We start from the raw sequence: 63,900 nt of genomic DNA on the forward strand, positions 1-63,900 counted from the left end.
AACTAGAGCCAAAAGAACAGCCTGGTTACCATGGATTGCCTCAGCTTAGCTACAGAGTACAAAGTACAACAAAATTATGTGCAAGTAGACATAAGATAGCCAGACAAGCTGGCTTTCAGTTGTAAGTCAGCCTCCACCTGATTACATAGTTATGTACGCTACTTCTTGTAATAGCATTGAAGAAGAATCAAATGATGGAGTACAGAACTGGAACAAATGTACAACACTCCTCATTATCTACCTATCTACATATTCATACACACACACACACCCTTCCAAATGTGTAAAACTTTTCTCTTTTCTTATAGTTATGTATACTACTTCTTGTAATAGCACTGAAGAGGAACCAAATAATGGAGTAAAGAACTGGAACAAATGTTACAATGTACAACACTCCTCAATCTCTCTCTCTCTCTCTCTCTATATATATATATACATAACATACACACACTCCAAACATGTAAAACTTTTCTTTTCTTTTTTTATCACATATAATTACTGTAATAACATACATATTCCATATAGTAAGTCGCATTGTAAAAATATTTTCATTCTCTGAAATGGGCATATAATAATGATGTCACCTAGGATACAAAACAAATATGAGAACCCCTACTCTGGAAATCCTGGATCCGCCTGTAATATTTGTATGTACACATGTAACATATATACTAACACTAGTTTACTGTGTCCTTCTTAATAACTCTGAATTCATTGTAATTTGTATTGCCTACAACTTCATATTATTTGGAAGTATTGTCTAATTTTCTTCCCTCTCTCTCTTGCGAATTGGGTTGTAGTGGCAAAACTATGAATGACAACAGTACTGGAACTTCAATGAATGTAACCAACCACAGGAACAGTTCTTTCGCCTCGCCCCTTTACACCTTCTACCATATACGAAGAATAATAATACTTATGACCTCAATTTAAATTTACTATATATCATTACCTTCACAGACGAAATTATAAATAATGTTCACCTCCGGAACCTGAAACACACGTACAAAACGGGTGTCAAACCCCAAACTATAGGTACTCGGGGATTTCAATGACAAGTCCCCCGATAGATGGCAGCACAACGACCACCTCTTCTCTTAGAGACTTAAATGGCTTACATGGTGCTTGAATCGAAACCCAAAGCTACTTAATATCTGATCACAGCCTCTTCTGCAAAGGTGTTGGAAAAGATTTAAATATCACACTAGAGGTATGGCCAGGTGGGTATGGTTGTTGACATGGCTGAAGTGCCAGCCTTCAACAGGTGGTATCAACCGACTGCGGGAGATACAGGCTCGATGGGATGTCTCTTTCGTCACTATTACTCCGGGATGACATACTACGTTAGCAACTAACGATTGATCCCGGATCTTATTGAACTGAGACTATGTAAACAGGAAGCTGACATATGTTTGACATGAATTTAGACGAAGATGAGAAACGAATACTTGCAAATGAAAGAAGCTAAAGTCAGAGAACAGGGGTGAGAAGGGAGATAAAACGACACGCCTCTTTTGTCCATATACTTGATATGCGTCATTTTCATGACTCATTTTATGGGCGCGGGAAAATTCCAGGATGTGGCATGCCCTTACGAGCCCCCAAACCCACGGCTATAGGATGTATTTCGTCACCGCTAATTCTGTGCCTCTTTGTACACCCCAGATACCCATATTTTATTTTTGTTAACTAAATTATAATTCAGCTCTAACTTCAGTAATAAAAGTATTAGTAGACATACCCAGGGGTATTTCAATTCACCATTTTCATTATGTTAATTAGGGAAATGGGGATTGTTTTTGGAATGTGTTGTTATATGCAGGAATATGCTGAACTGGATTTAGGTCGACACTAGATAGTAAATATAGAAACCATTTCAAACCATTCATTAGATACTGTTGTAATCAATGCTGAAAAGTATATATTTGGGTTTATACACATATATAATGTATATAATATACATAAGGTATTTTTCCCTCTGATAAGGGGATGACTAAGCCAAAGTATAGTATACATTTGTGTCTATAGATCGGGTCATATATGAGCTCTCATACGGAAGGGTAGTAGCTGTCGATCACAGGTCCAACACGTGGTCCAAGACCGTAGTGAATCATACGAACACAAGCACGTGGTGAACGACAATGGTGAATCACACACACATTTCCTATTAATGATATTCAGGTTGCTGCGCCCACCTTCCGCAGCTCTGCCGCCCTTTTGTTTATATTTATTAATTCAAATATTTATATAATTATTTATTAATTTATTCAATTGTTTATTTAATTTGTTCTGTCGCAGGTCATCTTCATGACGTCACGTTTGAGGACACAACGTGCATACTTCGTGTTTGGAATTATTGTTGACAAGAAACTTTAACACAAGCCGATTTTTTGGTACTGATCCTGTGCACTTTACTTTTTTATATACATAGCCACCTAGAGTGGCAGGGTGGGAGTGGGTGCATACCTTGACTGGCTCTTAAGCCCTTGGTATTTTATCATTACTATTATTGTTATTATTATCATTATTATTATTGTTATCATTATTATCATTATTATTATAAGCCCTTGGTATTTTATCATTACTATTATTGTTATTATTATCATTATTATTATTGTTATCATTATTATCATTATTATTATTATCATTATTTTTTTTCACCTACATTAACTACTGCCGTATTCTCGCAATTGTCTTCTTTCAAGTCATTGATATTTAATTCACTGTTGCATGCTCCTTTTTTTTTAATAATAGGATTTACAAGTTTAAGAATGAGTGAAGAAAGACTAGTAAAAGAGGTATGGAAGGCAGATGTGGAGGGAGTGAACATGAGGGGACGTCCTAGGATGAGGTGGATGGATGGGGTGAAGGGGGCTTTGGGGAAGAGGGGAATGTCTGTTGAGGAAGGACGGGAGAGGACAGAAGACAGGGGTGAATGGAGAATGGTTGTATAAGGATTATGTTGTGATTGCATGAGGTGGAATAGGCAGGGGGGTAGGGGTGAGGTAGTATGTGTGAGCAAAATTGACGCAGCCCGAAGGGATTTCTCCCCGTCCTCTCCTTTTTATGCACTGGGGGGGACGAAGAGGGGGGGTCGCCGATTTAATGAAGCGGCCTTGCTGTGGATGTGCTGTGTCTTGCGACACTGCTTCTGATCCAGGGCAGTGGACAAGGTGCAGGGATGACCCGTCATCCAGGAGGTGCTCAGATAAGAGGGAGGGTGGAGGGGTGTGGAGTGTATTCAGGGATGGAATGGGTGGAAATAATTTTATGCCTTTCCCTTTTTGGCTACCTGCCTTGTAAGGGGAAAAAAGCCTTGGTATACTGTATGTATGTATGTATGTATGTACAAGTTTAAGTGCGGTATTACCCCCAGGGAATCATAATTTGTGAAGCAATATGTTCGCACATTACCGTTAAACAATGGTCGTTATTTGAGGCATCACAAGAGACGGCATTTTTTTTTTAAATCAACCTGGTACATGTGTACTCTGTTCAAGACCCCACACACAGCTTCCCACGCCTACATCCAGCTAAACGCGCAAACTGTGTCCAAAACCACACAACATCCTCTTCACAGTCGACCGCTTTGAACGTGAAATCCTTCGGCCTTCTAGTTTCGAGATTCGGAACTTATTGGCTTCCGAGAAAGTCGAATCAGATTGAGATCCATAATGGTCAAACCTGTTAATCGCATACACAGAAGCACTATGACCCACCACCCATCCTGGCACGACCCACAGCCCCTCCTCCTCTCACATTCTCTCTCCACCAACCTCACCAGAGGTTACAAGCACAGCATGGAACAACGCCGTCCAACCTCTCACTCCCTCACTCCGACCCCTACTCCGTTGCAATGCATAACCTGCCAAATCACGCGAGCCTATCACGTCCACCCACTATAAACTCGCACCTTTTTGACCACACACTTACCTCCTCTTGTAGTCCTTAGCTGAAACATGAGAACAAGTAGCACAAGAGATAAATAGACGAATAAATAATAAACAGATATGTAAATAAGTAAATAGATCAATAAACAAACAAAAAGGCATATGTATATATATATATATATATATATATTTATATATATATATATATATATATACATACATATATACACACACACACACACACACATATATATATATGTATATATATAGTATATGTATACATGAATATGTATATATATATATATATATATACATATATATATATTTATATATACATATACATTATATATATATATACATATAATATATATACATATATATATATATAATATATATATATGTGTATATATATTTGTATATACATATATTTATATATATATGTATATACATATACATATATATATATATATATTTGTATATACATATATATCATATATTTGTATATACATATATATATATATATATATATATATAACAGCAGTATCTTCTCAAAAGCTCCACAGAACTTATGTTCCAAGCCGAGACACACTCCACTTCTGCACCGACCTCACGCCCCAAACCCACAAAAATGCCCCAGAATGAGAGAAAGAGAGGGAGAGAACAGACCCACTTGTCTCAACAGAGCAACTCAGCCTCCCTTAGACCAGAGGTTCTCAAAGTGGGGGTCCCGACCCCCAGAGGGACCGCGAAATAATTTTGAGTGGTTCCGAGATCCTGTAACCCTTCCCCCATACAAGCTTACATACATACATACATATACACATACATACATATGCACATACCATACATAGACAGGCATGCAGATACATATAGACAAGGAAACGTGTTCTAGTGATTGTTAGACACGACACGCTTTGCTGTTGGGTGGGGAGCGGGTCGCGAATCTATCGAAGTAATTTGTTGGATTCACAACCAAAATGACCCGTCATCTAGGAGGTGCTAAGATGGGAGGGAGGGTGGAGGGGTGTGGAGTGTTTTCGGGGATGAAATGGGTGGGAATGTGTTTGTGCCTTGTCCTTTTTGGCTACCCCCCTGGTAAGGAGGAAAAAAGCCTTGGTATATGGTATATATACAACCAAAATGTTTTGAGAACCCTTGCCTTAGACCCCCTAATGCCTCTAGATTCAAACGACATTAATGGTTACTGGACAACCTCAAACTCTTCCTCACAAAAAAAAAAAAAAAAAAAATCTAATCTCCAAACCTCCACTCATTAAAAATATCTCTCCGAAAATATGGACAAATCCACCCAATCCTCATGGTTAAAAAATGTCCACATCAGGTCCCGGTTTAGTCTTTTAGTACACTAAACGAGTGGGAAAAGACATAAACTGACTTCCTAAGTACTAAAGAACACTAATATCTTCTTGTAAAAGCAATGGACGTAGAATACATGTAAGTACAGGTAGAGAATAATTTATCCGAAATACGAAGTCCGAAAACTAGTGTTTTAAATCTAGGTCGCAATCCATGTTACCTTTTATGACAATGAACAATTTATGTAAACTTTGTAAAATATAATGGATATATAATTTAATTCTAAATAATCATCACTTTTTTTTGTATAGAGTAATGAATGACAAAATAATTTCATTACAGATTTCACTACGTACTTGAAGCTAATATAAACAAAAACATTCAGTAATTTTTATAGTCTCCAGAAACCATTCTGGAATAACCATAACTTGCAGAAAAAACAACAACATTGAGGTGATGTTATTGGGGCAAAGGAATTATACAAACGCCCTAGAAACTGCAGAGGTCTAGTGATGCCCGAGGCCAACTGCCTGATCAAATGCCCCAGAGATTCAAGTAAAAGGCTTAGTACTGAGAAATATTGAGAGATAGGAAGATCTTTTGAATAAACACAGATGAAACATAAAATAAACACTTTATTCGATTTAGATATAAATTAACCAAATTGATAGAGTTCTTTTCCCAGAATGATCTAATCATATCACCTCACCCGTTTGGATGTCCGGGGCCACCACCGCTTCACCCACACCCGGCTCTGCAGTCTGCACGCCACTTGTTCATTCTTGTAACGGTGAAATGCATACGTTCACCAACATTCATTTATACTTTAAACAAGTTATCACATGAGCGAAAATTAAAAAGGGTATATGTCCGCTAATATTATATAAAAACCGCTATTTTCAATGTACACAATACTTTTAGTGTTCATTCGTGTAATGATGATCCATTTAATTTTGCCAAGAAATTTGAAAATGTCTGTGGTGAATTTATTCATGGTTTCAATCAATTTCTCTTTAGAATGAAAGTTTTATAAATGCACTGAACAAAAGGATTAACCCATGATTTTTTTTAGAAGAATTGCTAAGGCCTTTTATAATAGTTGTCGTGTTGTATAATGATGAAACGTTTTGAGCTCACTATGCAGCATAATACGTTATGGTTCCAGGTGTTTTCCCAATGGTAAATAAAAAACTAATGAAGTGGGCTTAGGTTGAAGGCAATTATAGTGTGTTGATTGTGTGGATTCAAGTTGATATATACCACTTAACGGTCCCATTTTATGCACAAATATTCAATAATCTGAAAAAAACCGGTCCCAATCATTTCTGATAAAGATTCTCGACCTGCTTTGATTTTCTTTCCCAAGTGGCTCAATATTTAAACGTCATGAACAAGAACCCGTATTTGGATAAGGCCCTTAGGGCCTTGGACGAATAGAACAAAAACAAACTACGACTAGACAATGCTAATGTGCCTTTTCTGGAGATCCAACGGACGAATAATTCTTGCGTGTATTTATTTTTAATGTGTCAAAATTCTAATTAGCTCAATTAAAGTCTAAAAGGTGAAACCAGCTGAATAAAAAATCACAAAAAATCTAAATACCAGATAATGCTATCATGACCTTTCAAGGGAAATCAATGGATAAATACTAGCAATTATTTATTTTCATGGGTCGAGATCCGACACCATAGACAAGGGTCCACAGACTTAATTAGTGCCTTTACCAATAATAATCATATACAGTATATCTTCTCATTTGTAAGACAATAAGACCTAGAACACTCGAAAGACAGACCGATTCGCTTAAATTCTCGACCAAGTCTTAGAATGCATCAGGTAAAATCGCAGGAGACAAAACGTTAGAAAAATGTGTTTAGAAATATCTAACATGCTTCTGGCTGAATCATAAGACACTTCAGATTTTGAACAAATCAAAATAAAACAGAATAAATCTCTTTGTTGGAGAAAGGCCAGGATCCAGTATATTCAACGTTTCGCCCACCAGGTCTTCTTCAGGAGCTATTGTAGTGGTTTTAGTTCGGACTGGTCGGTACTGTTCTGCCCATCTCGGCGAAACGCCGAGCTTTTAAAGGAGGCTGGCGGGAACGTGAGGAGCTTTCCAAGTTCCTGATTGGCTGACCGCTGGCTGGCAGGGACACCCTTGCGAACTACGCTTGCCAACTACAGGAACTTGGAAAGGCTAGCTCCGAAGATCTCTTTGATTAGTGTGTGACGGCTCGTAGGATGCATCACGTCACTACACTATAATCGGAAATTGAAAATGTGAACAAGTAAATAGAAAATGTTAAAGTCAATAGGAAATTGCGACAAGGTATCAAATACGAGCCAGACCCATCCCTGAAGAGTAATGGAGAGAGAGAGAAAATTAACTTCACCTACCCCAATTCTATTCAATACCCTACTGTTTGTATATTGCAACCAGGGTGACCAGATTTAACATATACTAAATTTAACTTGTTTTCCCAGAAATAACACATTAAGAAAAATATGCACAACAGAAACATGACGTATTACGGGAAAAATATTTAGCAATACGTTTGCTACTGTCTACAGCGGCGGTGCCAGGAATTTTTAGTTGGGGAGGCTAAGGGGGGCTGAGCAAATTTTGGGGGGGGCTAATAGTAATATGATAATACACATATATTATCCTCATTTCAGAAGGGGAGGGGGTTAATGGTTGGGCTAGCACTGATGGCTGACAAATCTTTAGCCCTGGCAATTAAAAATTCCACTTAATAAAATTATTTCAATGAGTGTTTTAAATTTTCAATTTGCTCATTTCAGTTGGGGGGGCTAATGGGGGGGCTGGCCACTTTTTTTGGGGGCTAAAGCCCCCCCCCTGGTGCCACCACTGGCTGTCTAACACCCTGCTTGAGAAATTTGGTCATCCTAATTACATCCATTTGCATGTAACAATACGACACAATATGTACTTTTTATAAGAATATGAAACCAAGGATTTCCTTACACTAATTATATATAGCCTACTTACAGACTGTCTTGCTTTTTTATGGTAGGGAAAAATACTGTTCAAGAATTGCCAAAAAGGAGAGTAAATATGACATATTATTTATTATAATTTATTAATTGTATATTGTACAGTACTGTATGTTGTATTAAAACTTTTTTACATCAAAACAATAAAAATTGTAAAAATGGCCTCCCTATGTTACAGTTGATTTCAGGTATAACCTACATTCCTATCAGTCTAAAGCGAGGGTTTACTGTATATATATATATATATATATTATATATATATATTATATATATATATATATATATATATATACATATATATATATGTATGTATAATTCTTTTAAGTATATAAAGTATGTGAACATATACAGTGGAAACTCGATTTAACGCTATAATTCGGCCAACATCACCTTTAAGTAAAATTTCTGGGGAACAGTTGTACATATCCTGACACAGCTTGAACCAACGGAATTGCCCATAAAATCGACGGCATACCCAGTAGATTCTAATATTATGCAAACATAACTTTCAGATCATTATACTGAACATTTCCTTAGATGTGAGGGCACTTTTGGTAAATCCTTTGTGATAACACTAAGCACATGTGACTTGGTTCGACATAAGACTTCAACGTAAAATCAAGGGAGATTCTTGTAAGTCGTTCGTGATAACATACATAAATGACATTATGCATTTCCATGTGAGAATTCTTCATTGCTGTAGATCAAGCTTTCTGGAAGATCTAACTCCGTGAAATCGAGCCTCTACTGTATAAATACATATATTCATTTGTATATATGTTCACAAATATTTCAATAACATATGTAAACATACATGCTACACACACAAACACACTATGTTTGTATGTGTGTGTATATACACATATATATATATATATATATATATATATATATATATATATATATATATATATATATATATATATATATATATATATATATATATATATATATGACCTTCATGTTCTCCATCTCATGGTGATGAGGGTTTTGGTGATTCTCTTTGACATCCATCCCACAGGACCAACACTTGCAGATGCTGATCAGTGGCATTATACACACACACATTTATATTATATATATATACATACATACATATATATATATATATATTCATGTTTGAAGGTGAGACAACTGAATGGAATAGGTGGTAGGAAAACATGGGTTGGGCCAGGAACACTAGGTTGTTGTTTTGACTACAAGTCTGAAGAAGAATTGTTGTTGAAATGTCAGCAATAGTGTTCCTGATCCAATCCATGTTTTCTACAACTTTTTCCATGTGCATATATATACATACATATATATATATATTATATATATATACAAATCTGTTAATTGCAAAACACCCACAGCCCCCACGAAATTGGCCATAACCAGTAGTTCAGTGCAAAGTCACTCAGTGAATGGGTGTTCTTTTGCTCTAAGGCAGTGTAGTATTAAATATTATACCTTCTGATTTACATTGACATCTACTCATGATTTACTACTTTTGTACCTATAAATGATATTTCTGTCTGTATTCAGATCTGTAAATTTTACATATGTAGTAAAATTCCATACATTGCTTCAGTACACATAAATCTTTGATTATATTTTCTCCACAACCTTTGGGAAAATTATTTTAAACCTTCCATGAGAGAAAAATGAGAGGTCTTCCACATCCATTAGAGTCCTGCCCTGTTGTCTTAATATGATGACCTTGTTTGTCACCTTTGTTAAAGCTTCTGATCCACTTAAACACCTTTATTAGATCACCCTACACTCTGCGTCTTTCCAGGGTTAAGTTAAGGTGCCTAAGCCTCTCTTCGTAAGGTAAATTTCTGAGCCCAGTCATTTTGGTCATTCTCCTCTGTACTGATTCTAGTGAATTTATGTCCATTCTATAAGATGGAGACCAGAACTGTAATGCATGTACAAACACACATCACCATCATCCCACAGTGTGCCACCTTACTATCATGTCTATTTTGCCCTCTGAAGGAGGCAATTAGTGCACAGGCAACTCAGCTATCTCAATTCCTAAGGCAGCTAATCAGTGCATTACTGTAGCTCAGTAACTTGTTCATGTCCCCTATCAGATCATCAAGAGGAACCAAGTAAAGTGCATGTTTGGATGGGGTTATTAATCTCCCTTATGTTTCACTTTGTGTTCATGGTGCCACTTTGTATTCAGATTTGTAAATCCTGCATATGATTCACCATGGTCTTGGACCAAGTGTTGGACTAATTATTGACAGCTATTACATTCCTGGATGAGAGCTCAGAGCTCATATATGACTGATCTATGGGTAATGCTGTGACATTACATGCACACACACCCCTAACTCACTGCCCATGAGAGTTGGAGTACTGGCTCACAGCACAGTGATACTGAAATTATTTTAGCCCTGGGCAGGACTTGAAATTGGATTGTTGTAGTAGCTGCCATCAACTTAAGATCTTTGACTGTACCTCATCTACATATTGTAACCTATAGAGGATAGAGCATTTTGATCTTTTTTCATCTTGTCTGTGTAGAACACTCATCTTCATCAATAATCTGTATTTCTCATTCACAATCTTGCTGATATGGCATGTTAGGTGAGGTTCTTCTGTGGAGAATTTGCTTGAGTTTATTATGTCTAAATTGGGGAGATAGTCTAGAATATTTTTTCCCTCTTTGGTTTCCTGATTGTGTGTGCAGCCATAAGGGATGGTGTGCATTCATGTCTCCATACAGAATGTAGTTTATTGAGTCACTGAGTGGTTGATGATGGGATGGGTATCCTTGGAGTGTTATGGTACAAAGATATTTGTGATGTACATATTTTCTTTTGTATTTGAAGAGTGATGATTTCTATTTAGTGTCTTTAACAAAATGTTTAGTTTCGTTTTGTTGTATTGTATGTTTTAGTGTATAAGTATTACTATTAATCTTTATGTTGTGTTTTGTATTTTCTAATTGCTGGTAGTGTGGTGTATGGTGAGTCTAGATTTTTGTATCATTGCTATGATCATGGCATGTTTAAGTGAACTGCTACAGCTGTGTGTATTTATTTGTGATCATATCAATGTTTATTTGTATGTTTTGGGTGTGTTTGGGGTGTTTGTGGCCAAGTGTTTAGGTGTGTGCAGCCAAACAATTCAAATCTGTTGTGTACTGTTTAAGTTGGTAAGTGTGGTCCATTTTAAGTAAGTAAATCCATGAATGCAGCTATTGCATTGGAGAGATGTACATGCATATGTGATGGGTCTTTAGCACAAGTGCAAGGGCTAAGTCTGTTTCAGTGTTACTGGCTTGTAGATGTGGTAGGGCTGGTGTGATATTCTCTTTAACAGAAAAATAATTACAAAAGTGTGGGATGGAAGGAAGCTGAAGTGTTGTGAAACACTGAGTGAACATTGTACCTCTTTCAGAGACCAAGTCCCAGCCACTTAGGACTGAATATTCTGGTGAAAGTGGGTTAAGGGAATGAAATATTCTGGATGTTGGTTGGTTGGCTGTTCCTATTTGGGGGCATTGCACCTTGGGGGACTGTCTTCCTTCCATCATCTTAGTTCTTGCCATAAAATAGCATGTTTGATACACACACATACACACACACACACAATATATATATATATATGTGTGTGTGAATGACATGGATCAGAAGAGTAAAGACATAGCCTATGAGAAATCTTATTGCAAAAATTGTCATGAATAAACTCAGATTAAGTCTCTTGCCTTGCCTCTTCCCACCCACATCAACTCATCAGAATGCCCAACAAATATATATATATATATATATATATATATATATATATATATATATATATATATATATATATATATATATATATATATATATATATATCATGCTCTGGGGTTGGAGGTCAGTGAGAATACTCCCCACATATACTCTGCAAGTTGTAATAGTGACTAAAAGGGATGGGGGAATGTGGAGCTAGCAAAACTCACCTCCTCAAAAAGAAATGCTTAAACTAGGCATGGGAAACAGGATTCAGGGTGAAATACTAGGGTAGTCCAGCCAGCTGCCAAATGGTTTTACATCCTGAGAACTGGCTGTGTGAAATGTGCATGGATGTAACAGTGTATGTACGGAAAACAAAATGATGTGAATGATAGAGGGGGAATATGCTGGATATCCTGGCACAAGTTAAGCAAAAGTAAAAGGTAAAGGTGAGTGGGAGCTTAAGTGAATAAAAGGATACAGATCTGGGTAGTTATTATTTCAAGACTGGAAACCCACAGCCCAACAAAAGCTGCCAATGTTTGTCAGCCCCTCCCATAACTTTCTCTGGGAAAATATATTGGACTACTCTTTATGTTGTATTAGTGTGAGACTATTTCTGTGTCACAGGAGGGAGGCAGTTACCAATTGTCAGTTTTCCTTTTGCTAAAAGATGGAGGAAATACAGTTTAACTTGAAGATATGAATGGAGAATTGGTGAAATAAAAAGTGGGAAATAAAAGAAATTATTCAGGAGTTATGTGGTATCGGATGGAAAAGGAAGGACATGAGAACATTAATGGAGTGAGGAATTGGAACAATTCCATTTGTTTAAAGAAAAAAAGAATAATAATAATTATGAGCAACACCTTCAGAATAAAACTGAAGCTTTAATAATTAAGTCTGAAAGAAGTTAATACAATGCAAATGTGAGTGATGCTCACTGGGAACATGCTATCTGATCTGAGAATCTATGAGGACAAGAAATTTTGTAATCTGGTGAATAATATATGAAATTCATTGGAAAAAAATGGAGGATGGGATAAATGCTAAGAGTATATGACAGTTTACAGAAAAAGAAGAGGTCTTAGGTAGGTGGAATAAGTACTATGAAGACCTATTGTATATGAGCCAAACAACGTATAACCTCATGTCTCTTGTAGGAGGCCCCATAGCCTTGAGATATCTGGCCAACTATATACTGGCTTGGCCCACAGGTCACACAGAAAAGAAACTTTGTGTTGTCTAATATGTGTTGGTCAATGAAAATTATATGTCATCTTCTACTTCATGACTGCACCTGAGGCAAATGACCTGTTACCATGCATGGCACATAGTACAAAGCATCCACCAAACAAAACCTACAGCACCCATTACATTACACAAGAGACCACTCACCAACACAGAGACACCTAAGACTCCACAACACTAATATAACATGATACACAGCACCATCCCATCACCCCTACCTGACAACACAAGCACAAACATATACATGCAGTGCTCACAGAGAGCTCTAGCTAGGTTGGAGTCTACCAGGATCCTTGGCCTCCTTTCTCTACCCATACATGACTCAAGAGATCCAGCTCAATGAGAAAACATGCAAGAAAGGGAAGTGATTATACTTGCATATTGTGGATCTGGAGAAGATGTTTGATAAAGTAGATAGGACAGGAGGATCCCAGGTCATGAAACTAGTGAATAGGGGAGGGAGGGAGAAATTTAGAGGCAAAGAACTTCTATGATGTGTGTGTGTGTGTGTGTAATGACAATATGCCTGTTTAACCTTTACAATGAAAGGTCAGAGAATTTTTCTGAGTATTATCCAAAAAATAAATGTGTTTAAAATAAAATTAACTTCGCTGGCCCCAGACTTCAAAGTAAATAAAAAAAAAGCTAATGGTCTAAATTGTTGCATATGGTTTACAATCTTCTTCAGTTCCACATAATTCTGGAAAACACACAATGCCTTTCTTTAAGCAAATGCCTTTTCAGGAGGTAAGGTTATTAGACTAAGGCAACAATCCATTTCATGAAGATGAACCAGTAGTAATGCTGGGAAAGTGATGAGGTGCAACCTTCATATTGTTTTAACAGGAAGGAGTATTTGAGATGCAAGTAATGGAAATGGAAGAAAAAAAAAAAAAAAAAAAAAAAAAAAAAATTGCCTCCATTATTATGGAGAAGTACAGTCATACAAATTCAAATATAACTTATTTCATTCAGCTATTATGGGCTTTTTGGGTGCCTACTACCCCACCAAACTTTTCAAAGTTAAACCATTTGGGGTAATTTACCCCTATTCCCTGCCCTATGGAAGCTCGCTGGCTGAACGGGTTAGGATCTCATTACTTGCAGCAAAGGTCATGAGGATGGTGGTTTGAACCCTGCCACCGGTGAAGTTAGACCAAGGGCATAGTTCATCAAATTCCACACTACAAAGTCCTCTGTAAGGGGCACCGTCCTAGCCTCCCAATAAGGAGGGAGTTTGTGACATTAAATCATATCATCATCATCTCTGCCCTAAATAAATGGAGTGTTGACAGAAATGAATAAGAGTACAGGAGTGTGGCTGGAGAAAACTGGGCAAGAATGGATAATAACCAGCCTACTATAAGCAGATGACCTTGTTGTGCTTACAGAGGTTGAGGAATAGGTTTGGTATGGCTTACTGGAGAAAACATAAACTCAACGAATCAATGAGTAAGGTAATATAGGTATCTAAGAGTGGAAGGCACAAAGTTGATATATAGTTGCTTGGGAAGAAATGGAACAGGGAGAGAGTTGTAGACATCTAGGAAATAATATACATGAAAACAGAAATCTGAAGGAAGAGACTGGCCATAGATTGAGGGGGGGGGAGAGGGGATGATGGTAGGAAGTGACCTGAGAGTGGTATGCTAGAAATAAAAGGACATCAATGGAGGCAATGAAAAGAGTGTGTGAACTGACAGTTGTAATGACTTATGTGAGGGAGTGAGGCCTAGATGATGAATGCTGAGAGAAAATTTGCATTGAGGTAGTGGAAATGAGATGCTCGAGGGTTAGGCATGAAGTTATGAAGCATGGCAGTGAAGGGAATAACATGATTTGTGAAGGCATAATGATAATAATAACTGTTGCTTTGAGTTCAACTTGAAACACAAAACTTACAGTGGCAGACAACAATCCTCATGCCCTCTCACATATCTTTCCGGCAAAATGTTAGACTTGTTAGTGTTGTGTTGGTGTGGGACTGTTTCTGTCACTGATTTATAGTAGTATGAGGTTGACCTCAGTTACTAGTTGTCAACTCTCCTTATGTGAAAAGGAGGAGGAAATAAATTAACACGAAGAGTCTGTGGTCCTGGTCCAGAGATGGACTGAATATCAGCCCCTCAGGGCTGAACCTCCAGATGGAGGTGTTTGTGTGTTGATAGGTTGTGAAGATAGGTGGTAGGGAAAGATTCTCTGACATTCACTTTGAATGACTACCACTTGCAGGTACCCATTATTGGTCCCTTTGTGAATGAAATGGAATACAGATGAGATTGTATGAGAAGAAAAGACCAACCTGAAATGGTTTGGTCATGTTATGAGAGTTAACAAGAGTTTATATTCTTGGAGGAGGCATGAGATAATGGTGCCAGGAGAGAGAACATAGGGCAGGCCAAAGAAAAATTGGGTGGAGAGGGTGAAACCACTAGAGCTTGTGGTTGGGATGTCAAACAAGTAATAATGTATGTAGGTGACAGAGTGAGTTGGAGAAGAATGTACAGACTAAGGCAACAACCTGTTCTATGAGTGGGATGTGCCTGGGATAAAATGGCAGTATTCTTTGTGGAAGAAACAAAGTGCAATTTTCACATGGTTTTTAACTATGATGGCGTGAAAAGGATGAGTGTGATGGGAGCAACAGGAAAGTATGTTCCTTTCCCATACCTTGCCACCTTGCTTTGCAGGTGATGATAGTATAAGGTGGACATACATACATATATATATATATATATATATATATATATATATATATATATATATATATATATTATATATATATATATCATAATATCTATAACTTTTTTCTTTTTCTTTTTTTTTTGTCAGTCCAAAGATGACTAACCTTGCATGAGAGAAAATTTGGTTCACAGAAAACCAGTCTTGTTTTAATATGGGGAAAAAAATGAAAGGTGGTAAACTACCCTTGTACATGTCCGAATTTAACCTTAACATGAAAAACACACACTAGTAATCCATGAAAGCCAGGTATCAAATTAGACAATACATATAATTACCTTTTGAATAATTATTTTTCATGACTAGATTCTGTTTAATTTTTCTTGAAGAACAACCTGAAAGTAAATGTTAAGTAAAAAATATGAAACAGATCTGATAGAATTCTAAATCATTACCTGCCCTTTAGGGCACATAACAAATCATTGGTAAGTAATACAATGGACCTGCATAGAATATGCTAGGCAACCATAGTAAAGGCAGGTTCGAGGTTTTTTGGCGAGCTTGTGCAAGGGAAAACCCATAATGCTGGGTCACCTCTTCCACACACTTCACGAAGCAAGACCATCTTAGGTCTGTGGGCTCTATAAGGACCTTGCTTCTTGACCTGCAATGAAATCATAATTATGTTCATTATCATAGGGTTAGTAAAATTCTTATTAATCACAATTACATTACAAAAGTCCATTCATCTATATATCATGGGCCTCTACCCCTTATAAGGGAGTAAAAGAAGAAAAAATATTCTCAGCTACAAATAAAAGAAAAACAGAAGTACAAAGAAAAAACACACAAAAATAAATAAGAGCATTGTGGAGATTTAAAGACAATCAGCTGAAATGATTCTCCCCAAAGTTCATTTTACTGGACTATCTCATACAGGCCCTCATTACTGGCCTATGGGAAAAGGGATGGAAGTTCTTAATAGAGACGACCTATTAAAGTGGGACAGAAGAGAAACAAGAGGACACGATAAGAAACTAAAGACAGTTACAGAAGACCTGAAAAAAAAAAAAAAAAAAAAAAAAAAAAAAAAAACAGCTTCTCACATAGAGTGATCGATGCCTGGAACAAATTGAACAGAGAAACAGTAAATGCCAGAACTATATACAATTTTAAGAACAAACTGGACATGGAGAGATACAAAAATGGGTCACTACAAGCATAGCTCTCATCCTCTAAAATACAACTAGGTAAATACAGACCTAGGAGTAATTTTTTTCACATGACATGACACCAGACAAACATGTAAACAAAATAGTTGGAGAAACCTACAATTTAATAAGATCATGAAAGTGGCCTTGGACTTCATGGATGAGGAAATGGCAAAGAGAATGCTAGTTACACTGATAAGACCAAAATTGGAGTATGCAGCATCACTATGGACACCCAGTACAAATAAAAACATGAAGAAACTAGAGAGAATTCAAAGAGCATTAACAAAGATGGTACAACACTTAGCAAGTTGACATACGAACAAAGATTAGACAAACTAAACTTATTAATTCTGGAGCAAAGAAGAGAAAGAGGCAATTTGATAACCATCTATAGAATTATGAAAGGGGTGGAAATCTTTGATAGGGATGATCTACTTAAATGGGACAGAGGAAATACAAGAGGACACAGGAAGAAACTTAAGAAGGACAGTTACAGAAGAGATCTGAAAAAGAACAACTTTTCACACAGAGTAATAGATACATGGAATAAATTGAAAGAGAAAACAGTGAGTGCTAACACTATACATGACTTTAAGAAAAAAATAGATGTGGAAAGATACAACTGCAGGTCTCTACGAGCATAGCTCTTCTCCCACAAAATAAAACTAGGTAGATACACACACACACACACACTTCAGTGAACGGACGGCGTAGAAGACGTTCTGAAGAAAAAGTGAAAAATAGAGGATTCCAAAGCAAAGGAAGTACCTATTGTATTTGCAGGGTGGGGGGGAAATTGCTCGTGGGGTAGTGGGAAAGTAGGGAAAGAGGAGAAGGGGAGGGATTGCTGAGGGAAATGGAAGGAAATGAGGAAGGAGAAGACTTGGCCCAGGCAGACAGACGAAATGTAAACATCAAAAAACGGCCCCCCGACCAACTGAGTGACGACGAAATGTCTAATAAAAATGTAAAGATCAGAAACATAGATAAGAGCAGTACAATGGAAGGTGAGGATGATAATTTCAAAGGATTTAATGAAAGGGCGGCGGATACCAACCTCCCCCGACTGAAAAAACTGGAGGAAAAACTTCAACAAATGTCTGACAACTGGGAAGTTAGGTTTGGCAAGATGACAAAAATCGCCGAGAGGTTTGAAAAATTGGAAGAACTAGAGAAGGCGAACAAAAACTTAACTGATGAAATAGAAGACCTAAAAAGACAGTTAAGAAAAGTAAAGGTGGAGAATGAGGAATTGAAGAGGAATAGTAAAGAAAACAGAGAGGCCACAACTAAAGAAGCTAAGAATTGGAAAGCAACCCAAGAAGACAATAAAGTTTCATTCACTGACATAGTCAAACAACAATTGAAAGAACATACTGAAGACTCGGTTATTAAAGTGATGAGACAAAAGGAGAATATAGTAAGAGATTTAGCAGACAAGAAGAAATGTATAATTATATTAGGAATGGAAGAAAAACACAACCCAGATAGAACCACAAGAATCAAAGAGGAAAATGAAAAAGTAAGCCAATTACTAGAATCAGTTCAGGAAGATGAACCAGAAATTATGAAGCAAATCGAAGAGAAATTTAGACTTGGAAAGTATAGCACAGATAAGACCAGACCAATTAAGATTAAATTAAAGTCACAAACGACGGCAGAGAATATCTTATCCAAAACAGGGAAACTAGCAACAAGTGAACAATATAAAAAGGTATGGATAAAAAGGGAAATGAATAAAGAGGAAAGAGAGGAAGAAAAACAGAAAAGACTTGAAGCTAAGGGAAAAAACGAGAAAAGAACGGAGTCAGAAAAAGAGAGATTCTATTGGAGAGTAGTGAATATGAAACTAAAGAAAGTCGACATACAAGAGAAAAACAAAAGGGAAACAGAGAACACAATGGAAGTGGCAGAAAACTAAGAGTGTCTTACACAAATATAGATAGATTAATAACAGGATTGAATGAGCTGAATGATTATTTGAAGGAAAAAGAACCAGACATAATGGGAATTGTAGAAACAAAATTAAAAGGTCCACTACCACCCAACAGTGTAGGACATGATGCATATAATTATTGGATTAGAAACAGAATGAAAAAGGAAGGGGGTGGAGTTATGTTCCTGACTAAGAAGGATATAAATGTGAAGTGTGTCACATATGGAAAGAATACAGTAGAGATGATAATGATGGAAGTAGAAGACAGAGATAAGAAGAGCAGAAAGTTTGTGATAAATTATGTGCCCCCGAAAACAGCCTCATGGGAAGAGAGTGAACATAAAAGCATGTTAGAGGACACAAAGATAGCATTAAACAAGATAATGGAAGAGGGAGGAAGAATAGTTATGATGGGCGACTTTAATTGCAAAGAAATCTGCTGGGAAGAAATGACAGTAAAGGGTGGAGACGGCTCATGGGGAAACGCTCTACTTGAGATGGTTACTGACCATACAATGACACAATGGATACAGGAGAACACTAGGTATAGAAATGAAGAAGAGCCATCGAGACTAGACCTAATAATTACATCTGAACCTAGAATAGTGGACAAAATTGAATATAAAACACCAATAAGTAAAAGTGACCACATATTGATTGAACTGGAACTTAATGAAGAAAAATATATGAAAAGAAATGAACAATATAGAAAAGGAAGAATGATGTATGAAAAAACAAACTTTGATAAAATAAGAGAATTCTTTCAAAAGGAAAACTGGGAAGAAATATACAAAGAAGAAACAACAGAAGAGAAATGGAATATTTTGACAAAAATTTACAAAAAAGGAGTGGAAAAGTATGTCCCAAGACAAAAACAAGAAAAAGAATATGTAAAATGCTGGTACAACAAAAGTTGTAGGGAGTTAAAAGACAAAAGAGACAAAGCCTGGACCAGATGGAAAAAAAGACAGAAGACCTGAAAAATGGAAAATATATACCTGTTATAGAAATGAATATGTACAAACGTGCAGAGAGGAAAAGAGAAAATATGAAAAAGATGTCATAGAAAAGTGTAAAGATCAACCAAAACTATTCTACAGATTTGTAAACAATAAACTGAAAAACAAACAAGACTTGGAGAAATTAAGACAAGAGGGAGTTGAATACACTGAGGAAATGGAAATGGCGGAAATTATGAACAAACATTTTAAATCAGTGTTTACAAGGGAGAACATACAACCTGAAGAGATTGAATGGAAAGAGAAAGCCCCCCCTATGGAAGAAATAGAAGTAACAAAGAATGAAATATTGACACACTTGAGTAATCTTGATGTCAGAAAATCGCATGGACCAGATGATATAGCAAACTGGATTCTGAAAGAATGCAGGAATGAACTGGCAGACAAAATACATAGCATACTAAACAGTTCCTTGAAAGAAGGAAAAGTTCCAGAAGATTGGAAAAAAGCAAATATAGTACCTATATATAAAGGAGGAAATAAAGAAGAACCTACCAACTATAGACCAGTCTCTCTAACAAGTACAATAGCAAAAATTTGTGAAAGAATTATCAAAAGTAGATGGGTAAAATATTTAGAAAAAAAAACAAAGTGTTAAATCCAAGGCAATTTGGATTCAGACAAGGACGATTATGTGTCACCAATTTAATATGTTTCTATTCAAGGCTAATAGATATAATACAAGAAAGAGATGGATGGGCGGACTGTGCATTTCTAGACCTAAAGAAAGCTTTTGACAAAGTACCACATAAGAAGTTGCTTAAGAAATTAGAAACTGAAGGAGGAATACAGGGCAAACTACTAAATTGGATGAAAGACTTTTTGCAAGAAAGAAAAATGAGAGTAGTGATAAGAGACCAGCAGGGAACAGTTCTGGCCCCAATAATGTTTGCTATATATATTAATGATATGGATGAAGGAATTGAAAGCTATATGAGCTTCTTTGCAGATGATGCAAAACTACTGAAAAGAGTGAAAACTGAAGAAGATTGTGAATCACTACAGAGAGATCTAAATAAAGTACAAGAATGGAGTAGGAAGTGGGAGATGGAGTTCAATACAAAAAAGTGTAGTATAATGGAATTTGGAAAAAGCAAAAACAGAATAACAGGAGCATATAAATTGGGAGAAGAAGGAATAAAAAAAGTAGAAAATGAGAAGGACCTGGGAGTCATTGTTATGAATAATATGTCACCTGAGAAACATATATAAGATTTTTGGAGAAACTTATAATTTAATAAGAACAATCAAAGTTGCATTTACATACCTGGATGAAGAAATGGTGAAGAAAATCCTAATTACCCTGATAAGACCAAGATTGGAATATGCAGCAACGATATGGTCACCAAGTACAAAAAAATGTATAAAAAAACTTGAAAGAATACAAAGAGCAATTACAAAATTGACACCAACACTCTCAAAACTATCATATGAAGAGAGACTAGAAAAACTTGAACTACAGACACTAGAGCAAAGAAGAGAGAGAGGAGATTTGATAGCTATTTACAGAATCATGAAAGGCATAGAAATTACTGATAGAGAGAATCTGATAAAATGGGATGACAGAAATACAAGAGGACACGGAAAGAAAATAAAAAAAGACAGCTATAGAAGAGATTTGAAAAAGAACAGCTTTCCTCACAGAGTAATAGACAGTTGGAACAAGTTAGATGAGAAAGTGGTGTGTGCAAAAACAATACATGAATTTAAAAATAGTTTAGATAAAATGAGATATGAAGACGGGACCCCACGAGTATAGCTCCCCTTCCCGTAAAATACAACTAGGTAAATACATATATATACTGTATATATATATATATATATATATATATATATATATATATATAAATATATATATATATTGCATTGCTTCTGACCCAGGGCAATGGGTGAGATGCAGGGATGACCTGTCATCCAGGAGGAGCCTAGATGAGAGGGAGGGAGGGTTGGTGAATGGGGGCAGAATAGGTGGGAGTGGAATTATACCTTCTGACTTTGGCTACTTCACTTGTAAGGGGTAAAAAGCCCTTGGTATATGTATGTATGTATGTATCTGTAATACATATAAACATAGCTTACCTGTTCAACTGCTGTTTCATCTGTAAAGATTGCCTGCATTTGATCGAAGAGAATAGCCACAACAAACATGCCAAACAATATACTCTCCATGGTTAGAATCACAGTGTGGAGGCTGTAGGAACAAACATATTTTCATTACATATATATATATATATATATATATATATATATATATATATATATATATATATAATAAATAAATAATAATAATAAAATAAATATATAAATAAAATAAATAAACAAATAAATAAAGTAAATAAATACAAATATATATATGAAGGTTGATTCACCATTCATTTCTTTATTTTTGCATAAACACTATATATTTCATTGTTAAACTGAAGAAAACTGATGTAATAATCTATTGTTAAACAAATACATGAACATTATCCTTACAGGCAATAGCTAAACTAAACACTGCAGTTAAGACAGTATACATCTTAGCCTACCATTGGACCATTTCTTATTGTATCAATAATACATCCCTTAAGAAAAGTGTGCAGTATTTTTTTTTTTCAGTGGTCTTGATATCCTAACCATAGTTCTTTTTTTTATATATTTTTACCTATTTTATTTTAAATAATAACAGAAATAACTGTTGCCTTGAGTTTCAGTGATTGGAAACCTGCCACCCCACATTTGCTGGCAATAGTCCTTAGGTCCTCCCACAGATCTCTCTAGGGAAAAAATTGAACTGTTGACTGTGTTGTATGTGGTGCTCTTGATTGAACACGATTTTATGAAGGTGTACAATACATCTTGCCCATCCTTTCATTGATATAATCATAGAAGGCATTCTGGCACTACATATTTTGGGTGTCAGCAATGGCACTACACTTGCAGTAGCACGAGGTGAGTTTTTCACTAGTTTTCAGTTCTTTTTAAGTGAAAAGGTGGAGGAAATACAGTTGAAATGGATAGAGAGATAACTTCAGTCCAGTCCAGAGACTGTCAAACCCTTTATCTCCAGATGGTGCTGCAAATGTTGACATGTTTTGAAGATGGGTAGTAGGGAGGTGATTCTCTCTGACGTCCACCTTGCAAGGCCGCCACTAGCACGTACCCATCAATGGTCACTCAAATGTAAAATATAAATGCAGTAGTTATGGAGATTAGTTTGTTATGTGTGGTTGGTATGGTATAGCAGTATGTGTTGATTGAGAAAATTAGGAAAGGGCTAAAGGTGTATTTTCTGAATTTCTTTTCAGAGAGACCCATGAAAAGGCCTGATGACCATTTTCAACCACTGTCAGGTTGCAGTTTCCAGTCACTGAAACTTAGGGGACAATTATAATTACAGTAAACCCTCGATATAACTGATCTCGATATACTGGATATCAGATATAACGGACAAAAAATGTGACCGGACAAACCCTCGCTACAACAGATTTTTATCCATTATAGCGAGGGATCCCTGGTTATAACGGATCTTTGGGTAAAACGATAGACCCCTGTCCCTATATTGAGGGTTTACTGTAATTTCTAATCCTACTAATATCTAATACTGGACAAACTTCAGGCTATAACGGACCTGTCCGGTATTTCCATTGAATATAATGGATCCTCGGTTATAACGGATCTTCGGACGACAGACCCCTGTCCCCATATCGTCTGTTATATCAATGGTTTACTGTACATATCTTTTCTGACTAGTACAATTGAATGGCTAAGTAAACTTTAATCAATAAAGATGTTAGACCACATACAATAAAAAAAAAGACATACTGACAATAACTTCGCAGTGGATAAATCTATGACACAGATGGGTATGAAAAAATGAAGGATTTATGACTTACACTCTGCCTTGTTTGGTGATCATATCCTTTGCACAGTCATGGCAATCTTTGAGCCATGAATATGCAATTAGGAATATTGCATAGAAAGCAAGAACTCCAACATACATGAGGAACTGAAGAAAGTATTTCTGGTTCCATTCTCCCACACAATTGTTGATCCTGTTTTGGAAGATAAAACATAAGTTATTACTATATTGTTAATCTCTATTAAAGAGAGAAAGACAGCAAGAGAGAAAAAGAAAGAGAGAAAGGAAAGAGAAAAGAGAGTGAATGAGAGAAAGGGAGTGAGAAAGAAAATAGATATAAAGAAAAAAGTGAGGCAGAGAGAGAAAGAGAGAAATGGATACAAGAGAGAGAGTGAATGAGAAAGATAATAGAGACAGAGAGATAGAGATAGGTAGAGAGAGAAAAAGAGACATACGAGAGAGAGAAATGGATATATTCATAAGAGAAATAGAAACTACATTTTCTTAGGTTTATTCATGTGAATTTTAGAAATTCATATAATCAAACAGATCTTCAACCACTCCTGGTTGCACAACAGCATCTTAACAATCCGGAAAAGAGACCACATAATCTTCATCCTGAATCCATATAAACCACCAGAATGAACAACAAGATCCCCCAAGGAGCAATACTATCACCATCACTATTCACTCGACCTTACCATATGAAGCCCAAAGCACATAAAATCTCTCACTTATGTCTATCTATATACCAAGGACTTTTTCCCCCTTATAAGGGAGGTAGCCAAATCAAAATGCATGCACCCAATCCACTCCCATACACCACTCTTTCCTCCCTCTCATCTCAGCTCCTCTTGGATGAAGGGTCATCCCAGTCTCACTGTCTCCTTCATATATTACAAGAACATAAGAATGTGGGAGGCTGCATGAGACCTTAAGGCCTATACTAGGCAGTTCCATGTCCATTAATACCTATCATCCATATCCATAAATTTATATCATCTCTTAAGACAGCCAATTGTTTCACTGCTCACAAGACAAGAAAGAATTGCATTTGTATGTCTATATTCACATCATTACCCTGTATTAAAACAGCACCAATGCAGATTTGGCCGAGCAAGACTCCAACTGCCTAGATGCAATCATCACACATAAGACAAAAGCACCTTATACAACCTTCACACCATGTAACCTTTCCCAAACTCACAAGTCTCTAAACATCAACACCAGTTTTCCTTTTTTTTTTCTTCCTTGATGAATATTTGAGACCTTCACACTTTATCTGATTCCCTAAGAAGGTTGATTAGAAACATAATAAATATAACAATATAACATAAGAGGAATGCATTCTCAGTCAATCTGAAGGGAAGAATACATACACCACTGCTTTGTCTGCTTGTGAATGAAATTTGCATGAAAGAAAATTCCATGCCTATATGTACAAAAAAGATAGTAACAGAAGAGATCTGAAAAAAAAAAAAAAAATCCACACAGTGGTGGATGTCTGGAACAAAGTGGATGAAACAATAGTATGTGCAAACACCATACAAGAATTTAAGAACAAACTAGATGTTGCAAGTCACAAAGATGGGTCACCACAAGCATAGCTCCCCTTCCTGTATAATACAACTAGGTAAATACATGACTGGGCAGTCAGGAAAGCATCATGCACCTTAGAGCACCAGAAATATCTACTGTAGTAAGCTTGCAAAGAGAAAAGATGTGCTTAATTTCACTATTAAGAACCCACCAACAAAACCTGAAGGACGATCGAGTTAAGAGCGACATATCTCAAAGCACCAAAAAGATTGTGTATTCCAACCTACAGCACATTCTGTCACAACACTGGGCTGGCAGAACAAGAAAAATGCAAAAGAAGCTGACTACCATGAATGGTGTAAATCTAAATTAGTTTGACCAACTCTCTCTCTATTTGACATTACCCTAACAGAAGACCAGAATGAAATACTTTAACTAGGTTTCAACTGTCACATTCTCTCAAAACCATATCCTCACAAAAAATTAAAATTGAGATCCTTATTAACCACTTCAGTATGAGTAAAATTCTCGTGTGCAGCATTGGTTGCCATATGTACAATCCATCACACTACTTGGATTATAAAATATAAAGTCACTGCTGTATTACTTGTTCTCTTTTACTCCGAGTAATAATAAATACAGAAAATGTGTCCAAACAGTTCACAGAATCCGGGGGTAACTCATGTACGACTACAAAAAAGTATACATATATATATATATATATATATATATATGTATGTATATATATATATATACTGTATATATATATATATAATCAAGACTCTGAAGCCGGGATCCTCACGTACCCACTTATGCCTCATGACACCTACGTAGGCATCATCGTACCAAAGTGCTTAATGAAGTAAAGAAACTTATCTCCAGCAACAAAGTCACCACTAGCCCTATCTTCCAAATGGAACTTCAAGTTAAAGCTGTGAAGAAACATGGGGCCTTCAAAAGCAGCACAGTGGAAAAAAGACATCTTAAAGGTCCCTCACAACTAAAAGATGACCCAAGAATCTATATTCACAAAGCAGACAAAGCAGTGATGTATGTATTCTTCCCTTCAGACTGACCGAAAATGCATGCCTCTCTTCTTATATTCGTATGACATCAACAAAACAGACTTGTCATCTTCAAAATGGATCTCCCAAAACCCAACTACATACTTGCCATAACAACACCCTCAAAAGAAAAATGCTAGAAGATGGAACAGCTGTTGTTGAGTCCCACCCTGATGACAGAAAGAGATTACAAAGCCTAGAAGCCTTTTACATAAAAGAAGGGAGTTCTGTGATCAACCAGGAAACATATGACCCCCTATACACTGTAAGATCATTGCCTCCACATCACCTTGAAGACCACCAACCACTGTATAATGTGACCTCTACTTACTTCAGTTGACATGTTACACCATGTGACCTCTCTTAAATGCCACTTCATTTGTATCTATATGCATATCAATTCAAAAATGCTTATGAAATATGTCACATGAAGATAGGACAAGAGCCTCACAATGTTATGCAATATACTTTACATATCAACACTTTTTTTATCCTGATGAAGGGAACAATGATGGATACTTGTCTGTGGTAGTCCTGCAAGATGGACAGTGAAACTGCCCATTTTCAAAACCCATCAACCCCAACACCTCCATCTGGAGGTGCAGCCCTGAGGGGCTGACACTTGGTCTTTGGACTGGACCCTAAGATCTTTATCAATTTCAACTGTGTTTCTTATACTTTTCACACGTGTGAAACTGACAATTGGAAATTACCTCCTTCCCTTAACACTTTCAACTGGTGAAAAGGAAACAGTCCCACACTAATACAACACAGATAATGGTCCAAAGTTTCTTCCTATAGAGATCTGTAGGAGTTCCAAGGAGTGCTGCCAGCCCCTGTGAGGCTGAGGGTTTTCTACATTAAGAAACTTGAAGCAATAACTGATCGAATGTTTCCTGTCTCATTGAACTTCAGCATCCCCCTATCCACTGCAATATTACATCTTTATTTCTTTCTCTTCATGGCCACTGTCCTTCAGAAATCAGTAGTTGCATGCTCTCCATCCTTATATACATATATATACCAAAGGCTCTTTCCCCCTAACAAGGGAGGTAGCCAAAAAACAAAGGCATAAAATCCACTCCCACCCATTCCATCCCCACATATTCTACTCCCATTCACCCCACTCCCTCCTTCATATCTTGGCTCCTCCTGGATCTTGCCCACTGCCCTGGGTCAGAAGCAATGTCACAAGAGAGAGCACATCCACGGCAAGGCCGCTTCATTAAATTGGTGACCCCCCCTCACCATCCCCTCATTCAAAAAAAAAAAAAAAAAGACGGGGTAGAAATGATAAGGGGAGTCCCACAGGGTTCAGTACTGGCTCTGATAATATTTGCTATGTATGTAAATGACATGGATGAAGGTGTAGAATATTACAGAAACTTCTCTGCAGATGACACAAAACTATTAAAGAACCTAAGTACAGAAAAAGATTGTGAATTGCTACAGTGAGATCTGAGCAAGGTCTGGGAATGGAGTCAGAAGTGGGAAGTGGACTTTAACATTAAGAAATGTAGCATAATGAAATTTGGAAAAGTAAAAAGAGTATCAGGACAATATAAAACCGGTGCAAAGGAAGTAAAGAAAGTTGGTTCCAAAAAGGACCTAGTAGTAATCATCACCAAAGACATGTCCCCAGACAAACAGATAAACAAAGTAGTTGGAGAAACCTACAATTTGTTAAGATCAATAGAGGTGGCTTTTAATTACTTGGATAAGGAAATGGTACAGAAAATACTAGCCACACTGATAAGACCAAGACTGGAGAATGCAGCAAAACTATGGACATCCAGTACAAAAAAGAACAAAAGGAAAATAGGAAGAATCCAAAGAGCAACAACAAAGAACAACAAAGATGGCCCCAACACTTTCAAAGCTGACATATGAGCAAAGATAGTCTAAACTGGAATTACCAACCCTGGAAGTCCTTGATAGAGAAGACTTATTAAATTGGGATAGAAGAAAAACAAGGGGACATGAAAAGAAACTCAAAAAGGACAGTTATAGATGACAACCCCCCCCCCCCAAAAAAAAAAAAAAAAAAAAAACAGCTTTCCACATAGAGTGGTGGATGTCTGGAACAAGATGGACAAAATGAAGATCCGTCCTGTCTCCTGCCACACTGCTTAAGTCAAAGACAAAGCAACAAAGCACAGCTCTTCCAAAGTAGGGCCTGACAGCCTGAGCTATTTTATTCCCACCACTGCCTCCTGGCTAGTACAGTGGTGGCACACTGGCCTTGTAATCACGGGATCAACTTATCAAGCCTCCCCCTGGCCATGAGCCTAATCTGTTTACTGGGGAGGCTACTGCCATGGCTGGGTGCCATGGTGGGGGAATTGAGGCTTGCCTTGGCTGACAGTTGGGGTCCCACCATGGTGTTAGTTCAAACCCTCACCATGGCGCAGAGGTTAGGAAAGGGATCCAATATGAATAATGGCCCCTGACAGCTGTTCACCTCAGGACCTGAGGTGACTTGGACAACACTGTGTGTGTGTGATACATCAGCTTCCTCCAAGTATTGTCACTGCATACCATGGACACCATATCCTACATTCATGTATGAACAGTTTCAGACCACTGACAAGGTTGAGGTTCGAGTGGGTACCAGCCCAGCAATCTATGTGCATCCAAAGCCCGTTCACTCCATCCATCCCATTCTTATTCTTTTTTTTTAGGCTCATTTCATTTACTTCTGCACATCTCCTCATTCATCCTTTCCATATTCCCCAAACCACCTCATAATTTTTTTCTAACATATTCAATAACTTCCCTTCTATCCCTATTCTCTGCCTCACCCCCACATTTCTTACTCTATCAATTCTTGTAACACTTCTCAAACACTTCAAACATCCATGAAAAAATGACAGCACCACACTGAAGACAAGATTTTTATTCTTCAGTGCTTCACATTCACACATGAACAATACATTATTTCTGACAGATCTATAGGAAGATCAGGTGGCCATTGTTGGCTACCTTGAGATCACAGGTTTCCTGTAAAAATAACAATTGATACAACAGGTTAAGAGTAAGAGATATAAAGGAATAAAATAGATAAAAAAAAAACTCCAAAATTTGCAAGCATGAAAGATAAACAGCATTTAGTTATAAGATTAAATGCTATCTAAAATACCTCATTCATTTAAAGACTTGAAAACCTCACCTTCTGGACCGCAGTCACTTTTCTTTAGTAGAGAGGGGAAATTATAGATGCCATCCTCCCCAACTGTCTGAAGAAGAGTCACTTCCTCAAGTCCTCCAGACTGGGGGGCACTAAAACAAGTGCCTGCAAGTATGGGGAGGGCCACTGCAGTCCTCATAGTGTGGCCGTAGGTGATCCTTTAAAAGGTACCTACATGTATTTTGAGTATGTTTACTCAAATGTGGGAAAGAACCATTTCCAGGTGGCTGGGCAATTATGGAACAAAGTCCCTCATTTTACTGCATTCCTGTTGCCAAGTAATGCAATATAGCTGCACTAATATGATAACTGTATTCTTAAAAAGAACGAACAAGGCAATAATCAGAAAAGCGACTATAAAGTGGCTGTCTCTGCCACCATGTCTGCCCTCTCACTGCCTGGGACATTCATTACTGTTCTTATTATTAAAAGAATACAGAGACTGAAACTGAATGTGTAGCAAGCACTATAGATCTCAAATGACCCCAACATCAGACAAAGCACAGTATGGAAAACACACAAGAGGTTAACAGTTGTTGAGGAAATTGAACAAAGTGACAATGTAATCCTGGTGGGAGACTTAATAGTTAAATGACTATATATGACACAAGTGAAAACAAAGCTCAGAAAAATTCAGAGACTTGTGTATGAAGGAATCCAACAGATGTCTATTTGTCACCCACAGCCAACATGTAAGAAAGGACAGCCACTCCAGAAGTTCTAAAACTAATGGGTGAATCAAATCAAAATACCTCAGAACCTCCAGAATAGCCATCCACAATACTGTAAACTTTGATCTACTACAAGAATAGTTCAAAATATTTGACAACCACTGCAGAAAAAAACTGAAGCCTTCCTCATTTGACTATCACTTGTCAATATAGATTTTATATCTACAAGGATATGAAATATTTCTCTCAAACCTGCCCCTTGATCTTTCAGTTAACATGACTTATCAATCATATCGATGAAAACCAATATGCCTTGCATTTAATCATTATTCTTCAACATACTATATTCAAACCCCTACTTGTCACTTTCACTGAATTATGAATATATTCAATATAAGTGGAGCAGTGCATGAATTATAGGGTCACAATTCTATGCTAAAACCCATCACATCTAACAACACAAACACAGCCCACAGAACGCAACATGAAAACCACTCCAGTGACATTATAAGCAATGTCTACAACTTATCTCCAGTACCCAACATCTATCCACAAACCCACACACACACACACACAGAATACTAAATAAACACTACAACAAATCTAATACATTATCAGACACATCCAGACATTATGTAGAGAAATCACTCCAGAAACAAAAAGAAGTGCTACCAACATGCCTCTGTTCAGGTTACCATCCTACACTGAAACAGAACTAGCATAGAGCTGGTCCAGCAACAGGCACTAAATACCCTAGATGCAATCATCACTTGGACTTCTGTGTTGATACTGATTTAGAGCTGAATGGTACCCTAAAAAGAGGCAAGCTAATGTGACTTTTGCTTGCGAGTTTTTCTCTTCTGTCTGGGGATACTTGTCCAAGAGTAGATGTTTTATTCAATATGTTTTGAGTGTTTTCGTGACCTTTGCATAGAAGCAACTGGAGATGCATATATGGTGCCACTACTCTCCAAGATGTGGAGATATCTGCCCCTGAGACCTCCAAGCCTTTCCTCACCCAATCAAAGAGTGCCCTGTGTATTTGCACCCTCTCACCAGCCTGGGCCCAGGCCTTCATCAGAGATTTTTTGGGTTGGTGAGTGTTTCCTGTTTTCTAGGTGTTCCAGGGTTCTAATAAAGTTAGCCATACAGCAGTAAATAAAAACAAAATAAATTACTGGGTAAGCTTCAGGTCCAGTCCAAAGACCTGATACTGGTCTATCTGGGCTACAACTCCAGGTGGAATTGGGGTAGAGGGCATTAATCAATAATAACTGACACAAGTTTCACTGACTGGAAATCCATAGTCCCACAATCGAGTCCAAGGTTTCTTCCCTAAGAGATCTACGGGAGGGCCTGAGGACTACTGCAGGTCTCCAGCCAGTGAAACTTTAGGCAACAATTGAACTGCTTCAGTAGAATCCTCTGGGAAGAAACGGACTATTGTCTGTGTTGTATTATTGTGGGACTATGTCATCAGAACTCCTAGGTCAGTGGGTGAGATGCAGGGATGACCTGTTATCCAGGAGGTGCCAAAATAAGAGGGAGGGGAGTGGGTGGAGGGGAGTGGAGTATGACAGAGATGGAATGGGTGGGAGTGGTTTTTATGCCTTTGTTTTTTGGCTACCTCCCTTATAAGGGGGAAGAAAGCCTTTGATATATGTATGTATTTACCTATTTACCTAGTTGTATTTTACGGGAAGGGGAGCTATGTTCGTGGTGTCCCGCCTTTGTATCTCTCAATGTCTAGCTTGCTCTTAAATTCATGTATGTATGTCATCAGGTTATAGTAACAGATTTAAGGAGCACTTATTGAGAATCAGATCTCCTTATGTGAAAAATTAAAGGAAATACAGCCAAAGTTGATATAGCAATCTTGGGCCCAGTCTGGAGAGTATATGTCAGGCCACTGGGGCTGCACCCCCAGACAGAGTTAAGAGTGTTGATGGATTTTATAGACAAGTGGCAAGGAGCTCATACTCTCTGTCATTCATCTTGCAGGACAATCTCTTGTAAATACAGCCATTATCCGAGTTACAACCTAGATAGGTTCCGACAAACCAGTCGTAAGTCGGATCCTATTCAAAATGGCCAACACGAGGGTTCTACTCTAGGATACATGATATCAATCTGTTGCATTTTTAAGTAACTTTTTCTATTGAATACTATTAAATACAAGCTGTTTACTGTCTATTTATCAATGCTTTTTAGTTTCATTTTTATAATTTTTTCTATTTTTGTTTTTTGTTTTAATACTGTACTGTATTTCAGTATATATACGTATGCAGGTACTGTATGTATATACTATACCTGTATATACACACACACACACACGCACACCCTTTCGTCGAATGGACGGCGAGAATTATAGTTCCGAAGAAAAAGGAAAATCTACGTGGATCTCAACGTCCAGGAAATGCCTTATAGTATTTATAGGGAAGGGGAGAGCTTGTGGTGTAGTGGGGGGGGGGTGATAGGGAAGGAGAAGGGGAGGGATTATTGAGGGAAATGGAAGGAAATGAGGAAGAGGGGGACATGGTCCAGGAGGCCAGGCGTCTTGTAAACAAAAGACGGACCAATGATGATGATTTCGGTGATGATGGGATCAACAAAAATGTAAAGATTAGAAGTATAGATAAGAGCATCACAGTGGAAGGTGATGATAATAGTTTCCAGGGATTTAAAGAGGGTGGGGGGATACCAACCTCCCCCGATTGGCAAGACTAGAGGAGAAACTTGATAAGGTGACCGAGCATTGGGAAAACAGGTTCGGTAATGTAGCCAAGATTGTGCAGAGAGTTGAAAGATTGGAAGAACTCGAGAAGGCGAACAAAAACTTAACTTTGGAAATAGAAGAATTAAAAAGACAGTTAAAAGAAGTTAAAGAGAATGAGGAATTAAAGAGGAATAATAAAGACAATAAAGAGGCCATAGCAAAGGAAGCACAGGGCTGGAAAAAAATCCAAGAAAACAGTAAAGTTGCATTTACTGACATAATTAAGCAACAAATGAAAGAACAAACTGAAGACTCAGTTATTAAAGTGATGAGACAGAAGGAGAATATAGTAAGAGACTTAGCAGACAAAAAGAAATGTATAATTATATTAGGAATGGAAGAGAAATTTAACCAAAATAGAACCACAAGAATTAAAGAGGAAAAAGAAAAAGTAAACAGTTTACTAGAATTAGTTCAGGAAGATGAACCTGAAATCATGAAACAAATTGAAGAGATGTTTAGGCTCGGAAAATATAGTACAGATAAGACCAGACCAATTAAGATTAAATTCAGGTCACAAACAACAGCAGAGAATATCTTAGCAAAAACAGGGAAGCTAGCAGCAAATGAACAATATAAAAAGGTATGGATAAAAAGAGAAATGAATGAAATCATGAAACAAATTGAAGAGATGTTTAGGCTCGGAAAATATAGTACAGATAAGACCAGACCAATTAAGATTAAATTCAGGTCACAAACAACAGCAGAGAATATCTTAGCAAAAACAGGGAAGCTAGCAGCAAGTGAACAATATAAAAAGGTATGGATAAAAAGAGAAATGAATAAAGAGGAAAGAGAGGAAGAAAAAATGAAAAGGCAAGAAGCTAAAGAAAAAAACGAGAACAGAACGGAGTCAGAAAAAGAAGAATTCTATTGGAGAGTAGTGAATATGAAAGTGAGGAAATGGACCATAACAGAGAGAAGCAAAAAAAGAAACAGAAAATACAATGGAAATAACAGAAAGTTAAGAGTGTCCTACACAAATATAGATGGATTAATAACAGGACTGAATGAACTGAACGAGTATCTGAAGGAAAAAGAACCGGACATAATGGGAATTGTAGAGACAAAATTAAAAGGTCCACTACCACCCAACAGCATAGGACACAATGCATATAATTATTGGATTAGAAACAGAGAGATAAAACAAGGGGGTGGAGTTATGTTCCTGACTAAGAAGGATATAAACGTGAAGAGTGTCACACATGGAAAGAATAGAGTAGAGATGATTATGATAGAAGTAGAAGACAGATAAAAAGAGCAGAAATTCTGTAATAAACTACGTGCTTCAAAAACAGCCTCGTGGGAAGAGAGTGAACATAAAAGTATGTTAGAAGACACAAGAATAACATTAAACAAGATAATGGAAGATGGAGGAAGAATAGTTATGATGGGCGACTTTAATTACAAAGAAGTCTGCTGGGAAGAGATGACAGTAAAGGGTGGAGAAGACTCATGGGGAAATGTTCTACTTGAGATGATTATTGACCACACAATGGATTCAAGAGAACATTAGGTATAGAAATGAAGAACCATCGAGACTAGACCTAATAATCACATCAGAACCTGAAATAGTGGAAAATATAGAATACCAGGCACCAATAAGTAAAAGTGACCACATATTGATAGAACTAGAACTAAATGAGGAAAAATACATGAAAAGAAATGAACAATATAGAAAAGGAAGATTGATGTATGAAAAAACAAATTTTGATCAAATAAGAGAATTCTTTCAAAATGAAAACTGGGAAAGAATACACAAAGAAGATACAACAGTAGAAGAGAAATGGAATATTTTGACAAAAATTTATAAAAAAAGGAGTGGAAAAGTATGTCCCAAGACAAAAACAAGAAAAAGAATATGTAAAGTGCTGGTACAACAAAAGTTGTAAGGAGTTGAAAGACAAAAGAGATAAAGCTTGGACCAAATTGAAGAAAGACAAAAGACCTGAAAAATGGAAAATATATACTAGTTATAGAAATGAATATGTACAAGTGTGCAGAGACGAAAAAAGAAAATATGAAAAAGATGTCATAGAAAAATGTAAAGATCAACCAAAACTATTTTACAGATTTGTAAACAACAAACTGAAAAACAAACAAGAATTAGAGAAATTACGACAAGGAGGAGTTGAATACACAGAGGAAATAGAAATGGCAGAAATTATGAACAAGCATTTTAAATCGGTGTTTACAAGGGAGAACATACAACCTGGAGAGATCGAATGGGAAGAGAAAGTCCCCCCTATGAAAGAAATAGAAGTAACAAAGAATGAAATAATGAAACACTTGAGTAATCTTGATGTCAGAAAATTGCATGGACCAGATGAAATAGCAAACTGGATTTTGAAAGAATGCAAGAATGAACTGGCAGACAAAATACAAAGCATAATAAACAGTTCCTTGAAAGAAGGAAAAGTTCCAAAAGATTGGAAAAGAGCAAATATAGTACCTATATACAAAGGAGGAAATAAAGAGGACCCTACAAACTATAGACCAGTCTCTCTAACAAGTACAATAGCAAAAATCTGTGAAAGAATTATCAAAAGTAGATGGGTAAAGTATTTAGAAAAAAAAACAACGTACTAAATCCAAGGCAGTTTGGATTCAGACAAGGACGATTATGCGTCACCAATTTGATATGTTCCTATTCAAGGCTAATAGACATAATACAAGAAAGAGATGGATGGGCTGATTGTGCATTTCTAGACCTAAAAAAGGCTTTTGACAAAGTACCACATAAGAAGTTACTTAAGAAATTAGAAACTGAAGGAGGAATACAGGGCAAACTGCTTAACCTCTTCACTCCGGGGCACATTGCACGTCTGGCAGCATTAGCTGCCCGACGTGCGATGTTGCGTCATAATAATCGCATTATAAAAAATAAAGTCAGTGCTCAATCGTTCATTCTCTTTCACCCGTGCATTTTGATAACCATAGAAATTGATGAAGCCAGTTTAGAGGGAATGGAAATTACGTAGGTACGACTACAATAAATATAATCAAGATGCCGACGTCGGCATCATCGAGTACCCACTTGCTCCTCATGCCGCCTACGTAGGCGTCACCGTATGGAAGTGGTTAAATGGATGGAAGACTTTTTGCAAGAAAGAAAAATGAGAGTAGTGATAAGAGACAAACACTCTAACTGGGATGAAGTAATAAGCGGTGTTCCCCAAGGAACAGTTTTGGCCCCAATAATGTTTGCTATATATATTAATGATATGGACAAAGAAATTGAAAGTTACATGAGCTTCTTTGCAGATGACGCAAAACTGTTAAAAAAAGTGAACACGGAAGAAGATTGTGAGTCACTACAGAGTGATCTCAATAAAGTATGGGAATGGAGTAGGAAGTGGGAGATGGAGTTCAATACCAAAAAGTGTAGTATAATGGAATTTGGAAAAAGCAAAAAAAGAATAACAGGATCATATAAATTGGGAGAAGAAGGAATAAAAAAAGTAGAAAATGAGAAGGACCTGGGAGTCATTATTATGAATAATATGTCACCTGAGAAACATATAAACAAGATTTTTGGAGAAACTTATAATTTAATAAGAACAATCAAAGTGGCATTTACATACCTGGATGAAGAAATGGTGAAGAAAATATTAATCACTTTGATAAGACCAAGATTGGAATATGCAGCAATGATGTGGTCACCAAATACAAAAAAAATGTATAACAAAACTTGAAAGAATACAAAGAGCAATTACAAAATTGGCACCAACACTCTCAAAACTATCATATGAAGAGAGACTAGAAAAACTTGAGCTACAGACACTAGAGCAGAGAAGAGAGAGAGGAGATTTGATAACTATTTACAGAATCATGAAAGGCATAGAAATTATTGATAGAGAGGATCTAATAAAATGGGATGAAAGAAATAGAAGAGGACACGGAAAGAAAATCAAGAAAGACAGCTATAGAAGAGATCTGAAAAAGAATAGCTTTCCTCACAGAGTAATAGACATTTGGAACAAGTTAGATGAGAAAGTGGTGTGTGCAAAAACAATACATGAATTTAAAAATAGTTTAGATAAAATGAGATATAAAGATGGGACACCACGAGCATAGCTCCCCTTCCCGTAAAATACAACTAGGTAAATACACATATTAAATATAACCTTGCTTACCATTTTTAAGTTTTTTAAATTGTAGTTTCCTTTTAATAATTTTTTCTTAATTCTTCAATTGTTGTATGTACTCTAAACATATGTGAATTTTAAGATCTATTTTTCCTCATCCATTTCAATTCATTCTAAGTGTGAGATATAGGTACAGTACATCTATCTTTGTATACAGCATTGAGTAAAAGCAGCAACGACTGCAACAGTACTGTAGGAGAGAAGCCAAACGCAGAGTATGGGATCCAATGCATTTAACGTTGCGCCCAGCAGGGCTTCTCCCGAAATAACATAGTGGACTTTTTTAAGGCTATCGACCCATAAGGGGGTCATTAAGCCTGGTGTGAAGTTGTTCAGTCTCTACTTTTTTTTTTTTTTTTTTTTAAACACCAGTTTCATGTTTGTTTCTCCCCGCAAGCTCGGGTTATATAAGGAGTCAGATGTTTGTCCACTATGTTATTACTGAAGAAGCCCTGGTGGGCGAAACGTTAAATACATTGGATCCCATACTCTGGGTTTGGCTTCTCTCCTACAGTTGTATACAGTATTGTTTTCAGTTGCTTAGTTGTTAATATGATATGGTAAGTTAAAGAAAGAAAATACTTATTATAGTGTATTCGTATTAGTAAACTCATAATAGGCATCAGCTAGACATGGTCGTAAGTATGTAAATATCCTTCATCCATAATTTATCAAACTCTTCCACAAATGCCTTAGCTGCAGGCGCATCACTGCTAGCAGCCTCACCTTTCGACAACACGTGGTGAACCTGGTAACGCTCTCGAAAGCAACGAAACCACCCAGCACTCACTATGAACTCATGTGAAGCGTATTCTTCACCTGCACGTTCTTTCAACATGTGAAATTAACTTGTAGCCTTACTTTGCACTGCTTGCAACGTCACTCTCACATTTCTTTGCCTATTATCTTCCAACCACGTGTATAGCAACTTTTCCATCTCTGCCATAACTGCCGCACGCGATGCCGGTTGCCACAACTATCTTACGCGCTGTGCTGCCAGATATGTACAGTAAACTCATAATAGGCATCTGCTAGATGTGGTCGTAAGTACGGGTGGTCGTAACTCGCGTACATCGTAACTCGGATAGTGACTGTACACATCATTGGTCCTCTAAAAGTGTTTAATATACAGTGTGTAAGTGCACATCTACAGAAACAAGAAACACAAAATTCACACATCAAAGCAGTGTACAAATATATATATATATATATATATATATACAGGTAGTTCTCGTTATATGCGGGGGTTCCGTTCCGCGGACCCCCCGCATATAACGAATTCGCATATATCGAACTATTGAACCTATGGGAAAAAGGGGGATACGTTCTCAACTCGGATTGATTTTTTTTTTTTTTTTTTTTTTTTTTTTTTTTTTTTTTTTTTTTTTTTTTTTTTTTTTTTTTTTTTTTTTACATATTTTATTTTGGCAAAGGGCTTACATACTGCATCTCATATATGTTTACATACATTTTAGCATGTAAGTATTAACCTCGGGAAAAGACGCTACCGTAAACATCACTTATTTCGCCAAGCGTATTTTCTTCAGCTGTTTGAAAAATCAGTCTGTTTACAATTCACATTTCAGACTGCTTGCTACGCTTAAACTGACTGTTGATGTGCTCTGGAGGTACACAGGCAGGCTTACTGCTTAGAGTTTATCTAGTGCGGAGAATAAACGATAATTCTTGCAGAGAGTGAAAATTGACGAAATTAATTGGGGCAGTAATAAGTATCAAAAATTAATTTGTTTGTGAAAAAAATAATTAATTTGTGTATCAAAAAAGCTTAATTACCTGCAGAAAGACAATGGTTTGGCCTATGAAACAGGAAGGATGCCTAAGACGATGCCGTCTGTACAGCTGCCGGTGTTGTTGTTGTGATAACGCCGCAGTGATGCCAGCTCTACCTAGCTGATGCAGCCAGTGTTACCACACGGCTTTATGCGCACCAACTTCAAATATATAATAGGTATTTTGAAAAAAATAATCGGCCGCGACTATTTTTATTTATTTTTTTTTTTTTAGGTCAAATCGCATATCTTCGAATATATCCCCGCACATATCGAAAAGTGGTGCAAATTCTTGAATCGCATATACGCAAATTCGCATATATTGAAGTCGCATATATCGAGAACTACCTGTATATATATATATATATATACAGCCGCTCCTCTACTTACGTTCATTCGTTTTACGTTTTTTCGATTTTACGTTTGAACCGACTGTAAAAAATGTAAAAAAATAAAAAAAAAATAATGATTTTTTTAGTTTAGCGCACTCTCTGTAGTATGAGACATTCAAACTATACTTACGCATGACGCTGCGTCCATTGTTTACATGGCACAAACGACAGACTGAACATGCCTTGCCTCCTCCTTCACCATCTCACTTTATGTTGCTTGAATTTAATTTACTTGAAATTAATGTTATTATTTTACAATGTCATGTTTATAATTAATGATTTAGGGGTGTTTTATAAGATACGGTAATATAATTTATGGATGTATAGTACAGTATGAACGGTCATTACTGGAACGTACAGTAACAACTTACGTTCATTTTCACGTTACGTTCGGCCATTCGGAACGTAACTAAAACGTAAGTTGAGGAGCGTCTGTATACAGTATACAGTATATATATATATATATATATATATATATCTCTATATATATACATACACACACACACATATATATATATATATATATATATATATATACATATATATATACATATATATATATATATATATATATATATATATACACATATATATACATATATATGTGAGCAAGTATTGTACTAACAGGAAGCATAAAACATAGAAAGTTTAGAGAGCTTACCATGGGCAGTGATGGTCCATGCGTCTGATACAGCGTTGACATATTCTGCAATGATGTGCACGTGGTGGTCTGTACATTTCACAACGTGCACAAACTGTCCAGTCATTATTCTGTTCACCTCCTTTATAAGATAGAGACAAGCATAATCTTTCACTGCAACTTAAAGTGACAAGCCAATATTTGTATACAAATGTTGCTCCTATATCCAAAAAGGTTGATAAGCAGAAGTCACAAAATTATAGACAAGTAAGCCTAACCTCAATCATAGGGAAAAGAATGGAAAGAAACACCATCAACCTCAATCAGAAAGCAAATGTCTAATACATGACAGCTTGCATTGGTTTCAAACATAAGTGTTCTTGCAAGACTAGTTTCCTAGAAAACTATATCACATATATCTTAAACTACAACACAATAAAGAGCATAGACTTTATATATCTGGGCTTTGGGAAAACTGATTTATACTGTCTCACATGAACAACTTTTGGTCCCAGCCAGTTTGTATTCCAGAAATTTCCCTGGCCTGTAATACTTTACTGAAAAGAAAAGAAAATAATTTTTTGCTCACCTGAATGCATATCAGAGAAGTCAATTCTACTCTGTGGAAGTGGTACAATGCCTGGATCACTTAAAACAGCACGTAGGTGGGACATGATTGTCAGAAATATAACAGTGTTGAAAAACAACACATGTACTGCTCCCCATAAACTGAAAAAAAAAAAATATATATATATATATACATGACATATGAACATTAAACAAACACACACGCACACACGTCGGTCAAAGTGGCAGTGAAGTTCAGACTCTGGAGTTATCCAAGAATGTCGAGGATAACAAAGACAAGGAAGTACCTGTGTTGTATTTATAGGGAAGGGGAAAGCTCATGGTGTAGTGGGAAGGTGATGAAAATGGAGAAGGGGAGGGATTACTGAGGAAAATGGAAAGAAATGAGGAAGGGGAAGACTGGGTCCAGGAAAACAGATGCCATGTCAACAAACGGAGACCGGATGATAATGAAGATGAAGGGATTAGCAAAAATGTAAAGAATAGAAATATAGATAAGAGCAGTGCAATGGAAGGTGAAGATAACTATTTCCATGGATTTAATGAGGGAGGAAATGACAACCTCCCCTGACTAGTAAATTTAGAGGAGAAACTAAAAGAAATTAATGAAAATTGGGAAGCTAAGTTTAACCAAATAAAGTCAATTACTCAAAGAGTTGATAAGCTGGAAGAACTAAAGAAGGAGAATCAAAACCTAACTAAAGAAATAGTAGAATTAAAAAGACAATTAAGAGAAGTAAAGGAAGTGAATGAGGAATTGAAGAGGAGTAATAAAGAGTCCATAGCAAAAGAGGTAAGTGGTTGGAAAAAAGTACAAGAGAACAATAAAATTGAATTTAGAGGTATAATGGAGCAGGAGATGAAAGAACAAACTGAAGACACAGTTATTAGAGTGATGCGAGAGAAGGAGAATATAATAAGAGACTTAGCAGATAAAAAGAAATGTATAATTATATTAGGGATGGAAGAGAAGTATAATCTAAATAGGACTACAAGAATAAAGGAGGAAAAGGAAAAAGTAAATACTATATTAGAAGTAGTTCAAGAAGATGAACCAGAAATAGGGAAACAAATAGAAGAAATGTATAGGTTCGGGAAATACAATACTGATAAGACCAGACCAATTAAGGTTAAATTCAGGTCACAAATGACAGCAGAGAATATCTTAGCAAAAACAGGGAAACCAGCAGACTTTGAGCAATATAAAAAGGTATGGATAAAAAGAGAAATGAATAAAGAGGAAAGAGAGGATGAGAAAACAAAAAGACTAGAAGCTAAGGAAAAAAATGAGAAAAGAACAGTCAGAAAAAGAGAAATTCTATTGGAGAGTAGTGAATATGAAAGTGAGGAAATGGTTCATAGCAGAGGAAAACAGAAGGGAAACAGAAAACACAATGGAAGTAGCAGAAAATTAAAAGTGTCTTACACAAATATAGATGGCTTAATAACAGGCTTGAATTAACTGAATGATTATATCTGAAGGAAAAAGAACTGGACACAATGGGAATTGTAGAGACAAAATTGAAAGGTCCACTACCACCCAACAGTGTAGGACATGGTGCATATAATTATTGGATTAGAAACAGAGAGGTAAAACAAGGGAGTGGAGTTATGTTCCTGACTAAGAAGGATATAAATGTGAGGAATGTCACATATGGAAAGAATATTTTGTCCGGAAATAGATTCAATTTGGAAGTAGGTAGAAACAACTTTGCCAACCGTGTAGTTAATGAATGGAATAAACTTCCTGCACAGGTAGTGCAATGTAGTTCAGTTCGAAGCTTTAAGAATCATTTAGATAAATACCTAAGTAAGATGCTGTAATGATTATAATTTATGTTATATTATTTGTTTTTGTTTTGTTATAATTTGTCTGGCTGATTTTCATTTATTATTAGTTATATGTCAATTTATAATCATTTACTATTTACCTGTTTGTTCGTTATTCAACTATACCTATGCATTTATTTATGTATTTTATTTGTTATTTTTACATTATTATAGTTTTAATTTATTATTAATATGATTTTTTTTTTTTTTTTTTTTTTTTTTTGCATCCGACCTAGATATGGATCAAAAGGTCTCCTGTCGGCATGCTCCGCCTTTGTAATCCTTTGTAATCCTTTGAGTAGAGATGATTATGATGGAAGTGGAGGACAGGGATGGGAAGAGCCTTGTGGGAAGAGAACACAAAAGTATGTTAGAAGACACAAGGATTACACTAAGATAATGGAAGATGGAGGAAGAATAGTTATAATGGGTGACTTTAATTGTAAAGAAATCTGCAGGGAAGAGATGACAGTAAAGGGTGGAGACTACCTATGGGGAAATGTACTTGATATGATTATTGAACATACAATGACGCAATGGATTCAAGAGAATACTAGGTATAGAATTGAGGAAGAACCATCGAGACTGGACCTAATAATCACATCAGAACCCAAAATAGTGGACAAGATTGAATATAAGACACCAATAAGTAAAAGTGACCACATATTGGTTGAACTGGAACTAAATGAGGAAAAATACATGAAAAAAATGAACAATAGAAAGGGAAGATTGATGTATGATTTTTTTTTTTTATATAAAATAAGAGAATTCTTTCAAAAAGCAGACTGGGAAAGAATACACAAGGAGGAAACAACAGTAGAAGAGAAATGGAAATTTTTGACAAAAATTTATAGAGAAGGAGTGGAAAAGTATGTCCCAAGACAAAACCAAGAAAAAGAATATGTAAAGTGCTGGTACAACAAAAGATGTAGGGAGTTAAAAGACAAACGAGATAAAGCCTGGATAAAATGGAAAAAAGACAAAAGACCTGAAAAATGGAAAATATATACTAGTTATAGAAATGAATATGTACAAGTGTGCAGAGAAGAAAAGAGAAAATACGAAAAAAATGTCATAGAAAATGTAAAGATCAACCCCAATTATTTTACAGATTTATATATAAACAGCAAACTGAAAAACAAACAAGAAATAGAGAAACTATGACAAGGAGGAGTTGAATACAGAGGAAATAGAAATTGCAGAAATTATAACCAAGCATTTTAAATTGGTGTTTACAAGGGAGAACATGCAACCTAGAGATATCAAATGGGAGGAGAAAGTCCCTCCTATGATTGAGAGAGAAGTATCAAAGAATGAAATAATGAAATACTTGAGTAATCTCAATGTCAGAAAATCACATGGACCAGATGAAATAGCAAACTGGATTTTGAGAGAATGCAGGAACGAACTAACAGACAAAATACATAGCCTGATAAACAGTTCATTGAAAGAAGGAAAAGTTCCAAAAGATTGGAAAAGAGTAAATATAGTACCAATATATAAAGGGGGAAACAAGGAAGACCCTACTAACTATAGACCGGTCTCTCTAACAAGTACAATATAAAACAATTGTGAAAGAATCATCAAAAGTAGATGGGTAAGGCATTTAGAAAAAAAACAATGTCCTAATCCAAGGTAATTTGGATTCATGCATCACAAACTTAATGTGTTTCTATTCAAGGCTAATAGATGTAATACAAAAAAGAGATGGATGGGCTGATTGTGCATTTCTAGACCTGAAAAAAGCTTTTGATAAGATGCCACATAAGAAGTTGCTTAAGAAATTAGAAACTGAAGGAGGAATACAGGACAAACTACTGAAGTGGATGGAAGACTTCTTGCATGAAAGAAAAATGAGAGTGGTGATAAGAGACAAACACTCTAATTGGGATGAAGTGATAAGTGGTGTTCCACAAGGAACAGTTCTGGCCCCAATAATGTTTGCTATATATATTAATGATATGGATAAAGGAGCAATCTTTGCGGATGATGCAAAATTGTTGAAAAAAGTGAACACTGAAGAAGATTGTGAGTTGCTACAGAGTGATCTCAATAAAGTATGAGAATGGAGTAGGAACTGGGAGATGGAATTCAATATTAAGAAGTGTAGTATAATGGAATTTGGAAGAAGCAAAAAAAGAATAACAGGATCATATAAATTGGGAGAAGAAGAAATAAAAAAGTAGAAAATGAAAAGGACCTGGGAGTCATTATTATGAATAACATGTCCCCTGAGAAACATATAAACAAAATTTTTGGAGAAACTTATAATTCAACAAGAATAATCAGAGGCTGGATGAAGAAATGGTGAAGAAAATACTAGTCACTTTGATGAGACCAAGATTGGAATATGCAGCGATGACGTGGTCACCAAGTACAAAAAATGTATAACAAAACTTGAAAGAATACAAAGAGCAATTACAAAATTGGCACCAACACTCTCAGAACTATCATATGAAGAGAGACTAGCAAAACTTGAGCTATAGACATTAGAGCAAAGAAGAGAGAGAGAGGAGATATGATAACTATTTATGGAATCATGAAAGGCATAGAAACTAATGATAGAGAGGATCTAATAAAATGGGACAGTAGAAATACAAGAGGAGACGGAAAGAAAATCAAGAAAGACAGTTATAGAAGAGATCTGAAAAAGAACAGCTTTCCCCACAGAGTAATAGACATTTGGAACAAGTTAGATGAGAAAGTGGTGTGTGCAAAAACAATACACGAATTTAAAAACAGTCTAGATAAAATGAGATATGAAGATGGGACACCACGAGCATAGCTCCCCTTCCTGTAAAATACAACTAGGTAAATACTAGAACCTTGGTTCTTGACCACAATCCACTCTAGAAAAATGTTCCAGAACTAGTTTGGTCAGGACCGAATTGTATTTACTGATCTACTGGATACATATTTATGAGGGTGATACTTTCTCACAAAACTTTTAACTCCTCCCCTTTTCTTTCCAGATTGGTTGAGAACCAATATTTTGGTTGATTACCGAAGCAAAAAATTCTCTCTCTCTCTCTCTCTCTTTTTTTTTTTTTTTTTTTTTTTTTTTTTTTGTCAAGATTCAATCTGACTTGTAAGACATTTGAGAATAGAGGTTCTACTATATATATATACATAAATATATATATATATATATATATATATATATAAACTATGTCTAATACATATTTTGGGTTTAGATCCGGGAGATCATGTGCAACAAATCTACTGAGCCTCTAGAGACAAACAAGGACCACATTCACATGACTATGTTCAGGCATCCAGCAATAAAACAGTACCAATACAGAATATGCCTGGCCAAAAACTAAAATCATCCCAGATCCAATCACCATGAAAGACAGAGAACACTACATTTTATACCATCTCATTTTTGCCCTACCAAGACAAAACAGTAATTCTTTTTTGGGTGACTTATTAGCCAATCAGGTGTCTGTTACCAGTTACCTCGGAGCTCTGGTTATCCTTCAAAAGCCCATGGGCAACAGACTGATTGATACTTAATTGTAGTATACAGGAAAGAACCATGCTTTTGGGGTCCTCTCTCTTATTCTTCAGTTATATATCATTCCTGGTTTTATATATGCATTGGTGGTGTAATCAGAAGTGTGTCATCTTGTATTCACTTTGTTGTGGGTTTGAATCCCATGGTCCTGATTCCTAGCAATGACTGTTATTTTCTGCAACAGTCCAGATGCATAGGGGGGCAAAAGTGATGGCTTCAGACGTAGCTACATGCCTCATGGTATAGGCTCCTCACCTTCACCTAGTTTCAAACTCATGTACAGTGAGACACCTCATTAACAGACATTAATTAGCTGTGTTTGCGATGTTTTCGCTGTGTTTTCCGTGTTTTTGGTGCTGTTGTTTAGTGCGTGCAATCACTATGACACCCAAAAACCACTCCAAAACACGGAAAACACAGCAAAAACACCGCAAACACAGCTAATTAACGTCCGTTAATGAGAGGTCTCACTGTATAGTTCCAGCTTGGGCTAAATCATTTTTCCCTTCAGTATTGATTGATTGATTGATTGATTTATGGAATTTTTGGCTCAAAGGCCAAGCGCCGGAGCCGGTATTATTCTTTACTAGGCAGATGCTTTCAGTTTTCATGAAGGGCCAAAACAGTAACAAGTTTCCAAATTTTACTTTATCCATCCTATTCTGTTATTTATATTGAAATATGATATATGGCAGTGTTATTTTCACTTATTTTTTGTTTTTACCAGTTTGCTATTTTTATCATCTAAGTACTGTTCTGTTTCAGTTATGATTGGCCAACAGATTTTTCCTTTTGCCATACTGTTGTGGAAAGGCAGGATAATGTTTGATTAACAAGTTTCAACCACAACTGTAGGTGACAATATTGCTATAGCCATGGAAATTTCTACAATAAATGCCACAAACATACACAATATGTTTCTTTGGTGACTACCCTATCTTAACATAATCCACAAAATATTGGTTGGCCTTTTTCCTAACAGAAACAGAGAGGTACAGTGAAATAGCATCACTATAACAGCTGTCACATAGTGACAATAGTAATGTATTGTGATTTCATTATATTTTAGATTATTATGGGTCAATTCTTTAGTCTATCAAAAATAAATGACATGAATCAATTAAAACACATGAATCTGTTTTCCCTAAAAAAGTGTAGAATCCAAGGTGACTTGATACAGGTCTTAAGATTCTAAAGGGAGACAACATAACATCAAAAGTGACAAAATGTTCACACTGAATGAGAATCCGACCAGAAATAATGGTCTCAAACTGTCAGAAAATAATTTAATTTGGAAATGGATAGAAACAACTTCACCAACCACATAGTTAATGAACAGAATAAACTTCCTGCAGAGGCTGCGCAATGTAGTTCAGTTCGAAGCTTTAAGATTCGTTTAGATAAACACCTAAGCAAGATGCTGTAATGCTTGTCATTTATTTTATATTATTTGTTTGTTATTATTTGTCTGTTTGTTTATTATTATATGCTTGATTTTCATTTATTATTATTTATCTTTCAATTTATCATTTACTATTTTCCTGTTTATTATTTAACTATACCTATGCATTTATTTATTTTGTTTATTATCATATATATTGCTATAATTTTTTTGTTTATTTATCATCATCATAATTTTTTTCACATCCGACCTAGTTATGGACCAAAAGGTCTCCTGTTGGCATACTCCTCCTTTGTAATCCTTTTCCCATTCAACAAATCAGATTCTGGAACACCTTCAAACTAACAAAGTTTGTATAAATGATATAAATGTATAAATAAAAAAACACAATGATTCCTATAAATACAAATTTAGTATCTAAACATACCAATACTTGCCATGTTAATACTTTATATGGATCACATGAAGAATCATCATCCCAGACTACGACAGGGTGACAATTCTTCATGTGGACCATCCTGGTGTTTATGATTCTTTGGTTGCACAAGTTGATGACTAACCACAACCCTCATTCAACCTAACCTAACCTAACCTTTATTCCACTCTTGATATCTGGCATACTGGGGTGACAAATCTTCAGGTGGGATCTCATGGGGTGACAATTCTTCATGTGGGCTTTCTGGGTTTGAAAAATCTTCATGCGACCCCTTTATACATAAACACAATGATTCCCACAAGTACACATTTAGTATCTAAATGTACTAATTGGTTACTTGCCATGTCAGCATTTTATCTATATTGTTAATACATGCTCATCTTTCTAATTTACCTGATTGAATTTAACTTCTTAACTCTCTTACCTAGCTTAGGAATTGAGTTCCCCTACCTACACTATTTTTTATTATATGTTGTTTGCACACATTTTAATATAGTTTAAAATTGATGCAGAACCACCTGTTTTGCCAAGTGTTACATCTAAATATGAGATAGCTTAAATGTGTATAATAACGCAAGGGGCCCAAACTATATGTTGCAGCAAATCACTATTTTGAAAGGTGTTTACGTATACCACTCATTTAATTAGGTCCAAAATCAATAGCAAATGAATAAAAACCTTAAGGAACATATCAAGGTTAAGGATGATAAAGAATAACTTTTACATCATGAAATGCATTCTTGACATCAAAAAAACAATATAGCTCTTCCCAAATATGGTTGTTTTGAGATAACCTTGGCACACTATACAAATTCACATAAGCTTAAACTACTCTGCAGGGAGAACAACTAATCATAGGATGATACGAACTTAAGCGACTTTGTGTCTAATGTGACATCTGGGAAGACCTTCTTGTATATGATCAATATGAAATGTTATATATCTTGTGGAATAAATAAAGTATATAACATAGTGTTTTCAATTATATCAACATCAAGGTTTTAGCAAATGCCATAAACGGTAACAATTAGTTATATGTCTTAAGTGTTTCTCTGGGAATATTATATCTTTCCAATTGTTTTATTGCTGGATTTGACATATGGAATCTTTGTTTATATTAGAAATCACTTGTTTTCTCTTCCTTCCCTCTACCTACCTACGCAAGCTGGAAAAATCCCCTGAGCTGCAAGCCAATAATCCTAAAATTTTATCAATATTTAAGTAGATAGAAACAAAACACCCCAAATAATAAAAAATGTAAGAAATGTCCTAACAAAATTTTACTGACAAGGTGACATTAAGGAACTATAACTGTGTAAATAACACCTAAAATCTGTGAAATTTACACAGAGAAAATAAGAAAAAAAAAAAAGGCATGGGTCTCAGGATATTTAATTAAATCCTTGTGGAAGGTCAGAAAATAACCACTAAGACTGAAATTGAAGACTGGACCCTGGTACCACAAATACATTATCTAAAACTGCCTAAAGCACATGCTTCACAAGGAAGATGAAACAAGAAGACTTGAAGACTAGGAAAAACTTTCTCTGGCTACGAGACGCTTTATATTCTACACTTCCTAATCTACCTTACCTATTTCGCATCGTCTGCAGGATAATCCAGTTAATGACGACATAATCCGCGTAAAATATTGCACAATACGTCAAAATAATGCAAGTGATCCCACAAGGGTCTTTTCTAAATACTGGCATGTTGACATTTCCTTGTGTACAGTAATCAGCTGACGTTCATGACTACCAACTGTTCAATACAAAGTATATGTGAAAATATTCAACCATACTAATAGAAGGTATGAATAACGCAATGTTAATTCGAAAAAAATTATATAAATATCTTGGATATGGTCAAAGATGTAACTATCGCCCCTGAGTGAATTTGTGTGTTACAATCCTATTGGGTACTTTTCTGGGAAACATATCATTCACGGTCGGAACTAACAGGAAGTGGGTAACCCTAATTGGTTGTTAGAATATGATGTAACAATTTTCTGTGATAAACAAATACTGAATGCACGGCAACGAAGAAAATGTATAAACTGCACAAAGAACTATGGAAATGACAAATAGAAATGTCCACTATATAAAAAACGAACTAAAACAGAAGCAAAATGAGTCATAATTACTATGTAGGTCTATTAATATCATAGTACTAAGAATAAAACACAAGAATTAAGACAACTTAAATTTCTCAATCACTTCAAACTTATGGAAACGTTAAAGTTAGAAATGTCTAATTGTATTTATCCATTTGTAATATAAAGGATTCAAGGATCCTGTTTCCATATCACAATCTATTTAACTTGATTCTGCCCATCTGAATAGTTTCTTGTTTCACAGATGAATGCAATTATTATCCGAATCTCCAAATCGCTTATGATCTGTCCTACTGTATGGTTATGAAACATGGACGGTGAATACTGACTCAAAGACGCGAATCAACGTCTTCAATTCTAAATACCCTCGGAATAGATTATGAAGCACAGCAACGATTACGGTACACCATGCGATTCTGCCAGGACTTGTAACCAATATAATTTGTGAGCGTCAACTTCGGTTATATGTATGCATGTATATGTGTGTGTGTATGTGCGCACGTGTAATGTATTATAAAATTAACTTGTTCTCGTTGCCAGGTTTAAAATTACCATTTATAATGTCTTTAGTCACATATAAACGAGGACGACAATGATGTCGATGCGAAGAGTTGTCTCTAATCAATCAGTCTTCTTTATTTATTTATTTATTTTTTACTTTGTCTTTATGTTCTTTCATCCCACCTCTTGGGCAATCAAATTTTAACTAATCACCCCATAATGTGTCAGCCAAACTTAGGATAATTTCAACATTGCCATTTGTGTTTATTTGTTTATTTATTAACTATCTACTTATTCGTTCATTCATTTATATATATATTCATATATCATTCATTTATTCATTCACTTGTTTTGTGACCACGTCGCTACATCGTTCCCCAATCTAGAGCCAACAATATTTTCAAAATGTTTGCTTTCATATTTTCATTGGTATACTGAAATGTTACCAACATCTTCGTTAACAAATTATATGTCCCACGTTATCTATTCCTCTATTATTCTATTGATTTATTTTTCTTTGTTTGTTTACTTATTGCATCTTATCCTGTTCCTCTTTTGTTTTTGTATTTGTTTCATCCATTGACAATGGAACTTCATAAAACTGTTGCGTTTACCCGTTTCAGAAATTTTGCATTTCATTGGAATGAATTTTGTCTTTCATTCTTGGCTCTGCTCGTACACTTCATCTACATATTCCTGCGCCAGTTTACAATCTTCTTCACTCTTAATTCTTTTCGTGATCTTGGCGTCATCAGTGAACAAGTTAGCGTAGCTGTTTATTCCATCTATCATGTTGTTCATGTCTATCATGCATGTCAAGGACACTGATATACAACTCAGAGGTTCGTCCCTACTTCTTCCCTTGTAGATTGGTACTATATTGATTATTTCCCGGTCCTGTGGTACCTTTTCTTATTTCAAGGAACACATAATATATTGACAGGACAATTTCATTCACTATTTCAGCCCCCCCCCCTTCTCTCTGTCTATCTCTCAATTCATCATCTTTGTTCTATCTTGCTTCCTTTTATACTATTCCATCAACATTTAGCTCGGTTACTCCTCTCCACATCAGATCAAATTTTGCAATTATATAAAAATAGTTTTGGGTGAATATAACGTTGCGCTGGGATTGTGTGATATCGCTATGATTGTTCAATGTTTGTTCAATGATTGTTTAATGTTTTAGTACTTATGATTGTTCGATGTTTTAGTACTTATCTCTCTATTGGACCATATATATATATATATATACATATATATATATATATATATATGTATATATATATATATATATACATATATATATGTATGCATGTATATGTGTGTGTGTATGTGCGCACATGTAATGTATCATAAAATTAACTTGTTCTCGTTGCCAGGTTTAAAATTACCATTTATAATGTCTTTAGTCACATATAAACGAGGACGACAAATTTGACCTTGTAATTTATGTCAAAAGGAAAACTATTAATCTCATTATGACATCACTTCCGAATGTAATCGCCTCCAACGTCGCCACATGCTGTACAGTCACGTGCAAAAGTTTTGACTCACGTTACTGTTCTCACAACGTCAATATTTTTTTCTTTTCTTCGAGTATTTGGTATATTTCTTTATGAGATATCTAGCTCGCAGTTAAACACTTTTCTAGAATATAGAAAAATTGTCAAACAAAAATTGAATTTTGTGTCATGAAAAACTCTAGGTGGGTTAAAAAATATGCTCGTAATTGTACATTCTATTTATATACCAAGAGCTTTCCCCCTTATAAGGGAGGTAGCCAAATCAAAGTCATGTACCCACTCCCACCCATTCCACTCCTCTCCACCACCCCTTCCTACTTCTCATCTTAGCTCCTCGTGGATGACGGGTCATTCCCATATCCCGCCCAGTGCATTGGGTCGGAAGCAATGTAGCAAGACACAGGGAGGAGATAGGCATAATACTTGTGAGAAAGATTGATGTGTTGGCATTAAGTGAAACTAAATTGAAAGGGTGGGGTTATTTTGAGTTTGGGAGTGTAGTGGGGAGGGTGTCGGGAATGAGGAGAAAACGAGGAAGGTAAAGGGTGGCTTTACTAGTAAGTGAGAAGGTAGGTAAGTGAGTGGTGGAGTGGAGGGAGGTTTCTTCATGGTTAATGTGGATGAAGGTGAAACTGGGAAGGGAGATGTGGGTCTCTGTAAGCGCATATGCCTGCAAATAATCTAAATATTTGTACCGTAGTATCTGTACTTCAAGCTATATAAATTATTGTTTATTATGATGCAGATATGTTTGATCAATTTTTTGTGTAGTAAATGAACCTGTTATGAGTTATAAATTCCTTTATATTTCGTTGCTGTAATCTGTTAGATTGATTGACTGATTTTTCTATTTATCTATCTGTTTGTTCATATATTTAATTTGATTTGAGTGTGTGTGTTGGGAGAGAACTACGCGAGAAACAGTGAAACAATGGAAGATTGCTAAAATTCTTTACTCATGAAAACGTAGTAAAAAGAAACAATAATAAACAATAATAATAACACTTTGAATTTTTAAATTCAGCCTTTAAATGGATCGCGAAAATGTACACGCGTACGCAATTCACTCCACATAGTACATACACACGCACGCACCCGCTAAGTGAAAAGATTGCACGGGCCCAAATCATAGTGAATTACCACAGCATTTGTCGCAATTTTCTCAAAAACTAAGTATTCATGAATGAAACCTTATGGAGGAGAGCCACATTATTTATCCTTATGGTTTATCATACGAAAAAATATTGTATATCGTAATTGTCCAACGCTGAAAAATCACGAATTACATGTAAACGTAGTCCTCACATGACGTAAACATACATTTGCATGGCATGGTTTCTAAAATAATAATAATAATGATAATTAAGTGAATAGATAAAATAATGATGATAATAAATAGGAAATACAAAACATATAATCTCTTTCAATATAATTCATGTAGTTTTGTTGAAATTATGAGAACAGCGAATAGTCACTTGACTTTCCATCCGGGTGTTGATCTATTTGACACATGTAGAATGGCAAATGAAGATGATTATAGAATTAAACCTGAGTACATCAAAATTGTCAATATTAGGGATCAACATCCTGGTTGGGTATTTTATTTGAAGTCGACAAATAATATTATCGTATTGGAGTAACGGCATGCAACATACAACTGTTTTGTGCAAAGAACGCCCAGTGATGACGTCATCAGCACGCTGACATATTATCGACATTCAAGTATTTTTAGCGGTTCAGAAATAAGAAAATCTGTAATAAAACAAAGAAAGATATAATTACAAAAAGCATTGGTTAGAAAGATGGTAATGATACTGTCACTGCTGTAAATTAGAATAATTGAAATGGTAGACGATAGCGATGATAATCGGCGCTGGTTGCCAAAGTTGACAGATTGGTCTACAAGGGAGGTTGATGCTGCACACACACCGAAGTAACTTTGGTAAAGTGATTAATTGTACCAAAATACAGCTGCGTGAATAATTAATTGTATGCTGCAAAAAATTCTCGCCTAAAAGTGACTGTCAATATAACAGATTTTGTTATGCCTCTGTGGATTTTACATACCTTCAGCCATCTATATAGCCATTAAACAAATGACAAAAAAAAAAAAAAAAAAATCATCCTTGAACGTCCGTGTACTGTTATATTGTGGCCATGAATAAATCTTAAATAAAACGCAGTAAGATTTAATGCTATATTTGCATAAATGAAATATCGTAAGAAGACTTAATGCTATATCTGCATAAATGAAATATCGTGAGAAGATTTAATGTTATATCTGCATAAATGAAATGTTGTAAGAAGATTTAATGCTATATGTGCATAAATTTATTTCTCCTTGCATTACACGAATTTTTTTTTTTGTTATAAAATTATCTATGTCAACTGACGGCCCTATTGGCTACCGTGCTGACGACGCCTATAACGGTTACCAGTGCTCAGTCTGCTGTCGGCTACAGCAGCGCAAAACTCGCGAAAGTGGGACCCGACAAACCTGAGCTAACACAACGCCCACATGAAGCGCTGCCTACTGACAAAGTCATAACGGTATTCCAAAAAGTTCGAGAAGGACGTTGTTTGTCGTTTTTGAAGTTCCATAAATACCGCAAATTAGACAACTCAAGATAACGCCTGGGCTGCTTTTATTATTATTATTATTATTATTATTATTATTATTATTATTATCATCATCATTATTATTATTATTATTATTATTATTATTATTATTATTATTATTATTATTATTATTATTATTATTATTCTTTATCATTATCATTTTTTTTTGTATTTCTTGAGCCGAAGGTGCGCTAGTGGCGTAATCGAAGGTGTGCTGGTCTCGCATTAATTGTGGGTTCGAATCCCGCGCTCCTCTCCGATTCCCAGCGGTGACTGCTACCTGCCCCAATAGTCTAAGCTCATATGGCAAAGGTGACAGCTTCGGCCGCAGCTACTCAACGCCTCCTGACGTACGCTCCTCATTTTCCTTCAACTCTGCAGAAGAATGTAACGACGGACCTACCAAGTCAAAGGATTACAAAGGAGGAGCATGCGGACGAGAGACCTTTTGTTCCATAACTAGGTCGGATGGAAAAAATTATAATAATCATAGATAAAAAAAAAAAAAAAAAAATTATGATAATATAAATAATAATACATAAATAAAAACAAATAAAATTATAATATAAAATAATAGATAGATAAATAAATAAATAAAAATTATAATATAATAAAGAATAAAGAAATAAAATTATAATAACATAAATGATAATAAGTAAATGAATATATAGGTAAAGATAAATAATAAAGAAACTGGTAAATATCAAATAATAATAAATTGACAGATAAATAATAATAAATGATAATTAAGGAAACAATAATAAACAGACAAATAATAACAAACAAATAAATAACATAAAATAAATGGCAGGCATTACAGCATCTCAGGTCTGAATCTCAGTTTTCGGGATATTTTTTATTTTCTCAGGAGTTGGAAAAACTACAGTGATGATAAGAATATACATGATGAAGCTGAGAACAAAGATGATGATGATGGTGGTGGTAAGGGAACGATTTAGGCAAAGTAAATTCCACAATGTATTATTCAGTATCTTGCCAGATGGTAGAGTGGACCATAGGAATAGGGGTGAGGGGACTGCAAGAGACCATATGGCCTACACTAAGCAGTTCCAGGTCTATTACCACCTATCATCCCTATCCATTAAGTTATCTCGTTTTCTCTTAAAAGAACAAATTGTCTCAGGGCTCTCTACATGGTTACTAAGTCTATTACATTCGTTAACCACTGTGTTGGTAAATAAGTTCTCGCCTATTTCCTTCTTAAACCAAAATTAATCCAATTTAAGTCAATTTCTACGACCACGTTGAATGGGACATGTGTTCCGAGGGGAGAGTTAGGGAAAATCAGTTCATGGTAACATATTGCGAACACATTTTTTTTTTTATTTTTTTTTTTTATGAAAGTAGCAGTTGCCGACAAGACTGACGAGTTAAACACAATGTGAAGACGGGGGCTTTATTTGTACGACGTTTCGTTTATTACAGTTTTTTTCAAATACATGTGTGGACGGAACCTTTATTTCTTACGACGTTACGCTTATTACAACTTTTTCAAGTACTTGGAAAATCTGTAATAAGCGAAACGTCGTACAAATAAAGGCTCCGTCCTCACATGATGTTTAACTCGTCATCACATATTTTCCTCATGTTTCTTCATTTTCCTCATTTCCCTTACATGCTGAAGTGCCTTCCTGGGGCAAAGTTCCCAGTCACAAGACCTTCAGGTGGTCCCCGTCTGAAGAAAGAGGTGGTGGTTTTTCCTGTGCCACTTCCTCCCTCACACGGGGATCACCGGCGCTCCCTGAAGGGGCTGTGAGCCGCCTCTGCCGCCTCCAAAACCCCTAGGACAGTGGTTCCCAAACTGGGGGGAAATTCCCCCCTGGGGGGAAATTTGAACCTACCAGGGGGGAAATAATTACACTACCTACTAACTAAAAAAATCTCAGATGAATTTTCTCATGTCTGAGAGAGAGAGAGAGAGAGAGAGAGAGAGAGAGAGAGAGAGAGAGAGAGAGAATGCCTGTTTATCAGTATATATGTACATTTGAAAAATAAAATAGTAAATAGTCACAGTGTGTTTTAACTACTCTTTCCCTCATACACATGAAAGGGGGAAATCTGGATGGTTGAACTGGGTGTAAGGGGGAAATGACAGAAAAAAGTTTGGGAACCACTGCCCTAGGAGCTCCGTCAGCTACTAGAGCAGCGTTTCTCAACCAGGGTTCCCCGGAACCCTAAGGTTCCGCAAAAGGTCCCTAAGGGTTCCGCGCGAACAAGTGAGATAAGCTAATGCACTTTTTGATTTTTGATTTAATTTCATATACGTAATAAAACACGCTCGACACATTTTTGGTTATTGTAATAATGTAATATAGACATCATTCCATCTAACCTATTATTACGATGAAAATAAAATGAGAAAGATATGGTATATGTCTTTTTTTATTTTGAGTAGGGGTTCCTTGATACATGCAATTTATTTTAAAGGTTACGCAAGGATAAAAAGGTGGAGAAACGCTGTATCAGTGTCCACCGCCGCTCTAACAGCTGCAGCCTCTCTTTTTCACTGCCCCCTACACTAGCTACACAATCCCACGTCCTCTCTTCTACAAGGTGTGTCTTACATAAACATGACCGTTCGGGCTCAAACAAAGCCCGTATGAGTGACATAAAAAAAAAAAAAAAAAAAAAAAAAAAAAAAAAAAAAAAAAAAAAAAAAAAAAAAAAAAAAAAAAAAAAAAAGGGACGCCCCGCCCACCCCCATCACCATTTCCACCATTCTTTACTGCCTATTATAGCTATTGGCCTGCGAAATAATTAAACAGGTTTTAAAAATATTATTTAATGTCTGTATTGCAGAAAGGATATGTGGGAAAATATCTCATATTCTGTTGATTCTAACGCAAAATTCGTATATTACGGTAAAATATTCAGGGCTCCTTTGACCTCACCTTATAATAATTATTTTGTCAGCCTTGTGGGCGGCATGTCCAGACTAAGAATGCCTCCCCCCCTAAATATGCCGCCCCGGGGCATATATTACCCCCCCCCCTCCCGCCATGTGAGAGGCCTGCATATTGTGAACACTGATACTTTCCTCGTGCATCTTCTTTTGTCTCTCAACAACGGGCAGGTCTTCTGCCTGAACTTACTGGCCTAGAGCAGGTGGGTAACTTTTATATTAAGTGTGGGTGTCAAAATTAGACAAATATTTTTCATTTTTATTTCCGTGTGCCTTCATCTTCCAGGAAATCTCCAATCGGCCGCCTAACGCAGTATACGGTTACCAATGGTCATAAAAAACAAAAAAAAAAAAAGAAAAAAAAAAAATATATATATATATATATATAATATATATATATAGATACATATATATACATATATATATTATATATATACATCCATTCAATCAAATCAGCCATCCTGAGTCCACTGCTGAACAAAGGCCTCCTCCATAGCATTCCATGATTCACACGACCGCGCCAACCCAACCTCTGCCACGTCACTCCTGCAAGCTTCTCAATCTCATCTCTCCACCGTCTGTCTGATATATGTATATAAATATATATATATATATATATATATATATATATATATATAACACAGCTATGACTGGGCTCTGCACAACACCGCTAAGGCTGGCAGTTTATATCTACGATAACTTTTGTGATGGACAACGTGGTGAAACTTTTGTCAGAACCGAGTTGGATATAAACGCGAGGTCATCATGAGTCGGCAGCTGGGCAGCTTGTCCACGTGTTTTCCACGTGTCACTGTTTACACTCTTGTGATTCTCAACCTTTTCTAACCCTTCCCCTTCCCTCTTTAAGAACTTTTAACATTGTTGTGGCCCTCTTTATATACTCATTTTTCTTTTAGTAATTGAGTAAATATCATACTAGCAGCACTAGTTTTTTCACAAATTTGATTTAGGGCAGTGTAACCTAGGCTATATATTCCTTAAATTTCTGTCATGGCCGCTGGTTGAGGATTACTGAAACCTTACACTGACAGTGACTGAGGCCTTAGAACTTGTGTTGAGATACATAAGTACATATATATTTACCCTGGAGAACAAAAAACTCCTATTTTGTATGTAGCTTTCCTAATGAGATGACAGCATTTCATAAAACAGCGTTGTTCATCATGTTTGTTTCTGACGTTTTGTTTGATTCCTTTGGTTACGTTTTGGGATTAAATGGGGCATTTTAATCGGGCATTTTTTTTCCCGGTAGTAATTTTAGACCTTGTCCAAGACCACGTCCAAGAGGGTAATCTCGAACCTAAGAATAAAACTTTCGTATCGGTTATTAAAACTACAAATAAATTAATTAGATTTATAGGTAGAGTTTTTGAGTTCAGAACTGAATTTTTTTTTCTTAATCTTTACAATGCCCTAGCAAGACCTAACCTAGAATACTGTCTACAGTGCTGGTCTCCATATTAAGGATATACAGAAGTTAGAAAGAGTGCAGCGTAGAGTAACACTCATTCCTAGGTTGCGGAACAAGCCGTACGGTGATCGCTTAAGAGAACTAAATTTGTTTAGCTCTCGAAACGAAGAGGTGATCTGATTGAAGTGTTCAAAATTGTCAAAGGAATTGAAAACACGGGTGTGGAAAAATATTTCAAAATTGACACCTCCAACGCAACTAGGAGTAATGGCTGCAAGATTTTAGGAAAACGATTTCAGACAGACATGGCAAAATACTCCTTCTTCAATCACGTTGTTAATAAATGGAATGGTCTACCATACAACGTCATCGGTTGTTCCACTGTAGAGGTATTCGAAAAACGCCTCGAAATTTACTTAGCTACATATCCCCAACTAGAATTATTTACTTCTAGATAGTTTAAAAAGTTAAGTACCAGAACAGCCTTGTAAGGACCAATAGGTCTGTTGCTGTTTATTTGTCCATGTAACTTGTCCTTTCCTTCTTCTATTTCTTCCCTTTCCTTCTCCTGAATTTCCAATGCTTACACCTGTTCACTACTATTATCTCATCGCTCTGTTGAACCTTTTGATTTTTTCCCTCTAACACCTCCATGACTCAACTTCTTCGGTCAGACAAAGTCCCTAAGGAAATAGGTGGAGCCTGGGTATTCCCGGCAAAATGACAAACACTTCCTCTTTTTTTCCCCGTTTTTTTATTTATTTCTTTTTTTCTTTTCTTTTTTTATTAAATATATATATTTTGTCTCTCTGGCTTCTGAAGGGGACAGGCACAATTGTTTCTTTCGTTCTTATCTTTCTCTTCAGAGAGCATCTCAGTTTTCTTCCACCTAGTTCAGACTTCATCCTCTCTTTTCTTCCAAAATTGCCTCTTATACTCTTTGTGTTCTTACGCTCTTCTCCGTTTTCTTTCTAGGACTCTGTCATCATCTCATCAGGTCCCTATTCATGATCATCCTCTCTATTTGCATCTCTACATTCACTTTTACTTTAGTTTCTTGTTTGACACAAAGTCCAATCTCGTAATACCACGTGCAATACCTCAAACTCTCAATTTTCACGGCTGCTACCCTCTTACAGATCTAAAAAAAAAAAAAAAAAAAAAAAAAAAAAAAAAAAAAAAAAATCGATGTTACCTAATTGTAACGAAAATTATAGTAGCTATGTTCATACCCGTCCTTATATCTCCAGTGATCAACTTTTGCTTTACATTCTGTTTCCCGTCAAACGACGGTAAATTCTGATTTGTAGTTCAAATTAATTCATATGCGCAGAAAATTGTATTTATTAACGCCTTTCAGCTGTTCTTTAAATTTCTGTCCTATTGACATTCTTTCGTCCAGTACAAATAAACCCTATTTATCAATCTTTCCCACACCTGTCATAAGTGTACATTGATCATATCATGTGTGTGTGTGTGTATTTACCTACGAGTAATTTACCTAATTTATACAGAAAAGGAGCACAGCTCGTTAGGTTTCATCTACTGTCCATTTTTTATCATACCTAGCCTCAAGTGTGTGTGTGTGTGTGCGCGTGAATATATGTGTATGTGTGTATGATTCACCATGGTTTTGGATCACGTGTTGATCTCTTGATCGACATATACCACTCTCCCGAATGAGAGCTCGTGTTCACCATGGTCTTGGATCACGTGTTGGCTCGTGATCGACAGTTATCAACCTCCCGAATGAGAGCTCAGAGCTCGTACGACCGATCTATGGGTAATGCTGTGATCTTACACACACACACACACCCAACTCTCCGCCCACGAGAATTGGAGTAATGACTCGAAGCGCGGCGATACTGAAATTATTTCACCCCCGGGCAGGATTCGAACCCGGACCGCCATAGTGATAGCCAGGAACTCTATCAACCGCGCCACCGAGTCGTGTGCGTGTGTGTGTTGTGTGTGTGATTCACTATGGTTTTGGGTCATGTATTACTCTCCTGACCGACATGTATTACCCTCCTTGATGAGAGCTCAAGTGTATTTTCCTAGTTGTATTTTACGGGAAGGGTAGCTAAGCCCGTCTTTGTATCTCTCCATATCTAGTTTGTGTGTGCGTGTGTGTGTGTGTGTGTGTGTGTGTGTGATTCATCCTGGTTTTGATCGACATATACCACTCTCCCGAATGAGAGCTCGTGTGTGTGTGTGTGTGTGTGTTTGTATTTACCTAGTTGTATTTTACGGGAAGGGGAGATGCTCGTGGGGTCCCGTCTTTATATCTCATTTTATCTAAACTATTTTTAAATTCATGTATTGTTTTTGCACACACCACTTTCTCGTCTAACTTGTTCCAACTGTCTATTACTCTGTGAGGAAAGCTGTTCTTTTTCAGATCTCTTCTATAGCTGTCTTTTTTTATTTTCTTTCCGTGTCCTCTTGTATTTCTATCATCCCATTTTATCAGATTCTCTCTATCAATAATTTCTATGCCTTTCATGATTCTGTAAATAGCTATCAAATCTCCTCTCTCTCTTCTTTGCTCTAGTGTCTGTAGTTCAAGTTTTTCTAGTCTCTCTTCATATGATAGTTTTGAGAGTGTTGGTGCCAATTTTGTAATTGCTCTTTGTATTCTTTCAATTTTTTTTATACGTTTTTTTTTTGTACTTGGTGACCACATCGTTGCTGCATATTCCAATCTTGGCCTTATCAGAGTGATTAGAATATTCTTCACCATTTCTTCATCCAGATATGTAAATACCACTTTGATTGTTCTTATTAAATTATAAGTTTCTCCAAAAATCTTATTTATATGTTTCTCAGGTGACATATTATTCATAACAATGACTCCCAGGTCCTTCTCATTTTCTACTTTTTTTATTCCTTCTTCTCCCAATTTATATGATCCTGTTATTCTGTTTTTGCTTTTCCAAATTCCATTATACTACACTTTTTAGTGTTGAACTCCATCTCCCACTTCCTACTCCATTCCCAGACTTTATTTAGATCACTCTGTAGTGACTCACAATTTTCTTCCGTGTTCACTTTTTTTTAATAGTTTTGCATCATCTGCAAAGAAGCTCATATAACTTTCAATTTCTTCATCCATATCATTAATATATATATAGCAAACATTATTGGGGCCAGAACTGTTCTTTGTGGAACACCGCTTATTACGTCATCCCATTTTGAGTGTTTGTCTCTTATCACTACTCTCATTTTTCTTTCTTGCAAAAAGTCTTCCAGCCATTTAAGCAGTTTGCCCTGTATTCCTCCTTCAGTTTCTAATTTCTTAAGCAACTTCTTATGTGGTACTTTGTCAAAAGCTTTTTTTAGGTCTAGAAATGCACAATCAGCCCATCCATCTCTTTCTTGTATTATATCTATTAGCCTTGAATAGAAACATATTAAATTAGTGACGCATGATCGTCCTTGTCTGAATCCAAATTGCCTTGGATTTAGCACGCTGTTTTTTTTCTAAATATTTTACCAATTTACTTTTGATCATTCTTTCACAAATTTTTGCTATTGTATTTGTTAGAGAGACTGGTCTATAGTTTGTAGGGTCTTCTTTATTTCCTCCTTTATATATAGGTACTATATTTGCTTTTTTCCAATCTTCTGGAACTTTTCCTTCTTTCAAGGAACTATTTATTATGCTATGTATTTTGTCTGCCAGTTCATTTCTGCATTCTTTCAAAATCCAGGTTTGCTATTTCATCAGGTCCATGCGATTTTCTAACATCAAGATTGCTCAAGTGTTTCATTATTTCATTCTTTGTTACTTCTATTTCTTTCATAGGGGGGACTTTCTCCTTCCATTCGATCTCTTCCGGTTGTATGTTCTCTCTTGTAAACACCGATTTAAAATGCCTGTTCATAATTTCCGCCATTTCTATTTCCTCTGTGTATTCAACTCCTCCTTGTCTTAATTTCTCCAAATCTTGTTTGTTTTTCAGTTTGTTGTTTACAAATCTGTAGAATAGTTTTGGTTGATCTTTATATTTTTCTATGACATCTTTTTCATATTTTCTCTTTTCCTCTCTGCACGCTTGTACATATTCATTTCTATAACAAGTATATATTTTCCATTTTTCAGGTCTTTTGTTTTTCTTCCATTTGGTCCAAGCTTGATCTCTTTTGTCTTTTAACTCCCTACAACTTTTGTTGTACCAGCACTTTACATATTCTTTTTCTTGTTTTTGTCTTGGGACATACTTTTCCACTCCTTTTTTTTTATTATTATAAATTTTTGTCAAAATATTCCATTTCTCTTCTACTGTTGTATCTTCTTTGTGTATTCTTTCCCAGTTTTCATTTTGAAAGAATTCTCTTATTTTATCAAAGTTTGTTTTTTCATACATCAATCTTCCTTTTCTATATTGTTCATTTCTTTTCATGTATTTTTTCTCATTTAGTTCTAGTTCTATCAATATGTGGTCACTTTTACTTATTGGTGCCTGGTATTCTATCTTTTCCACTATTTCAGGTTCTGATGTGATTATTAGGTCTAGTCTCGATGGTTCTTCATTTCTATACCTAGTGTTCTCTTGAATCCATTGTGTCATTGTGTGGTCAATAATCATCTCAAGTAGAACATTTCCCCATGAGTTTTCTCCACCCTTTACGGTCATTTCTTCCCAGCAGATTTCTTTGCAATTAAAGTCGCCCATCATAACTATTCTTCCTCCATCTTCCATTATCTTGTTTAATGTTATTCTTGTGTCTTCTAACATAGTTTTATGTTCACTCTCTTCCCACGAGGCTGTTTTTGGGGGCACGTAGTTTATTACAATCTTTCTGCTCTTCTTATCTCTGTCTTCTACTTCTATCATAATCATCTCTACTCTATTCTTTCCATATGTGACACTCTTCACGTTTATATTCTTCTTAGTCAGGAACATAACTCCACCCCCTTG

At 36.0% G+C, this 63,900-nt stretch overlaps 2 protein-coding genes across 7 annotated transcripts in view; both read right to left on the minus strand.

Moving 5' to 3' along the window:
• LOC143039494 (uncharacterized) overlaps nt 1-1,038 on the minus strand; it is a 957,356-nt gene extending 956,318 nt beyond the window's left edge. For all 5 annotated transcript variants that reach the window (XM_076209611.1, XM_076209609.1, XM_076209610.1 and 2 more), the window contains exon 1: nt 953-1,038. The gene's annotated coding sequence lies outside the window, so the exon portion shown is untranslated. The remainder of the gene's footprint in view (nt 1-952) is intronic.
• Nucleotides 1,039-6,834: 5,796 nt separating this feature from the next.
• Dnz1 (DNZDHHC/NEW1 zinc finger protein 11) lies at nt 6,835-49,902 on the minus strand. Of its 2 annotated transcripts, XR_012967644.1 has the most exons (7): nt 49,455-49,902; nt 40,678-40,817; nt 40,110-40,230; nt 23,916-24,074; nt 22,120-22,231; nt 16,210-16,535; nt 6,835-7,472 (listed from the first exon to the last, which is right to left on the minus strand). XR_012967644.1 is itself a non-coding variant. In XM_076209613.1 (6 exons), exons 1-6 carry the CDS (start codon nt 49,571-49,573, stop codon nt 16,389-16,391), a joined length of 798 nt encoding a protein of 265 aa, XP_076065728.1. In that variant the 5' UTR covers nt 49,574-49,902; the 3' UTR covers nt 15,995-16,388. The 2 variants fall into 2 exon arrangements, 1 of the variants encoding a protein (XP_076065728.1); XM_076209613.1 differs by lacking the exon at nt 6,835-7,472 and having other exon boundaries at nt 15,995-16,535.
• Between the last annotated feature and the right edge of the window lie 13,998 nt (nt 49,903-63,900).

Source organism: Oratosquilla oratoria, chromosome 26 (genome assembly GCF_046742065.1).
Source record: "Oratosquilla oratoria isolate Oo_2021 chromosome 26, ASM4674206v1, whole genome shotgun sequence".
Taxonomy (NCBI): domain Eukaryota; kingdom Metazoa; phylum Arthropoda; class Malacostraca; order Stomatopoda; family Squillidae; genus Oratosquilla; species Oratosquilla oratoria.

Coding starts and splice junctions, on each gene's coding strand:
- Dnz1 (XM_076209613.1), bottom strand. CDS start 49,573: ATGCCAGTATTTAGAAAAGACCCTTGTGGGATCACTTGCATTATTTTG. Junction 22,232..23,915: donor ATCACCAAACAAGGCAGAGT/GTAAGTCATAAA, acceptor TTGTTCCTACAG/CCTCCACACTGTGATTCTAA. Junction 16,536..22,119: donor ATGAAACAGCAGTTGAACAG/GTAAGCTATGTT, acceptor ATTTCATTGCAG/GTCAAGAAGCAAGGTCCTTA.